We start from the raw sequence: 70328 nt of genomic DNA, 5'->3' as shown, positions 1-70328 counted from the left end.
TATCTCCATCCCTAACATTAAATAGCGTTACAAAAAAATAAATGAACCTATTTTTGTGATTTTTTTCAGAAAAATACAAGTGGGAAATTCTCCAGGGAATCTGCTGTTTGACCCACTTGTTTCTCCTCTCATTGAACAAGGGATGTGCAAAGTACCAGACCGTTGTTGCTCGACAGGATCCCTTAATTTATTGCAGTGTTATATTTCATCAGTATTATGGTGTAATGCTTCATTTGGTGATCGCACAAGAGAAATAAAGGTTGTGGGGCATGATGGAAGATTTATTGTGCTCTCTTTCTTTGTGTAAATTGCTGGACTCTAGTGGATAAAAGAATGCATTGCTCATTTCCCCTCGGTGTTTAATGTTCTTTGCAGTGTCCCGCTGGACATGCTTTGCTATGACGGAAACACACTAAATAGGCATGCGATAGGGTGATACTACATACCAAACAATACATTACCGTTGTGAACTGAAAATCTCAGAGTAGGATTCCTCATGGTATTCTGTAAATCTCTCAACACCAGGAAGAAGAGTGGAGTTACTTTACCTAAGAAGGCTTGGCACAAATACCCTGTTGGAATGGAACATAAAAAAAAAATCACAAAAAACACAGCAAAACGTTAAAAAAATAATTGGTGGAAACAACACAAAGTCAAAAATAGCAGCCAGAAACAGCAATGGGGTAGAAAAAACAGAAAAGGCAAGATTTCATATGATGATCCTGTATTGGGAAAACGGTAAAAGAAAACTAAACTGGTACACATTCTGGAAGAAAAGCTTGATTTCCATTTGAGAACTGCCAAACCCACGCTAGAGGAAATACTGACCATTGTGGCAAAGATGAGGAAACCTCTGGATGTTTAGTCTTGAAAGAGCCACTCCCAGTGAACTGTGGAGGCATGGCATGTCTTCTCTCACATACTCACCTCATACATACTATCCTTCTGATACATACATGACAATATGGGATGTATGTATCATAAGGATACAGCTGCAACACATTAACACTGAATTGCATGAGTGCAACCAATGAATTACTCAACAATTCCCCATGGCATCCTCAAGGTGTCAGTGTGTTAATATGTTTATTAAAATATTCATTACAACACCTGAAAGTGGTTTGCAGTCTATGGACAATATACAATTCATATTTATAGTTATTGATGTTAACACTCTATATTTACAGCTGCTTTTACAGTATGACAAAAAAGGGAGGGAGAGAGGGAAGAACATCATCATCATCTTCTGGCAAACTTGTTTAGCACCAAACATTCAAGTATGCTTGAACAGCAAAACACAATTTAATGTGTACAGTTTTGAAAGCCAGGGCTACACATTCAATCTTACTGGCATAAGACATGTTTCATGATAAAATTTCAATTTTACTGACCCACATAATTTTACTGCACACACAACAAAGGCTGAGTTTTAGCACCATGATTTAGCACCATATAGAACTTTACATAACTGTTACATAAACCCACTGTTATAATTAAAGGACTGATAGGGAAAACATTGAATACACACTTCTCAATGTGTGTGACTAGCACAGAAACTGCGTACACTTTTCTCATCATGCCCTATTATTTGAATTATGGCCTCACTTCACCTTCCTCTTCTTCCGCTGAGATCAAGCCAAGACAAATCGTTTCATCTTGTGTTTTGGAATCCGTCATCTCATTTCTCTGTAGGCTACATCAGAGGCCTTTCTCAGAATATTAACGCCTAATCCACGTTGACCAACTGCTGAACTGGCTCTGCAGCTGTTTATTTGTGCTGGCTCAGTTTTTCACATCAGGGTTTGAGTAAGGAAGATCAAACAGATCAGCAAGCATCATAGCCTAAACCTGCCGTCCTACACTTTGCCAGACCAGGAGGGAATTTAGTCTCCTGTGAACCAGCCTAATAAAAACATGTACTTTTGACATGTAGGGATCTACTCCCAAGACCCATTTTGCGTCCAAATTCTCCAAACAGTGTTTTTTGTTGCATGTGTCCAGGAACGTGTGGGAGGAGGATCATGTTTGGTCTTGGAGTCCTCCTCAAAGTCTTCTTGGAGAATCAAAGTACTCCCCAAATACTGTAGCCTACATACTTTCAAAATCTCAACTATGCAAAACACTTTTCAATTGGTGCATTAAGGCTATTGAGTTGAACTGAGTATCATATTACTTTTTCAATGAGGTATTGCCCAAAGTCATGAGGATGTGGAGATTCTGAGAACATGGTGGGACCTGCTGAATGTGTTTTTATTTAAGTATCAAAGGAAGAAGAGAACAAAATGAATAGTACTATGCTGGTCCCAAGTCAGCCCATTGTTTTTGTCTTCCATAAAACTGGCCTTTAACAGCTTAAACATCAGCCTTGCCTCTCCCAGTTTAACGTCCCTCCCTGGTTCTTTTTTACTCCACGCTGGCTTTGATGAGGTACCCGTTGAAAGTGACGTAGACGTCTACGTCGTCGCTGTAAATGGCGTTCTCCCTCTCCCTCTTGTACAGACGCACCCACACCTCGTCGTTCAGCCCCAGCACCAGCATCAGGCTCTGACTCTGCATGATGGACCGGTCGCTGGGCTGGGCGTAGACGATCGCCCGCTCCGCGTCGTTCTGCATGATGTGCAGGTACGTCTCCTTGAAGTTCCAGGTGTGGATGTTGACGTTGAAGAAGTAGATCCCCGGGACGTAGCAGTAGAATTTCCCCTTGAACATGTCGAAGTGGCCGTGGAGGTTGACGAAGACCGTGTCGAAGACCAGAGCTTGGTAGTACTCGAGGCTGTGAAGGGATTTGCGACGGCCGACGGAGAAGGCGGAGTGCTGGACTTTGCAGGGGTCTCCCGGAGGTCCAGCCTGGCCCTTAGTGCCTTTCGGACCCACGGGACCCTTGGAGCCTGGAGGGCCTTCCAGTCCGGCTTTACCTGGTGTCCCTCTGTCGCCGCGGTCACCCTTGTCACCTGTGAGACATGAGTATGAGAATGAGAATGTAGAATAAAAATTATATTGGACGTTTTCAGACATTTAACTGGTGGGATGATTTAAAACATCAGACAGATGAGGTCAGTGGGAACTCCCTACATGCTTCTGGATCTGCAGTCACAAACTGTCACAGACAAGGTCAAATATTGAACACTTCACATATGTATGCATGTATTAAGTATCGCACAAGTAACATAATATATAAAATTAGCTCAATGTTGTGTTTCTTTTGGCAGTGACGTCCTGCAGAATCCTTGTATCTCTGAAGAGTCCACTAGGAAGACAATGTCTGCTGTCATTGACAGAAAGAAAGAAAAGGTCATACAAGCTTTCTGCAGACAGGATGAAAAAACAGAAGGCATAAAGATTGGTGTTGAAGGATTTTATTCCAAAACACTATCCATGTTGGAAAGGTCCTTGAAATTGATCTATAGATGATTCTATAGACAAAAAAACAATGATTTCTTTGCAAAGCTTTAAGACACTCTTAACTTAAAGGAATAGTTCACCCAAAAATGAAAATTCAGTCATTATCTACTCACCCCCATGCCAGCTGGAACTCAGGTGCAGTTTGTTAGTCCATACAGCAGCAGGTCCTGAGCTCCACAGCGGAACGGCGTAGAAGCCTTCTCCAAAACAACTGAAGTTGCTGGGGACCTGCCTTACCTGACTTCACGGTTCAAAAAATAACGGAAAATAACCATAAAATGGCTCCATGCAGCTCGTCCAGCATAATGCAAGTCTCCGGAAGCCAAACGATCCCAAAGTGACTTGAAAAGACCGACATTTACACCATTATTTAGCTGAAATCGCCACTCTAGCCGTTGAAAAGTTCACGTTTGCGCACACCCGAGATACGAGAACGAGGAGAACTACATGTGTAAATGTTTGATGTCAAAATAATGAAAAATGCCATAAAATGTGCCATTTTTAACTATAAATGCTACATGTAATACTGTGCAGAATACAGACAGAACAGAGACTTTTGTGGACATCAAACATTAATATGGGTGCTGACTTACTGAATTTGACGATTAAATACAAAGTAATTGGTTTAAAACAGTATTTCTACCTATTTTCAAATCTTGCGCTTTTATTTTGAAACCAGAAGTCTTGTTTCTGCTAATTCGAGCTAGTTGACCTATTGAGGCCGGGCGCGCACAAATGTGACATATTTTGAAATAACAGCTAGAATGATGTAAATGTATAGGTCTTTTCAAGGCACTTCATTTGGCTTCTGGACACTTGCATTATGCTGCATAAGCTGCATGGAGCCATTTTATGGTTATTTTCCGGGGTTTTTTTTAACCGTGAAGGTCAGGTCAGGTCCCCAGCAACTTCAGTTGTTTTGGAGGAGGCTTCAACACCGTTCGGCTGTGGAGCTCAGGACCTTTTTGGGTGAACTATTCCTTTAACACACACATAGACAGACAAACACACTCACATTCATACCTATGGATGATTTAGAGTCTCCAATTCACCTGACTTGATGTGGGAGAAAGCCAGAGCGTAAGCAGGAAACCCAACAGAAACGGCCAGGAATCGAACGCAGGACCTTCTTTCTGTGAGGCAACAGCGCCAACCACTAAGCCAGTTCAATTCAGTTCAAGGATATAACAGTATTGCTAGTTGATGAGGTTTTTCGTTTGACTTGATTTAGGATATAATTGGGCGTGAGGCCTGGAATTTTATTGAAACTATGTGAAACTGGCCAGAAACAGCTAAGGGTCTGGAGCTGGAATTCTGCTGTCAGCCGAATCTGCAAATGGTCCGAAATTCCACATAAAGAAATTCTGTGGGAACTAGTTGACACACGAGACTCCTTCATAGCTGTTTCCCATTGCAGTAAATGAACGCTGAGGTTTTCACATTTCTACATTATTTCAGAAAACCCACAGTATGCTCCCCCTCACACTCTGTGTCTCGCTCTCCCACACGTACAACCGACCCACAAACCTCAAACAAAAGATTTCTTTCCCTGCCACAAAAGCAAGTTCAGTGTCAGGTCAAAACCTGATCTAAGAGAGCAGCAGACTTATCAGAATGGGGAGGAACTCACAAACTTGGCCCTAAACCTGGTTGAATGAGGAAAATGCTAAGCCCCAGGACAGCCACAACTAGAGTGTTGGTTCCCAGGCAAGACACCAGCCAACTGGTGTGCCGAGGGTTCAGCTGAGGCTCTTAACGTCTCTTGTACCGTTTGTAAACCTCGGAGCGAAGTAGGCCTGATTATTTTAGCAGCGATAGGATCCGAAACCTGCCAAAAGCATATTTTCCATTTGCAATGGAAAATGAAATGCATTCATCCATGACCTGGTACATCCCAACACGTCAACCCAGCCTGACCTACTTCTGACAGATGAAGAGTTCTGGTCCAAAATTAGATTTCCCCCGTTTAAAGAAAGTGATACCTACTCTGAGAAAGGATTGATAGCACAAAGTCAAAACCTTGTATGATACTTGGTAATCGATAGTAGTTCCTTGGATGACAATTAGATAACACCTTTACAGACCATATCCTCTATATTTTAGAAATGTTGAATGATGAACTTCAGGTAATGCTTTTTTTTATGGATAAATAGCAATTTGAAATAGAACTCCTCAAATTCCAGAGTGGATCTTTGAGCCTTTCATGTAGGCTATAATCCTCAAGATTAACACAGCAGTTTATAATTTTTAGTAATAATATTTTAAATTTGCATTGCCTCATATTTAATGCATCAGGCTTATTCAGTTGGCCAGCCAATTTGGAAGTCGGGTTTTACTGTGCAATTTAGTTGAATGTGCTATCTGTAGGTGCACTGCAAATTACAGCTGCTGTGTGAAGGGTTTTCCCTAAATCTGCCACAGTAGTTTAATTTAGTCTATTTATTCACAATGTACAAATGTGGAATTATAAAACACTATGATGAAACTATGACACTATGACAGAAAGAAGTGAAAATCCTAATTGAAAGCAAGGTGCAGACCACTAGGGCTACAAATTATAATGGTGATAGTCCTAAAATGCTACCTGTTATCTTTAAAGGGAAATAATATTTAGCGACTATTTAGCGAATATTTAGGAGTACTGGTGTTCTGTTTATGTCAGAAAAGGGCCGGCCTGGAATTTGTGTGAATCAACAAACAAGATCGTCTTAATCTATCAGGACCCCTTTGCTTAGGCTAGCTAACCTGCGCTGTGGTCGCTGTGGTCCTGAAGACCAGAGGGAGAGAGGAGGCTAGAGATGCAGTCGGACGACATGGGACAGCAGTGATGGAAGAGGAGGATGAGTAGGAAGAGGAAGGATAGGGAAGAGGAGAGAAGGGAAAACAAGACAGGGGGAGGAGAAGTAGGGTGTTCATCTAGTGTTAGTGCAGCTGGACGGTTGTTAACGTCGGGGTCTCAGCCTGTCTGAGGTTCCCCAGTCCGATCTGTCAATCTCAGTCAGCTCTCCGGGTAGCAGAGAGAGAGCGAGAGAGAGAGAGAGAGAGAGAGAGAGAGAGAGAGAGAGAGAGAGAGAGAGGGCGAGAGAGAGAAAGAGCGAGAGAGAGAGAGAGAGAGCGAGAGAGAGAGAGAGAGAGAGAGAGAGGGGGGCGAGAGAGAGAGAGAGCGAGAGAGAGAGAGAGAGAGAGAGAGGGCGAGAGAGAGAGAGAGAGACTTTGTATGAATGAAATGAAAAATTGAAAATCTCACAACTAAACAGAGGGGAAAGTCATTAAAATCACAAAATCACTTTAAAAACTGAAGACCCATCCACACACACACACATACACACACACACACACATTTGTGTGTGTGTGTGTGTGTGTGTATGAGACCCTCTTCTCGCACTGTACATATGTACATATTGCATTGTGTAGGAAATTCATTTTTAGCCTTTATGTACTTTTATTAATATGTAGTAGACTGTAATAACTTGTGTTTTGATGATACTATTCCAATTGTGTACTTATAGGGCTATCTGTCTATATTGATATCTTGATTTGTTTAATGATGATGATGGTAATGATGATGATGATGATGATGATGATGAAGTGGAAGAGGAGTTTGATAAGGATGATCATGATGAAGGTTAGAATAGTGCACCTTTAATGTAAATGAAATGTGTTCTTACTGCCTGCTCAGCTTTACTTCTGTATCCAAGCTGGAGCTTTAACAGTTTCCTGGAGGAGATATTTGTAGATATTTTACTTGATAGTGAGTCACACTGTTTAGGATTTTATGCTCAGTTTTCATTTATATCATATACTGTATATCATTATCAAACATTTATATATTAAGAGTGTCATTACAAAATGAGATATCAACACAAATTGAAGCCTATTCTCATGAAATGACTGTTGTCATTATAGGTTTCTATTAAAGTTGAGTTATCTTAAGAACTTTGCTTACAAAATAGCTGTTATTTTATGGAGCTTTTTTCCTATCTTTATTCAAGAGCGTGGTCTTTCAATTTGAGAGCATGATTTATTGATTTCACGTTCAGATTTTGTAATGTTTTCCCTCAAACCCTGCCCTCGCACTCAAATAGCCCCTGCTTGCGCTTAGATTTGCTCTGCTTCTGCTCAAACTGTATGCTGCACTCAGATATAATGTTGCTTGCACACAGATTTCCTGCGCTCCAGCTTCAGCCCTTCTCCTCGCACCGCTGCTTCTGTGCGCTCGTGAAACGTCTGCTCTCGGATTTCTGCTCTGCTCTCGGATTTTTTGTGCAACAACCCTGTCAAAATTCCCCAACCAATAGAATGCCAGGTGTAGTGTTGACCAATGAAATGATCCCTGCCTCGTTGCGGGCGCGTTCGCTTTACTTCTTAGAGCGTCCCGTACGGGCGGTTACTGTTTAACCGGGTTCATCCACTGCCGCCCTCCGGGGCTTTATTAAATACGACTTTTGGAATAAAAGGACAGTTAATGTATATACCAGCGCCCGTACTTTTTCTTTTACTATAATAGCTACATACAATAGTAGCCGTATAGCACACCGGCCTCCCGTCGGTGTGCTAGAGGAGAAAACGACGTCACCTTCATGACTCAGGGGCGGGAGTCTCGCGGATCGCTGGCCAACATGGACCACCAAAGTCAAGGACCTCAAGTAAGTTTTTTATTTTAATGGTGCTATTACTTCCTTCAAATTGAATTGGTCATAAGTCATATTTGCGGCACAAGAATACATCCATGATAATATGTTCTATCAGAAAGGTTTCACATATTGTAAATACGGTAAACACGTCCCCACTTGCAGGTATCATATTCATATCTGTAACATATCTACAATTAAATCAGTTACATTGCCTATTAATGACTTCTAAATGATTTTTAAAGCATTAGTAAATGATTTATTAACAATTAATGAAGCCATTAATTAATGCTTATAAACCCAGTCAAACCCAGAGAAATTATGAGTAGCTAAATGTGTATCACGCTGTAGCATTAACCCGAGATTGGAATAAATTGGAATAATATCTGTGACACAACTTAAGGATTTTCTCAGCTTTAACAGTAACAGACCTCTCGTTGTTCAACTGGAAAGCTAGTGCTTAATGTCTGCAATGTAACTGATTTAATTGTAGATATGTTACAGATATGAATATGATACCTGCAAGTGGGGACGTGTTTACCGTATTTCCAATATGTGAAACCTTTCTGATAGAGCAGACTTTGACACAGCAACGGTAAACATCATTTGAAGAGAAGGATATATACACAACACACCAACTGCGTTTTTAAAATGTAGTAGCTCATTGAATTTACTTTTGTTTTCTACTGTCTTAATGTGTTAGCTGGTTACTTTTGCTGTTGGTACTTTTCCCATTCCTAAACACTAAAATACAGGAAAAAAAGAAACATGGCGATGTCCATTTTGTTGTTAGTTGCCTAGCAACAGTGTTCCCATAACGTACAACACTTGAAAGCCAAGCATATTATCATGGATATATTCTTGTGCCGCAAATATGACTTAACCAATTCAATTTGAAGGAAGTAATAGCACCATTAAAATAAAAAACTTACTTGAGGTCCTTGACTTTGGTGGTCCATGTTGGCCAGCGATCCGCGAGACTCCCGCCCCTGAGTCATGAAGGTGACGTCGTTTTCTCCTCTAGCACACCGACGGGAGGCCGGTGTGCTATACGGCTACTATTTTATGTAGCTATTATAGTAAAAGAAAAAGTACGGGCGCTGGTATATACATTAACTGTCCTTTTATTCCAAAAGTCGTATTTAATAAAGCCCCGGAGGGCGGCAGTGGATGAACCCGGTTAAACAGTAACCGCCCGTACGGGACGCTCTAAGAAGTAAAGCGAACGCGCCCGCAACGAGGCAGGGATCATTTCATTGGTCAACACTACACCTGGCATTCTATTGGTTGGGGAATTTTGACAGGGTTGTTGCACAAAAAATCCGAGAGCAGAGCAGAAATCCGAGAGCAGACGTTTCACGAGCGCACAGAAGCAGCGGTGCGAGGAGAAGGGCTGAAGCTGGAGCGCAGGAAATCTGTGTGCAAGCAACATTATATCTGAGTGCAAGCATACAGTTTGAGCAGAAGCAGAGCAAATCTAAGCACAAGCAGGGGCTATTTGAGTGCGAGGGCAGGGTTTGAGGGAAAACATTACAAAATCTGAACGTGAAATCAATAAATCATGCTCTCAAATTGAAAGACCACGCTCTTGAATAAAGATAGGAAAAAAGCTCCATATTATTTGTTATCATTTTGAAATTTGCATTTGTGTTTGATATTTTTTAAATGTATCTATATTTGTATGCTCTCCATACAAGTTTCAACGGATAAGTTTCATTTGACTTGGACCAGTGAATCCCATTCAGAATGTCTTGTAAAATGTCACCAATACAATGAGATCAGGAAAAGTCAGAAGTCTGTCATTTCATGTAAAAATGGATCGACTAGAAATGTATTTTTTCAACATTTTACAATAGTCATATAGTTTATAGTCTTACAGTGACTGTATTACAATGAAATATGAATAAAGTTTGATGCCTTTTGGAATGATACGAGTTGTCTTTTGTGTGTGTGTGTGTGTGTGTGTGTGTGTGTGTGTGTGTGTGTGTGGGGGGGGTCTATAAGCTTTCTTAAGACTCTTCATAAGCTTACTGTACCCTATATACACATAAAGTACTCCACGTTTCACACATTCCTGCTTCACATCTTTCAGTTTTAACAAAGAATCAAATACGTACTGCCTCATTTATTAGCTGCTAATTAGCTTCTTTGGTGTTGAGTAACACTAATGCAGGGTTTCTAAAATGGTTGATAGCATGAAAGAAAGCAGATAAGTATGAATAATCTTGTTTTCTTTATGTTAGCTTAATGGTAAACAATGTGTTTCCTCATTTTACATCAGGTCAAACAAAACCACTAGTTTCATGATAGCAAGACTTTTGCACCCCGTGCAAGCGCAGCCTCAGTTTCAGCTCTTGTGCAATCAATCAACATTTATACTTCAATAAATGAAATATCTAAAAACCTTGTTGAATCTTTCTTGAGTTAACTCTCTCTGCTACATTATCAGTGAAGCTGAAGCTTGTCACTAAATCCCAGTTTCTTTCATAAAGCCACTTATAGGGGCAGTTGTTGGCATGGTATAACAGACTATGCATATCAGTCTGCATAATACATTCAGCATTTTGTCATCATGTGCATGCAATGAAAACGTTTAACTATTTCTCAAAACCCCCAAAAGTGTATCCTTTGAAAATGAAAGATTCTGAATCTTAACATTTTGGAATACATGCAATTCTGCTTAGACGTCTTAAAACTGGGTTGGCATGTCAGATACATTATAATGGTGATAGTCATAAAATGCTACCTGCTATCTTTAAAGGGAAATATTTAGCGACATGCTGATTGTGCATTTTCTGTGTAATGTCTTCTTTTTAGTCGTCAACATTTCTAAGAGCAACTGATGAATAGATAGTGTGCTTCACACTCAAACATGCACATCCCCATACCCACATATACATACAAAAAAATGCACACACACACACACACACACACGCACATACTCAAACACAGATATGAAAAGATATGAAGACGGTAAGAGTTCATATAAATCCAGAGGCTGACAGAACTGCCACACTGTCAGAGTTCACAGCCGATACACATCCAACAACATGGCTTCAGTCAAAAAGCTAAGCTTTCTACTGACAGTTCTTGTTAGCACCAACTATGCTGAGCGGGACATCTACTTGCTAGAAGGAAAGGATGGATATTGTTCAATTCCAGTACTGAACTATGGATTCTATATCATTAAAAACACAACTGAAGGACCCCAAACCTTATGGAGGAGATTTGGCCGACTTCGGAATAATTCTGCACTGCGTCAGAGCATGGGGAATCGAATTCGCTCTGGGAGTTCTGGTAGATCTTTCCAAATCCTAAACCTGACTGAGTCTGACTCTGGACAGTACGCAATGTCGACCAGATCAAATATGTTTCGGTTCCGACTCGTAGTCTGCAGTGTTCAGTTTCCCAATGTTCAGCACTTGGTCAGTGCTGAACTGTCAACAGAGTTGCACTGTGAAGGAGCTGGAGCAGCTGACAACCTGACGGTCCAGTGGTTCAGGTGGAAGTCATCGTGGCCTTGGGGCTGGAGCAGAATATTTTCAGAGGAAACTGGATCCCTGAACCCCCTCATGGAGGTTTTGGGGGGCCCAGTTCAGCTGGTGAAGAACAGTTCCTCACTCCGCATCTCCAACATCACCTATGATGACAGGCGAACCAGCTTCAGTTGTTTGGTACTGGATGGACAGAGTTGCATTGGAACCCATGAGATATACCTGGCTTTAAATTATGTCTATTTATATCACACAGTGGGAGAGAAGGCTGTCTTGCCTTGCATTGAGCCTGACTCTAATGGGGAACCTGAGAAGTGGTTTACAAACTTTCTACAAGATCCTCCCTTGACATCCCAGAACCAGTTCGATGCAAAGAGTAATGACACCGACCAAAGACAAGAGATGTACATGGTGGATGGAAGAGAGACTGGGAATTACTCCCTGGTCATCCCATCCCTTACGCTCAACCATTCAGGGAGTTTTGAATGTCGTGCTAAATATGGCAGAAGCTTCCGTCTGTTGGTCTGCCTTGAGCCTGAACCTCAAATCCAGCTCTTCTCAGTGGGAGGGGAAGTCAATCTCAGCTGCAACTCCGACCTAGAAGAGAAACAAGGTGTTGTGTGGTTCGTACGGACAGCCCGCCATCATGGTGTTGTTCTGGACTCGCTGAGCCACTACAGAGAGCTTCCTGATGATCTGGAGAGGAGGGCTAACCTGTCTTCTTCCTACACCACTCTGATCCTGTCTAACCTCACGCTACAGGACAGAGGGGAGTACTGGTGTTCTGTTTATGACAGAAAAGAGCTGGCTTGGAATATGTGTGCATCAACAAACAAGATCGTCTTAATCTATCAGGACCCCTTTGGCATCGACTCTTCGTTCTTTGCATTGCGGGCTTCACTGGTGAGCTGCGGCCTGCTTGGGCTAACCTGCGCTGTGGTCGCTGTGGTCCTGAAGACCAGAGGGAGAGAGGAGGCTAGAGATGCAGTCGGACGGCATGGGACAGCAGTGGGAAGAGACTTTGTATGCTCATAAATGAAAATTTCACAACAAAACCAACTAAAATTGCCTTAAAAACTGAAAACCCATCCACAGACAAAGACACAGACATAGACACACACACTGTACATATTGCATCAAGTAAGATGTAAGAAATTCATATTTAGCCTTTATATTCTTTTGTTAAGTTTGTTATGTAGTAGACTGTAATAACTTGTGTTTTGATGATACTATTCCAATTGTGTACTTACAGGGCTATCTGTCTATATTGATATCTTGATTTGTTTAATGATGATGATGATGATGATGATGATGATGAGGAAGTGGAAGAGGAGTTTGATAAGGATGATCATGATGAAGGTTAGAATAGTGCACCTTTAATGTAAATGAAATGTGTTCTTACTGCCTGCTCAGCTTTACTTCTGTATCCAAGCTGGAGCTTTAACAGTTTCCTGGAGGAGATATTTGTAGATATTTTACTTGATAGTGAGTCACACTGTTTAGGATTTTCTGCTCAGTTTTCATTTATATCATATACTGTATATCATTATCAAACATTTATATATGAAGAGTGTCATTACAAAATGAGATATCAACACAAATTGAAGGCTATTATCATTAAATGACTGTTGTCATTATAGGTTTCTATTAAAGTTGAGTTATCTTAATAACTTTGCTTACAAAATAGCTGTTATTTGTTATCATTTTGAAATTTGCATTTGCATTTTATATTTTTTATATGTAACTTTATTTGTATGCTCTCCATACAAATTTCAAAGGATAAGTTTCATTTCACTTGGACCAGTGAATCCCATTCAGAATGTCTTGTAAAATGTCACCAATACAATGAGATCAGGAGAAGTCAGAAGTCTGTCATTTCATGTAAAAATGGATCGACTAGAAATGTATTTTTTCAACATTTTACAATAGTCATATAGTTTATAGTCTTACAGTGACTGTATTACAATGAAATATGAATAAAGTTTGATGCCTTTTGGGATGATACGAGTTGTTTTGTGTGTGTGTGTGTGTGTGGGGGGGGTCTATAAGCTTTCTTAAGACTCTTCATAAGCTTACTGTACCCTATATACACATAAAGTACTCCACGTTTCACACATTCCTGCTTCACATCTTTCAGTTTTAACAAAGAATCAAATACGTACTGCCTCATTTATTAGCTGCTAATTAGCTTCTTTGGTGTTGAGTAACACTAATGCAGGGTTTCTAAAATGGTTGATAGCATGAAAGAAAGCAGATAAGTATGAATAATCTTGTTTTCTTTATGTTAGCTTAATGGTAAAAAATGTGTTTCCTCATTTTACATCAGGTCAAACAAAACCACTAGTTTCATGATAGCAAGACTTTTGCACCCCGTGCAAGCGCAGCCTCAGTTTCAGCTCTTGTGCAATCAATCAACATTTATACTTCAATAAATGAAATATCTAAAAACCTTGTTGAATCTTTCTTGAGTTAACTCTCTCTGCTACATTATCAGTGAAGCTGAAGCTTGTCACTAAATCCCAGTTTCTTTCATAAAGCCACTTATAGGGGCAGTTGTTGGCATGGTATAACAGACTATGCATATCAGTCTGCATAATACATTCAGCATTTTGTCATCATGTGCATGCAATGAAAACGTTTAACTATTTCTCAAAACCCCCAAAAGTGTATCCTTTGAAAATGAAAGATTCTGAATCTTAACATTTTGGAATACATGCAATTCTGCTTAGACGTCTTAAAACTGGGTTGGCATGTCAGATACATTATAATGGTGATAGTCATAAAATGCTACCTGCTATCTTTAAAGGGAAATATTTAGCGACATGCTGATTGTGCATTTTCTGTGTAATGTCTTCTTTTTAGTCGTCAACATTTCTAAGAGCAACTGATGAATAGATAGTGTGCTTCACACTCAAACATGCACATCCCCATACCCACATATACATACAAAAAAATGCACACACACACACACACACACACGCACATACTCAAACACAGATATGAAAAGATATGAAGACGGTAAGAGTTCATATAAATCCAGAGGCTGACAGAACTGCCACACTGTCAGAGTTCACAGCCGATACACATCCAACAACATGGCTTCAGTCAAAAAGCTAAGCTTTCTACTGACAGTTCTTGTTAGCACCAACTATGCTGAGCGGGACATCTAGTATGAATAATCTTGTTATCTTTATATTAGCTTACACAAACAAAACCACTAATTCAATGATAGCAAGGCTTCTGGAACTTGTGCAAGCACAGGGCGTGACTACTTTTTTTAGTTGATTGCTGATAATTCAGTTTCAGCTCTTGTGCAATCAATCAACATTTATACTTCAAGAAATGAAATATGTGAAAACCTCATTGCATCTTTATTAAGTTAAAAGTCTCTGCTACATTACCAGTGAAGCTTGTCACTAAACCCCACTTTCTTTCACAGAGCCACTTGTAGGGGAAAACACCTCAATTTAAGAATTCATGCTGTCGTTGGCATGGTATAACAGACTATGCATATCACTCTGCATAATACATTCAGCATGCTGTCATCATGTGCATTCAATGAGAAAGTTGAACTATTTCTCAAAACCTCAAAAAAGTGTATCCTTTGAAGATGAAAGATTTTGAATCATTTTTGACAAATTCCAATCTGGTATTAGACCGCTTCAGTGCACTGAGACTGCTTTCTGAATGACTTTCTTTTGACAGCAGATACAAGACAGGTTCAGCTCTTACAGCTAGTAGAAGATTAGCTGTCTCAATAGCTAACACCTCCTCCTCCTCCCAATACATAACCTGCAAGGTCCTACAGGGCTCTGTTCTAGGCACCATCTTCTTCTCCCGATGCATGCTCCCTCTAGGCCATGTTATCCACAAACATAATGTATGCTTATGCAGATGACACCCAATTTAAAGTCCCTTTAAAGTCCACTGACTCCAATTGTCTTGACAGTCTGCATGAGTGCCTTCAAGACATGAAGAGCTGAACGATGCCCCTGGCTCATTATTTTCCACAGTAAACTTGGGAACTAAGAACCTAGGGGTGGCAATTTTGACTTGTTCCTATTGAGGGTCTTAGGTTGGGGGTGTCATTTTATTTCTTGTTTCATGATGTGGGTGTTGTGAAGCCCTTTGAGAGAGTAACTGTGATAAAGAGCTATACAATTCAAGTTTACTTGACTTTAAATCAATCCTATCCTCAGCTGACTTGGAGAAAGACATTCACACCTTTATTTCCTCTCGCTTAGACTATTACACTTCCTTTACTTGTGCTTCATTCAAAAGTTCCTTTCCTGCGTCTGTCTGGTACTAAACATAGAGATCATTTCACCCCAATTTTAGCCTCCCTGCACTGGTTACCTTTTTTCTGATTTTAAGATTTTACTGCTTACTTTTAAAGCACAGCATGGTTTGGCACATTGGTACATTTACAATCTTTTAACTCCTTATAAGCCAGAACACACCTTGAGATCCTTAAGCAGAGCCCTTCTATTGGCTCCACAGTCTAGACTCAAGACCAAAGGGGACCAAACATTTTCAGTTAGGGCCCCTATGCTGTAGAAACAACTGACCTGACGAGCTTAGGCAAGCTAAATCATTTCAGTCTTTAAATCACTTATTATAATAATTATAATCAAACTTGCTTTCTGTACCAATTCATGGACTTTGTTTTTTTCTATTATTGAATCACTTTACTTTTCACTTGTTGCTTGTTTTTATCCTCTGCAAAGCACTTTGAGAAGTTACTACACAAATAAAGTTTATTATTACTATTAGTATAATTATAGTGTTTGTGTGTGTGTGTGTGTGTGTGTGTGTGTGTGTGTGTGTGTTGAGAGAGCAAGAGAGAGGGATGAGGGATTGAACAACAGGAAGTTGCAGTGGGGTTTAAAGTTGACCTGAACCCACAGAGTTAAAACCAATACAAACACGTGCGAGGAGAGATTCCCACGACACACCAGTCAAGTCCCTATCCCGTCCATTCTACTCGTCGGCCTGAAGCACACCGCTGTACCTTTGAGGATGGTCATGTTGATGTAGGCGCGGACCTCCGGCATGTGGTTGAGCCCTGCCGTGGGAGGCTGCTCTGCGCTGCCCTCTGCTGGCTCCAGGTGATCACAGCAGCGTCTGCAGGGAGCAGGAGGGGTGCTGGGGGGCGGCACCGGAGCCACCGGGGAGGAGAGGGACAGAAGGACAGGGAGCAGGAGGAGGACACCAAACATGGCTGTGCCTGAAGCGAGAGCAGAGGATACTGTCAGATGATCGGGAAAGAAAACCCTTGAAACTCTGACCTTTGAATTCCTTTCTACAGGTTCCTCGAAATGTTGGTGATTTAGTATAATATATATATATATATTTATATATATATATATATATATATATATATATTTAAGCTTATTCTACAGTTGCAGTCACTATAAATCTCTCTGGATTAGAGCGTGAGTGAAATGCCTAAATATAAATGTAAATGTCATACAGTGGCAGTCCCCCTCCATGCATCTATCCCCTGTGTAAGCACATCAAAACATTCCAAAAAAGTCCACTTGAGGGTGGAGCACTAGTGTTGCACTAGTGTTGCAGCAGTGTAGCAAGTGTGCAAAAAGTGAGGCTACATCTAAAGTGTTAAGGAGCACATTAAAAATCAAAAGTGAATTGCTTGAAGTGAATGTGTTTATCACCTCATTGGTAATAAGGTAAAAGGGAGAAGTAGAAGCTTAACACTGAAGTGCTCCACCACACTGCTATTGTAGACAATACTTTAAGCAAATGACATTTTTGTGTGCTTTCCTGGTTATTGGGGCCAATAGACAGCCAGTCAACTATTCTGGGACCTATGACTGTATTTCCAGCTTTGCGTTCCATTAAAGAAATCAAGACATTTGTTATAAAATAGCAAGTTGAATTGGGAGGAACAGAATATGAAAGTTTAAGGTTAAGAGTTAACACACTGAGTGGGAATCATGTAAGGTCATCCATTTTTATTGCTTTCTGGCCCCAACCATAATGACGAAAAAGTGTTTGGGTGTAGACAATGAGGTAATAGTACATTTGACTATATTCATATTATTCTCCATACAGAAAAAAAAGAATCATTAGTTCACACACTGAAAACACATTTCAAAATCCTAACATGTCAAATAAGGTGAAATCTGAGGGTGTTGAATAGCTCTTCCATTAAACCGTAAAAACACATGTACTCGCTAAAATATCTGTCTTTAAGCAGCTGTTCGGCAAAAAGGATCATTATGTGTCCTAGATGTCATTCCCGGACCGCTGGAAAGAAGGAGAGAGGAATCTGGGATCCTGAGCCAGAGAAAACATTTACTAGCCTAAAGAGAGGAGAGAAGAGTCAAGAATGGTGGAAAAAAGAGCAGAAGGGAATGAAGCCTTGTTGCAACAGAAACCACTGGGGTTTATGGGTTGGCCATGCATTCACAGTTGCATATCATTGGTCATTTAATAAGGAAATACCATGATTTCTGCCCATATATGTGAACACAACCGTAGAGAATTAACCCAATTGGGATGAAAGAGCAAATGGGACCTCGAGGCTCCATAATAAACACCAGTCCAATAAAAACTAGAGTGCTTCTCATCCAAATCCCAAAAGTAAAGAAAATTACACAAATAACTGGGGGAAAAATTTGCCTACAAGGATCATAAATCACCCTCAAAATTACCCTTCAGACAAGCCATAATTTACCACCAATTAGCCTATGAAGGGTGACTCCTCACAAGTTATGCCAAGGGTTTGACTTTTGAAGAGTCATATCCAGAGGCAGTCAGTGCAAGAGCCTGTCTCTGCCTTTGCTCAGCATGCGCACGGCTGATTCAGCTCACGTCAGCCCCCGACCCATATGACCAACCTCCTTTGTAAGAGAACGGACTGAGTGGAAAAGTCAAGCTTGTAGATTGTGAGAGTGAGATATATAAGTGCTGGGATAGAGGGCGGATAGATAGAGCAATGCTGACAATGCTTGATTAGAGTTGTAATGAAGTGCAGTCTGCCCAGAATGCATCTATTCCTTTTTATGGCTGCAGGATTTTCCACACAATTGTGACGGCTGAACCTGCATCATCATTTTAGGTCGAACACACAACTAGCAAAAGTGAAAAAGAGTGAAAAATACACTTGACAGTCCATTGGTTTTCAATCAGGTTTTCATTCCAGCCAAACACAACAGCAGCTGATTTCACTGATGAGCACATCTTCAACCAGAGACAGACTAATGTCTCAGTTACAGTACACAGAGTTTTGGTCAGCAGCCTGTGGGCAAAGCTAGCATACAGTAAGCCTAATAGAGTTTGACAGTCAGTGTTTTTCTGGAGTAGAATGCGTGTGGTTGAAGGAGATAAACTGTAAGTACACTGGACATTCCCTGGCGTGTGTGTGTGTGTGTGTGTGCTGATGTATTTCCAACAACATCTGCATATTCGGTCAAACAGAAGGTTTATTATCTTTGGTCCAAACAGTGTTTTATCCAAGACCATTCATCATGACAGTGGAAATCCGTGGCTTCTGTTGGATTTCTGTTGAGATTTCCACAGTAATCCACAGAGGACCATGTGTTCGGAGACGTTGCCCATTAGTGTGTTTGATATGGCCCATACAGCAACCCAGGATATTACATAACAACTTCATGGAAAACCCTGACTTAAGCTGGAAATTCACTGCACGTTTTGCTGAAGTGTAAAAACTGTTGGATTTCCCTCTGTTTTTATAAAAGAAAAATGTCAGATTGCTTAATCGAGGAAAAATGTGGCCAAAAGGCACTCGATTTGACCGGTTAACCCTAAATTACTTTCCCACGGAAAAACCAGGACAAAAAATCTGATTTTAATAGTTGACCTCAGTTTCCCCATCCTTCCCAGAATACTGATGGTCAAAAGTTGACCGGGTGAGCGACTGTGATGCGTTCACTGTCTCGACACATCTATAGGATATCTTGGTGTTTTAAACTCTTGTTTTTTCCCTCACACTGTTATAAAATAATAATAATAATAATATACAGTATAATAAGTAAATGTGTAAATTCAGTCAAGACACAAACAGGCATATCTCATGTGCATCAGGACACAGTAGAAACACTAGAAATAATTATGAATAGAAACATTGCAGATTTCTACTGTATTTCGGCATATTTCTGCTAACGGGTGGTTTTGCCTATACTATTAGTCTATATAACCGGTGCATCTCCGCTCGAGTTCTACAGCGAAGTTGCAGTTACCGTTTCATTAACTAAATAGTTTAAAATGATCATCGCGATGCGACCAGTCAGCGCTCGTGCACCCGCGTTGCCGCAAGAGAAAGTCCAGCGGATAATTGAGAGTTAGTAGAATAAATCTCACCTCGTTCACGTCTCTGCAGCCGCTTCAGTCCGCCGAGGAGGAGGAGGAGGACAGATGAGGGGGAAATTCCTGAATCAGTCTCTCTCTTTCTCTCTCTCTCTCTCTCTCTCTCTCTCTCTCTCTCTCTCTCTCTCTCTCTCTCTCTCTCTCTCTCTCTCTCTCAATTCAATTCAGTTCAGGTTGGCTTTATTGACATTACAAAAAAAAGCCAAAAGCATCATGTGTCAATATTACTACAACATTGTATTTTTTTATTTTTTTATTTTTTTAATTTCAGTATATAGAGAACATATATACATACATATATACATAACACTTAGTATAGCAAAGTAAACCACAGTATAGAACACTAGTGTCTTATCTTTGTCAGTTCAAACCATTTCTCTAGTCATCTGACAAGCACATATAAATTTTGCAGCAAGCAGCAGATTTCTTCTCCTCTCCAAGTACATATAGGGGAGTTTTTGTTCCGGACAGAGGGCAGAGAAATCTGATATGAAAATGTGGAATTTATTGCAATAGGCTTACTCTCTCTCTCACATTGTGCACAGAGGCTTTCTCCTTTCATCCCTCTTAAAAGATTGGTTTTATTTTATTAAATCAATTCTATAACTTTGCAAAGGGAGGACAGTTCAGTAACCTCGCCAAACGACCCAGCTGGCTCTATCCACATTTCAGTTTCCTGCAAACTCTGGCGACTGGTGTTTCTCCATTAATGTGATAATAAAATCTGGCATAACATTTATAGCCTAGAGCAGACTGTGACACTGCTCTGATCATTACAAGGGAATAAGTCAAACATACCGGGATGTCAGAGCTACTGATAACAGAGAGAGCGTAATGTATCATTTTGAGATGCCTAATTTATTAAAAGTTATCTATCATTCAGTAATTTTGATCTCAAAATCGGTATGATTTTACAGTTTGGTAAGGCATTTCTCTGTCTTCTGCTATCCTGGAAGGAGACATATGGACTTCCCAAGGCTATAACCCATAACTTTAGGCAGAGGAGGATGTGCACACACACACAAACACACACACACACACACACACACACACACACACACACACACACACACTAATGTAAGGTCATACATTCTCAAGTATCTGTTTACAAACTCAAGGAAACTCATGGTCATTCCCCTCCAGTTCTGCATTTCTGCTATGCTGAATTCCTCTCCTCCGCTCCCCATGCCTCCCATCTGGTGCAGCTGCAGAGAGGGAGAGAGGGAGAGAGAGAGAGAGAGAGAGAAAGAGAGAGAGAGAATGTGGGGGACCTTAAGTGTTCTGTTACATATGTTCAGATCTGAGTACACTGTAATACTCTGCTTCGGGTTTACATTACATTATAAACATTCTAGATGTTTAGAGAGAGAGACAGTTGACAGAGAAAATGCAAGAAAGAGAGAAATGTAAGAGAGGCATTCATTGAGAGAGTGAGAGAAAGAGACAAAGAAAGACATGGCAAAGAGAAAGAGATAGAGAGGGAGAAAAACAAAAGGAAGAGTAGCACTGAAGACCCTCAGGCAGTGGGCCTTGAGGAGAGCGTGTGCTGCAGGGAGATCTGGGAGCAGCCGTGTGTTGAGCGCAGCCTGATAGTGATAAAGTGGTAAAAGGTAGGGTGATGTACTGGGTTAGGACTAAAAGTGGAAACACATGCATTAAAGGAACACACCAAGTGTTTGGGAGATTGGCCAACTGGTGAATAAAGGGATGAGAACATACTGTAGAAGACAAAATCATCCATGTGTCCCCGGTAGATCATTCACTCTAGCGCTTCTTGCTAACATTTTAGCATACACGTTGAGTGATAGTAGGATCCATGCTAACACTTAAGCGTACACTATGTTGAGTGATAGTAGGATCCATGCTAACACTTAAGCGTACACTATGTTGAGTGATAGTAGGATCCATGCTAACACTTAAGCGTACACTATGTTGAGTGATAGTAGGATCCATGCTAACACTTAAGCGTACACTATGTTGAGTGATAGTAGGATCCATGCTAACACTTAAGCGTACACTATGTTGAGTGATAGTAGGCTCCATGCTAACACTTAAGCGTACACTATGTTGAGTGATAGTAGGCTCCATGCTAACACTTAAGCGTACACTATGTTGAGTGATAGTAGGATCCATGCTAACACTTAAGCGTACACTATGTTGAGTGATAGTAGGTGACTAACGTTAGCATTATCCAACTAAGAAGACTGACCTTTTAGTATTAAAACATTATTAATGGATTTTATTAAATGGCCTGTCGATTCATACATTTTAAAAATGATTTATCATTAACTCAATACAGCTGATGTTGTCAGGTGAGCAACCACGCATTCATCCTCTGCACAGTTTTTTTTTTTTAGCTGTACACAGCATCCTATTAAACACCATGTTCACTTCCTATGGAAATAGGGAAAGTACGTTAGTCCCTAGTAGTTCAAAATAATGCATTATTTTTGCATCCTCTTTCACCTAATTTTACCACAACAAAACTGCCCGACTTGGCCACAAGATTACTTACCATTTAGCTTTAGAGCTGCTACAACTTCTCATCATTGTCTCACTTTTGAGATAATGCTAGTCACCTGCTATCGCTCAAGATATGCTAAAGTATTAGCATGGAGCACCAAAGTAAACAAACACCTGGGGACACATGGATGATTTTGGTGTCTATGTTCTCATCACTTAACCGGTAAGTTAACCAACATTACCCAAAACCTTGGTGTATTCCTTTATTAAAGGTCCCATATGGTGTAAAACGGGATTCCCCTAGCCTCTTTGATTATAAAGGAGTTGGATGTGCATCTAAACATGGTGAAAGTATCAAAACGCACAGTCGCCAACTAAATCCACACAATCCATATTAGAAAAGCGAGCCTCTAAACGAGCCGTTTGGACTTCCGTAACTTTGTGACTTCACAAAGGTTCGCTCATTATCATTTTTGTAAGAAATAATAGACTAACAAAGTGTTTTCTTCAAAGCGGTTGAGCGGTTGTCATTGTTTATTACCGGAGAGTTTTCCCTACCTGTAGCTGCCGGGCTGCGGTGTCTCATGTTTCACTCTTGAAACGGTTAGCCAATCAGAACAGAGGGTCGTTAATATTAATGAGCCTTAAAGGCACAGCAACATTAACAGCCTGTTCTTGGTAAGGCTCAGAGAGATGCTGGAAAACGAACGTGTAAAAATTGATTGTTTTTGGTACATGACACCACACAAACAGCTTTTAATGGACCTCAAGACATAAAATAAAACACTGGAAAGTGTAGAATATGTGACCTTTAAGAAAGAGAACAGTTCTCCCACTTAGTATGTCCTGAAGAAGGCTTTTTATATCAGCCCTGATGTTGCACTGGTGCTCTCCTATCCACTCACACGTTACCCTGTCTTGACATGTGAATAATGCAAAGATATAGAAAGAAGAGCAGTGACGAATCATAGTCTCATACACACACACAAACCCACAGACATATCACACTCACTAGCAGAGTTAGTGTCATTGTGTGTGACTATTTGCAGCATGAGCCCGGTGGTTTGTGTTACATCAGTCAGGATAGCCAAGCTTTTTTCTGTGGTATCTGCTGCTTTATGCTTTTTGTTTCAGTGGTATTTCTCTGACTCTTCGCGAACTAGACCACATTATTTTTGAAGGCAGTAATAAATCTGCCTTTTGCACACACACACACACACACACACACACACACACACACACACACACACACACAGACTTTAAATCCAGGAATAAATATGACCCTTTAACCCATTATCTCCTCACTGAAGAAAACTGGCAAACGTGCACCAGGGGGGGAAATGACCAGCCCCATCCTACTATTTTATGACTCCAACTGTTTGAATAGTAGAGCTCATCACCATCACAGGAAAAGAGGAAGCGGAGCCCGGATTTGTGCACACGTGTAACATGAGCACAGCTGCTGAACATTACTGCCTTGGTGTCCCGAGACCTGAGGCTCCACAGACTGTTATGCAATTACACCAGCAGAGCGTTCCTCTCCGTCTCCCTCCCATATAAGCTATTAAGAGACTCATCTGAACTGACTTGATACACATCTTGAGTTCATGCTGTCCTCCTGTGAACCTTTACTATCTGCTTTCTTATTTATAGTGTAAGAATCAGGCTTTTATCCCCTTCTGCTGTCTCTCTCTGTCTGCCTCCAGTATCCACAAATCCTCCACTGTCGCTGCTCCTTTCCCTCAGGTTGTATGTTAAGTGGAGGCGAAGGAGTCTTAAATCTCATATATCTCCATTACTGCATCGTGTGTTAGTGGAAGAGCCGGCAGTATCGTCTCACCAACACCATATCATTGTACATGTCGAACTCCCTCTTTTTCTCTCTATCTCTCTCTATCTTTCTAGCCAATTTGTCCATTTCACAAAGGAATTCTTTCATGATCCATTTGTACACTTGACCCCGGAGGTCCGTTAAGTGGCTATGCCCCATGGCCTTTGACCTTTGACCTTACAGGTGAACCGTTTGCTCTTACACACCTGGGCGTGCGGACTGCTGACCTCAACATAACCGCTGATTTTCACAGCTCATAAAACTGACCCAACTGACGCTCGAAAGACAGAAGGATTTGTCTGGGTTTAACTTGCAAAATGAAAAACTACTACCTGAATGTATGTGTTAAAGCCAGTATGGTTGCTTTAAGTTTCGTCTGAATTGGTTTTGTTGTTTTGGGCAGTGATACTTCAATTAGTCTTAAATACATTACAAACAGGTGTATGGGTTTGGTGTTTTTAGATGGCACTTTTTAGATGGAACTGCAAGTTTAAAATACCCACGGTGTGTCAGAATTTGCCACCATGGCTAATTGGCTAAGAGGCTAACTAGCCAGGCAATTGGACCTTTTGGACTTTTGTTTTGTCACCAACTTGTCACTATAGTACTTTATGTTCATTTTGATGTTCCATATAGCTGAAAACCAAACAGATGCATGATAGATGACAGAGTGCTTGAACATCTACAATGGCTGTCTCTCTCTGTGTTATATGTGTCTCATTTCCCCCTCTCAGATATGCAGCCATCTGGAATAAGCGGGAAATCATTTTAGACTCCAGAACAAGCTCGCACATTTGTCCCTGGTTATCCTTATTGCTGTGCAGCAACCAGTTTCATATGGTGGCCCTCCCCTGTCGTTTTGGCCCCTGCCTGTGTCGCTCGTGGTTGCCGGTCTGAGAGTGATGTCTGGGTCTCTGTTTACAATCCACATAAAGAGGGCGAGACACACTTTTTTAAGAGAGAGGGTATTTTTCTCATTTTCTCTCTTACTCTGTTTTACATTCTCTCTCTCTATCTCTCTCTCTCTCTCTCTCTCTCTCTCTCTCTCTCTCTCTCTCTCTCTCTCTCCCTCCCTCCACTTCTTCCACCCATCTGGGTCCAAGCTGGCTCGGCGACTGACGGAGCAGGCAGGGGAAACTCAAACAGGCTGAGTCTCTTAACATACAACCATCCAGCTGCACCGACACTAGAGGCACACTGCCAGTGTATTCAACAGATAATGATATTATTGAATGAATCAGAGCAGTGGTGAATGAAGTGAATGGATAACATGAATGTTATTTGACTGATTCGAACTGGGGGATTCTTTCATTGTAAAGTTGAGACAGTGACATCATGCAGGTCCCAGAAGAAGAGGATGCCCTGGTTCAGTTTTGTTGTTCAGTTTTGTAATGTCACCTAGTGGTAGAATGAGCACCCTACATCAAAGATCCTTTAACTTTTGCTTCCCCAGATGAGAAATGTAACCTTTAACAAAGACTCACTGGAACATATAACTAGTCTTTGCCCTGTGGAGAACCAGTATATTTACAACTCAATACATAAATAGTTGCCATGTATAGTATTTGTATGGCAAATGTCTCCTGTGTCTGTATTTTAACTTGAGCTGCACTGAGGCATAGTCCAATTAAATCTTAGCAAATGGAAATAAAGTTTTGAATTGCATCTTGAACTGGACAATGGGGACAGCTTTAAAGGTCAGCAATCAATTTTGAGCAGAGCTGTGACCAAGTCAACTTTGCTGGAGTCCCAAGTCAGTCTCAAGTCTTGAGTCACAAGTCTCAAGTCAAGTCCCAAGTCTAAATGTAGATTACCAATTCAAGTCCAAGTCAAGTCAACGTCATTAATGTCAAGTCTCAAGTCTAAATGTGGAACCGCAAGTCAAGTCAGAACAAATCAAGAGTCCAGTATCAATTTAATATCTTAAAGAAAACTAAATATCTAGGACTTTTCAATGCAATATGGTTTTAATAGGATAAAACTTGGTAAGAGCATCATGAGTTTGATTTCTAGAATCAGTTTCAACTTCAATAAATTCAATCATTCCATACAAATTCAGAAAACAGAATTTAAATTCAGTCGTCTGCTGGAACAAATCTCATCACTTTCAATCTAAGTGATTTACACAAACACAAGATCTCAAGTCAAGACTTTAGAAACCTTTTCAAGTCATCAAATGAAAATAATAATAAAATAAAAATAAAAACTATATGTAATGTGTGAGCTCTTTGTGATAAACATTGGCACTTTTGTAGTGTAATTCAGTGGAGTGACATTTGGATAGTAAAGATAAACAGGTCAATTTTTTAGTCAAAATAATTGAGTTTATTTCTTGAATATTTGGTTATTCAATGTTATTCAGAAACATATATGAATAGATAGAAGCTTACACTGTTTCCCTATAGTTTTTCATATAATATTGCCTTGATACTCTGGCTCATTTCTGTCATGGCTAAAAAATTGTGAATTCTTTGTGAGGTGAACGGATGTCGCTGGTTGTGTCATAGTTAAATGTCAAACCACATTCTAATACACACGCTCACTCTCTCACACACAGAGGACCACCTGACAGGACTTGCAAACACACAGACTTACACACACAGAATCATACAGACACACATGCACACAAACACACATTTCATGGTCTCTTTTCTCGTAATCACACTCATTCTCACACTCACTCATGTCGGCCCACATGCCCACCCTCAGCCCTGAATCCACAGTGACACAGGAAGCCAAAGGGTGACCCACTTCTACCAGAGCTTTTATTCTGTTTGGTTGTTGCACAGATGTCAGTGAGTGCAGTGGAAATACACGCATACACACAACCATAGCAGCATAGACTACTGACCTGAATGAATTACAAAGATCTGACATATACAGAAGAACAGTTTTCTTTTTTCTAAATTGCATTTCAGACAAATATTATACAAAATCTGGCATACATGTATAAAGAATTTAATTCCAAAAAGATGTGTATCATTTGAAAAAGGTGACACCATCTAACCCAAAACTTTATGGAATATCATTTAAATTGTTTGGCATCTTATCTACAAATTTGGCTACAAAATGCAAATATCTTGTGGGATGTGAACATCTGTATTTTGGAAATATTCATAGAATTGCAGGTGGAAATGTTGTTTAATGAATTTAAGGTGGCAATTGTTACTCAAAATACATTCATAGCACTTTGGAATGGAATCATTTGTAAAGAAATAAAAGCAAATTAAGACTAACAACAACAGCAATGGCAAACCAGCTGCCTTTCTGTTTCACAGTAGACAAATGTAGGCTGAATTCAGTATAATGCTTAGAGGCGACTGTTAGTTTCAAACCATTCAACTTTGGCTTACATTGTGCTTCTGATAATACACGTCATATACAACAGAATCAAGAAAACACAGGACTCTAAAGCGCTGCGTATACTATGTGACATTAGAAGTAGTTCATGACTATTCACATAAAAATCCAAACCCGTATAAATCCCATTTCACTGCTGCTGGACAAAAAAGACAAATCTGTACATTTGTCAGGAATGAAGAGAAGAATGAAGGGTAATGAAACTCACTCTTAAAGTAAGGACAGCGGTGTCCTCCATGACTGACAGCAGCGTTTCCATGACAGCATAAAGACGAGGATAGTATGATGTAATAGGAGTCCTACGGTAATGTATGCATGCTTCAACAATAAGACGGCATTCTAAAAATGCATATAGAAATATGTACAGTAATGCATAAGGATTAATACAGATACAGAATTTGGCACACATACTGCCTCTTGTATATGTGGCACTCATCCCGTTGCCCTGTATTAGAGGTCAGGGTGTCCTTGTACCTTGTTGTGTTAGACTGTACTGTGAAGCTCAGTACATTCTGACAGCAACAATCACAGCAAAACACTGAATCTGAGACAGTTTTCAGTAGGGCGATTAATCAATCATTCAGTCTATCAAATGGAAAACATAATGACAAATGCCCATCACAAGTTACCAGAACCCAAAGTGATGTCTTAAAATTGTTTACTTAGTCTGACCAGCAGCCCAAAAACACCCCAAATATTCATTTTATAATGATATGAAACGGAGAAAAGCAAGCATATCTTATTTGTGAAGCGATAACCAGCAAATGTTAAGCATATGATAAATGACTAAAATAATTAATCGATTATCAAAACTAGAATGATAGATGAATTTTGTCTAATCGATTAATCAACTATTCAGCAACAATTTCCGCACTAGTTTTCACTGTATTTACTTCAGCCAGACTCAGTGCAAAATGTAATTAATGCCTTTCACCCCATGTTCACAGTGCAGCAAAATGGATAAGAAGTTGATTACACCCATTCAAAGCTTCCCAGTTCTCTACTCCTTTTATTTGAAAGACTACAGGAATAAACGTCTCAAAAACGATGCTTGAAGAACGGTTGTATCCATTGTTGAGGTAAACTCTGAACTAATGCCATTTACTTTTTTCTGTTTATTTTCAGTGAATGCTACCTAATCAGTGCTTGCTAGACCGCAGCTGCACGACATCACTACATAGATGCTGTTGGAGCCTCTCGCACCTAACATGGATTCTGCGAGTGGCTCAGATAGATTTATTGCTGTAGGTGGTTTGCAGCTCTTTGAGGGTGAGATAGCCGGTTTTACACGGCTCCACAGGCATCGAGGAAGACCTGCACATGGCGCCGCCCGCAGGCCAGGCTACATAACTACCACTGGGCGCTGCCGCAGGTACCTCCGGCCCTTGGTTATCTGGCTGTACCTGGGGTGGACCGGGAGGGTGAGAGGGGGGCGGAGGGGAGGAGGAGGGGGAGGGGGGCGGAGGGAAGGAGGGGGGACACATCCGGGACGGGAGGTGGAGAGGGAGGATGAGAAGAGGAGAGCCATGGCGATCGCCATCCACGTCCGCGTCTGTTCCCTCTCCCTCGCCCGCTTCGTCTTCCATTCCGATCCCAAAGCCGGAGTCGGGGCTCTGCGGCTCGCTCTTGCGCTCGCCTCCGGGGCGCCGCAGGCACTCGTAGGGCAGGGAGCCGGCGAGGGCGGGGCAGAGGGAGAGGTGGAGGTGTGGATTGCGGAAATCGTCCTGATAGGTGAAGTAGACGGGGCTGGCGTCGATTCGCAGCGGGTCGCTGCCGGGGCAGCTGGAGTAGAAGTAGCCCAGGTTGGAGAAGCCGGACGAAGCGGAGGAGGCGGAGCGGTGCATGACGCCGCCGCCGGCGTCCGAGTCGGCGGAGGGGCAGCGGCCGGGGTGAAAGTGAAGCAGGGTGCTGGTGGAGGAGGAGGAGGGAGAGGTGGAGGGGACCGCATCCCAGGCATCAAACACCTGCACCGGGGAGATTTGGTCGCGCGGCTGGGCCGTGAAGAAGGATCCTGAGGCTGACTGAGGATTCAGCCATTTCTAGAGAGAGAGAGAGAGAGAGAGAGAGAGGAAGAGGAAGAGGAAGATAATGAGCAGATAGGGATGACCTGAATTAGAAAATGTACCTAAAAGATGACAGAACTTTAGATTGTGAATAAACTGGGTGTTACTGAGTGTTTCTGTGTATATGTGAGGGCAAATGTGGCGTGTAAATGTTTTCTCACATAGGAGTTTCAGAAGGTACGATGGTTTGTGTGTGTGTGTGTGTGTGTGCGTGTGCATGTGTGTGTGTTTGTCAGTCTTGCCTGGAATACCAAGCAACAGACAAACCACACCAAGAGGCCTTAGCTGGTGACTAATGTTTCTCTACTGGTTTCTACCAGTTGGTTTCTGCAACCTGGTTTAGTTTGTGGGCACACCTCTCCTTTTACTGGTAGTAGATATAAATATAGCTCCCCCACCCATTCCCCCAACCCCCAAGTGTGTGTGTGTGTGTGTGAGACATTAAATACAGCAATAAGTAATAAGTAACAAGCAATTAAAATATGAAAATTAAAGTTAAAGAGATAGTTCTATAACTAAACTCATAGTTCACAGTTCATAGTGCCTTGTGCTGACCTAAGATGGTACGTACATTTAGCAGCATTATGTTGCCTGTGTGTTTAAATAGTTAATGAAATGTTTGTGGTAACACTTGTGGTCATATGCAGTTTATGAAACGCCTGTGGTAAAACGCTCAGAGCTAGTAATATGTCATAGTAAAATGCAGGTATGCTGGATAAGGACATTGTAGATTTACCTTGATGTCTCCTCCGTGCACAGAGTGGAGAGTGTGGAAGTATTCCGAAGGGTTCGGCACCGGCTTCCCCTTCAAGAGCCTGCAACACAGGGTCAGTTGAAAAACAGTGGTTCCAACAAGTGACACATATACAGTACATGCCCACACACACACACACAAAACCTATACTCACCCTCTGTTGGAGCAACCTCTGAGAAGGACCAGCAATATACCTATGAGGAGAGTGGAGAGGGATATTCCACCCAACATGAACCATGATGTCCGGTCTAGAAGCGGCACTGAAACACAGAAGAACAGCAAGACAATTAAAAAATGTCATTAGAAAGGGCAAATAATATAATTTGGATGGAGAGCTTGTGAAATTGTGATCATCAAGTGTCTCATTTGTGATTACTACAGCAGAATAACATGGAGCTAATATCACCATTCATTTTTCTGACCCACGATACGTATTGTCGCATTGCGATGTATTGAATTTTCTATATATATCGTCCCATCCCTACAAGACTGATTTAGAGGTGTTACCTTGATCCTCCGGGGCGCTTGCTCTCTCCCAGGACGCCGTGGGACTCCAGTCGCTCCAGTGGGTGCTATGATAACTGTCTGGGGGCCTGACTCTCACCCTGACCTGGTAGAGCCCTGCCTTCCTTCCCGAGGCTATTCTTATCTCTTGTTTTTCCGTGGACAAAGTTGTGGCCTCCTGACGTGAGATAAAAACCCTGAGATTTACAGGAGCCCGTTGCAGCAGGTCAGAAAAATGATCATTTGCATATACTTTACATATAGAGATATATAGATCCATACATATACTAATACACAACAGCACAGACAGACAAGTTCAAACGCATAGACATATAGATGGACAGACACATACACATACACATACACAGACACGTACACACACACCTTCCATTTCTGGTGATTCTGTTTGAACTGAACTTGAAATTCAAAGGAGGTGAAAAAGTAAGAGTGAGGGCTGCCTGGACTCCAGGATATCCAGGTCTGATTGGCACTGGCGCTGACATTCGCAACACTAGGAGGGTGCATTTTAACTGTCATAACATGCATGCATGCACACACACGCACACACACACACACACACACACACACACACACACACACACAGAGAGAAAAGATCAAATGCATTTAATTCATTCCTGATCTATAAAAAAGTAGCTACTTCACAAACTATTTCTGTGCCATCCTGCTTGGAAAACGATAACATAACAGGCAATACAGCTGTAGTGTCGGTTGCTACAAAAATCAGAAAATTCACATTCACACATTGTACAAAAAAATTGCATTACAGCTCAACTGAGCAAATCTCAAGAATTAGCATCTCATTTTTCCCCTCCATTTTTGATGTTTCCAAGTGCTGTATAACAAATTATGTGAGAACTTCACTGTGCGTTGCTTCTCAACAACAACTAAAAAGAAAGTTGTGGAAAAAGGTAAAAGCCACTCACTGTGATTGCATGGCTTATAGTTTGTAAGGTTCTCCACCATTGTGCCGTTACACTCCACATGGATTCTGGGCATTACCTCAGAACAGCTGAATTTCTGGAGGGACAGAGTCAAGCCATCAAACAAACAGGACAAAGACAGTATTGCCCAAGTAGAGGCATTTCTGCAGCAGCTTGGGAGCAAGATGTTCAATATTGTCACAGATTTCTTTCTTTAGAATTTGCATTATCTTCCTGTTAAAAGTTTGACCATGATAGCTAATAATAGCGTAAAATGAGTATTGTCCCACAAATCTAAATTTCATTAATTCCAAGTGGGCAGGAGATGTTACAGAGGAATCCATCCTACGTTTAGGCCTTGACACCAATGAGTTATGTTAGAGACTTACTTTATTTTCAAAGACAACACTGCAGCCTTGAAAAGAACTTCCCAGTTGTTTCAGCTTGCACCCTTGCCTAGATAAAAAAAGAACAGTATGTGCTGTAATTCTGACCAAAGTGTTTTTTTTTCATTTTATGGAAAACTACAAAAAAAAAAAGGAGCAAATATTTTCCATCCACTACATTTTAGTAGAATATGATGCTGAGCAGTAGCCACTATAATATCTCAAACTTACTCTATGAGGCCAGTCCAGGCTTTCTTCTGTCCAAAGATCCAGCAGTCCACAGCGGGGTCGACCTGGGAGCTGCTCCAGGTACAGCTGACGTTGTTGACAAAGTCATTTAGACAGGAGAGTCCTTGAGTGGCACAGACATAACAACGGGGAAAAGAGAGAGATTAGGATGGTGTTTTATTATCAGTGTCACTGGACAAGCTGTCCTTCATGTAGGACATTCAATAGCAAAACAGACAGTACAGTGATCTCCACAAGTATTTGCACAGTAATTATAAGGTTAAAGGGCAAACTGTCAACTTCAATTTTAGGGGATTCAATTATTTTTTCACATCGGATCAACAGTACATTTTGTTCATGGTTGACCCATTTCAGAGTCCCAAAGGCTTACAGACAGATTAAGATTACATTCAATTAAGTTGTTTTTATATGTAGTTTAATATTTTTCATCTGCAACGATTTCTAAAAGCATGTTATGACTTATATTGGCATTGCTGATATGGCTGAAAATGCCCCATGTGCACTTTAATCCCACAGACGCTGTCAATTCACATCTAAAATAATGAAAGTATGAAGCCAAAACAACAAAAAAAGTGTGTTCCTGTGCATATACAAATGGAGCTCACTGTATGTGTAAAGACAAATTGAGAATAAGACAGACAGAAGGATGAGCTCCATGGTAAAGCAGTCAACCACTGTAGAGCAGTCCTTCCATTGACGGGCAGTGTACTGTGTGTGGTGGCTGGGAAAAAGGGGAAAAGCCGACTGGAACAGAGAAGAAAAAAAAAAAAAAATCTTGCCCCTTATCATGGTTCATTGCTTGTTGCTTGTTGTTTGCACTCACTATGAAGTTCTACTCTCAATGAATATTGCTAAAATATTAAGGATTTATGATGTTATTTTGTCAGTGAAGGACCTATAGGCTTTAATTATCCACTTTTTGGAATCAAACTCCTCATATGCAGCCCTACTTCTGCTTACAAGTCTGAAGTCACTATTACTTCAAACTCTCAAGGTACACTCTGCATACATCCCACCCATGATAGACATACACACAAAATGATTTTAGTGTGATCGTGGCACAGTAACATTAACAGCATCACCCTGTAGAGACTGTTTATTAACATGAGCTGATTGAAACCATAATAAAATGATACCTTGCAAGCTCCTATGAGAGTGGGCTGGATGCACTGAGAAGAGAACCACCAGGTATATGGACCACAGGGTCGCCATGGTAACGGCTACCATATGACTGTAAACAGAGAGGATCAGCACATACGTTACATCAGAATCATCACAGTCATTACTGTTGCTCAGTACATTTACATAAGAATTTCACTTGCGACCTCAGCAAGAAACCTCACGACAGACACAGATAGACAGCCAATCACAATTTGCAGTACTTATACCTCAGTAAGAATGTGTCTAAAAAAAAATGTTTTTAAACTACATTTTTAAATTACATAACCCATCTTTCCTTGAACTGAATCCCTGTCTTGTGTTTCATTATCATTCTGTACCTCTACTTAACATCTCATTTTTCCGAAAGAGAGACAGAACCATTTCTCAGCCCACTGTCAACCCTCACCATCTTTATGTTGCATGCTGCTGAGAGTGAGAAAACCATACAAGGTCCACACTCAGCAACCTGACATCTCATTCTGAGCGGGCAGCAGCTCGCAGTGCCAAGTGAAACCGGATTGCAAAAACTGACACCTGCCCTGTGCTCTGTGCTGTGGTGAACCGAGAATAATGTCAACTTTGTGTTACAGTTACTTCTTCCTATTGCCCGTATTGCTAATGGGTGTCATTCTTAATTGAAACTAGTGTGACTGACTTCATGTTTCACATTCATGCATGCCTGCTCACAAAGTTTTGCCTATAGTTGTAATGGCTGATAGAATAGAATAGAATAGAATAGAGAAACAAATCCTGAAACATATTAGGGCAGTGAGACACAGTGGCTGACTCTGATTAAATGGCCTTTGTGCAAAGAAGAGGGGCTTTTTATGAAGTGTCACAAATGTCATTTGTGTCATCACTTGTTGCTGGTTTTCCATCAAGGTCTGAAAATAACTTCTATCAGGAAGTGCAGATATGTCACTATACAGTAATTCATACACACGTTAGAACCGCAACCGACGGGGCAATGACACAGAGAGGACAGAAAAGAAGCAGTGGGAAAACAAAAGCATTTGTTTCGAGGAGAGCCTTCTTGCTGACAACAGCAGACCAATGGAAAGGAAACTTATAGAGTAAATGCAGTTCTTCTTCAAGGCTGTGGCACACCAGCGATAGGAGCCAGTGCCACAAGACAAAGTTAAACCTTATACCGTGTTAGGAGGGGCACATTTTACTACATGAATATATAAAGGCTCTTATTTTGTTAAAAGAAATTAGAAAACAAGTGCATAAAATACTGATTTTATGACCAAAAAAAAACAAAAAACAAAAGAATCCTTCCACTTAAAGTAGCTGTCACTTTGTACAATATGTTTGAAATAGAGTTTGAAATAACAATGCTTTGGATTTGGTTTACAGAATGAGACTGAATACAGACACTCTACCTGGACAGCGCTGGTCAGTAAGGGTGGAAGAGAATCCCAGAGAGAAAACACATTCTGCTGGTCACTCTTGCTCCTGGACTGACGAATGTAGAAGATTCTCTCTCCTTTTCTTCTCTCTCTCTCTTTCCTCTATTCACTATCTCACTCTGTTGCACAATCGCCCTCTCTCATTCTCTCTCTCTCTGTCTCTTTCTCACTCACTCGCTTCTCACTCGCACACACTCATCCATCATTCTCCTCATTCTCCTCCCTCCCTCTCTTGATTGAAGTGCCCAGTGACATTTTCCGCCGGTAACCGCAGCCTCTCTCTGAGGCCGTCGCGAGCAGGAAACCTCGCAAGGCACTGAGCGATAGTGAGAGAGAGCGAGAGAGAGACAGAGAGAGAGAGAGAGAGGGAGAGAGAGAGAGAGAGAGGATGGGTGGTTACTCTACTCTAGAGCGCCTCTCTCAACACTACTCAACACTAAAAGCCAAACAGCTACCTGGGCCCCATCTAGTTTTAAGGTAAAAAAAAAAAAAATAATTGTGTTGAAAAGAAAGAAATACAAAGCACACCACATCCTGTTTCAATCACAACATAAGTGGGTAGTATAAAGAGAAACATCGCACGATGTCCTCTGAAGTGGTTTATGTCAATGAAACTCAGCTAAAACAGAAGATTAAAGTGGCTAAACGCACCACATTTAGAAGCATCGGGGCGATGCATGCTGCGCAGAAAACTACCCAAAAAAAGACTTTCCAGCCATGAAACCGCCGCTGTCGGAGCCACAACCGCTGCAGACTCATTTACACATGCATTCAGCTCGACGCCGTCTGCGCGGGGGAAAGAGGAATGAGAGTTGAATGGTAAACTGAGAGACTACTCTTCCCTCAAAGGTCACTGAACATCTCATTTCTGTAGCCACAGGCCTTAAGTCTGATTTCCTCTGCCTGCGAGCTTCTCGTTCATCCATCGGCGTCTCTGTCGATCGGCCCTTTCTTCGCGTCTCCAATGCGAGACACCTGACAATCAGAGGAGCCATGCGGCAGTTTCTAACACATCTCAACAACAAGCTTTCTTCACCATGGTCTCTCTCAATGCCGCAGTGGAAAGCCACTGAGAATCCGCAAACGCTTTGAGAAGTCTTGTGCACGCTGCACTCAGACCTGGATGCACAGAGGTAACGCGTGCACATGCATGCCCGTGAAACTAAATACGAAATATAATGTCATTCTGAGGAGAGAGAGAGAGAGAAAGGACATATACTGAATGCAAAGCTCACAGACATGCAATGAGCAAGGCAAAGCCAACAGAAAAGGAACAATTCAATCCAGGTCTTGAGCGTTTATCTAGTGTGTGCATCTCAAGCTTTCAGTTCAATGGAGGGGCATTGTGTAACACCTTTACATGTAGGCCTACACAACCCAAAGCCTTCACAAAGCTGTTGCAACACAACACGTTTGAACTCCACAGTCAGCAGCCGCTCGGTTTAGGCGGCTGAGTGAGTTTAGGCCTGCAGCAGGCCAGAAGCTGATGTGATGCATCCCCCGAGTTCCTGCAGTTACTAGGTTGTCAGCATAAGCAGCGGTAACAGGGGGCAAACAGGGGAAGAGGGGGGGGAGGAGGGGGTGAAGAGGGCAGGGGAGGCGGGGGAAGAGCGGTGTACCATGCGACGCGCCACTTGCCGAAAGGTCAAGGTCCGCTGCGCCTGGGGCGGGAAGTCGGGTTTTTTGAAGGCCGTCGCGATGTTTGTGCTCGAAAAGGCAACATGAAAACAGTCTCCATCTGCAGACCACAAAGAAGCAGGTGGGGGGAGGGTGTGTGTGTGTGTGTGTGTGTGTGTGGAGGAGTGTGTGGGGGGGTTATGGTGTAAGCAGGGAGGAGGTGAGAACAATAACAAGAGAAGGTACACTCATACTGCAAAAAGCTTGTTGTGTTCTAGCAGCTTATATCTTGTTAGGTCACTTGGAGTAGCTTCATAAACAAAGGATGCAACTCTTCTGCGTCTGATAGTGGTATCACACACTTAGAGCTGTCATTTTGTAATTATGAAAAGTCTTACTTTCATAAAAAAAAACAATATTTTCTGAGTTGTAACGTCAGCATCAGGCTACTACTGGCAGTTTGACATTTCATTTGCACACTCTATTAAACACCCATCTAACTGGAAAGTCAAACACTAAAATATGTACAATTACTGTCAGTGGGGGCCAGATTTGACTAGTGCAATATCCTGTGCTGCCAACGGCCACATATCAACTTGCTATGCAATGATGCACATATTATTTGCCCAAGAATACTTAACACAAGGCCTACCACTCTTACATGGATAAAGCCAAAATAAATTTTCACAATCTTGAATTCACAAGCCTCTTATTCATTAACTATCACATGCCTACAGTATCTTCACTTCAAATGCAGAAGCCATTCCATGTAGGCCTTATATGAACTAAAACATCATATCTAATTATTGAATTCGGTGTAGGTGTAAAAATTCCTATGACCGAGTAAAGGTTCAACAGTAAGGGATTTTCTTTCTGAGCCACACACTGTTGCTAAGAAGGAACTGTAACACCCACAATACAAATATGCCATATATATATTTCTCATTAGTGATGACTATTACACCCTTTATCTACCACCTTTTACAATTAATTTGAAGTATGATGTCAGAACTGACCTAAACTGGCCATACGTCACACTGCAGTCTAGTGAATAATAGATAAGTTTCGACATGTAGGTACTACCTGTAAACCGAGGCTGACTGAACACCTCAGTCGGGGGTTTATTTTGACAGTTTATTGTGTATTGTTGAGTCAGGCGAATCAGTTATGTGTGACTTCAAACAGCTCCCTCAACCTCCTCTTCTCAGTGTAGTAAGACGCAGATGAGATTACTACTATAGATAGCCATTATAGGTCTGACTTGACAAGGAGAGGCAGTAGGTTGTGACAAAAAAGCAAGTTTCGGTGGTTTCTGCTGAAACCATGTCAGCGGTGCCGTCAGTTGGCTCGACTGCGCTGCCTTCACGCAGCACAGGACATCACATTAACGCAAAAAAACCCCTCCAACTGTTGACGTCTTGAGTTCAGAGGAGAAAAAAGAGCTGTGCATTTTAGACAGTACTTTCCAAAATGAAACATTTACTTGGCATTTCAATGTGCGGTATGGTAGTAAGCCTTGGAGTTCATTGAACAAGATGGAAAAAAAAAAGTTTGATTGATGAAGATTTGCAAAAGGGTTGAGTTCCCTTTACTTACACGTACAGCACCATTAGTCTCATGTCTAGACACAGCTTAAGCCTTCACAGCGGTCTAGACTAAAGGCAGATCACAGATAAGCTTTGTCTAACCAATAATCTGTTTCAGTGGCTTTCCATCTCCAACACAATCTTCGTGTTAAGCAGTGAAACTACCTTCCATTACAGACGGGCATTTCTCAGATGAAAGAGGGTGAAAAATAATAAGCTAAATGCACGACTTCATACAACATGAATGGAGGCTTGCAACTCACATTTATTTTTGTTTTTAAAGTTACCAAAGGTGTGAATTGCGAGGACGTTGCATGGGTGGTATAGGTGTGAGCTGCGGTCTGGCGGTAGGAAGCGGGACCTCATTTTGCGGTGTCCTTGTTTTCCATTTCCTTCAGCGCCTTGTTGAGCTTCTGGTTCACGATGTTTCTCTCGGTCCACTGGACTGCAGACACGCCACGACAACACATGGCGTGAACAGAGAAAGGACATAACAGAATAGAACAGGGAGAGAAAGAGAGAGACAGCACCTACCCATTTCATCAGTCTTGCGGCCGTACCAGCGGTGGGGGTCAGCAGGCCGGGCAGGCGGAGGGTGCCCGATGTAGGACTCCTTGACGAGGGTTTTCCACGTCAAAGGAGCACCTGGAGGTGAATAGATGGGAGTCACTGGACGATAGGGAGGAGGAGAAAATGAGCACGGGGAAAGAGAGGGAGAAGAGGAAAGGATGGAGGGTTCAAGGGGGTTGACTGAAGAAGAGAAATTGAAACAAATCCCTACATAAACAGATAGGCTTAGGTAAAATAGTGGAGATAAAACAATAGGACAAAAGTGCTTGAAGAAGTATTCAGGGGGGAACCTTCACTTATGTCTACATGGTTTTGCTGTCCAACTTTTCCACTGCTGTCACACAAGCAAGCACATTAAGTGAGAATAGGTAAGTGGGATACGAGGAGATGTCACAGTGCGGTACACTGTACACCTTGTAGCAGTACACATGGCAACATTCACACACACTGCTGAATAATTCAGAAGGATAAGTGGCATCCGTTTCAGCTGCTGAGGATTCCCTCGATTTAGCATTACATTTTACAGTCTCCATGTGGCCACTGCCTGTAAAAAATAATGTTAATGTTATGTGACCCTGCTTCAATCAATCAGTCAATAATGCCAATTGCTGATTATTATTTTGTAAAGAACAAATGGAAAATCAATGGCATTTTGCCTGCACAGAAGAAACTGTGTAAGCTCTAAAGCCCGCCATTACACATCCATCACTGACCAGCAGTTTGATCTGCCACCCTGAGGAATTGACTTTCTTTGCACATGGTCTTAGAACAAACATAGACAGTGAAAGAGTTTCCATGCCTTTTAAACATTAGGAAGCCAGGCAGGCAACCATTCAAGAGAGGCTAATGACAAAGGTTGAATGGGTATCGCCTCCATTCCTATCAAAATCCCTCAGCTTGTTTCAAGTGGAAATACAGATTTTGATGTTGACATATGGACCTGGAAATATGTTGGTTCGGAGACAGTGGCCCAGGCTGTGATAGCTGCAGTGGGGAGATGAGAAGGCTGAGCCCGGATCTTCATAGTGAGGCAGCAAGAGGGTCGGCACCTGGGGGCTTTCCACCGCCCGCACCTACAACACACACATTCAGGACAGACCTCCAGTTGTCAGCTGAGAACAGTAGTAACTAACATATTGCTAACACACAGTTGGCCAGCTTTGAAAAACAACAAAATCAAAAAATGCTAAAGTAGGAACACCCACCTGTTTTGTCTCTTTTTCGCCAAGTGAGGTCATACTCAGATACTAACCGCAAGACAAGAAACAAAGCAAGGCAAAAAACAAAGGTGTTACATTACTAACGAATTCCATGCAGCCCATCCGCAAACATTACCTCAGGTTCCACCTTTAGACCAAAAAAAAAAACAACCTCCGTGGCATTTAAAATAAGCATTTACCCCTTGATGTGTGAAAAACCATAACTGCACGCACAGTGTACGTTAACCACACTATGCATGCAGTTGAGGTTTTTCACACTACTACTTTTGGACACTTTATTAACAGTCACAAAGCAACCTCAATACATCCAATTAGGCTGAATCACTCCCTTCTGCGTGTGCTTGTATCGCTAAAATCTGAAACTGAAGAGGGTGAAAACATACACTTAGTTACAACTTCCCTCTTCTGAACAGCTAACATACTTAATACTCGTGCGTCCTACCTAGTCCCAGGCTTATCTTTAGCAGGTCCCCTATGCAGAGAAGAGCCTGCCTGTTGTGGTTTAGAGTCCCAGAGGTTTTACCTGAAAGCTAACCTGGACGAACGGTCGATCCCTGCAGACCCCACACATCGTCTGTTGGGATGGAGGCCCGAGCTTCTGCCAGGAGACTGACGTCACAATTATCCTGAAAGGAATTCTGTGGCGCGCGAGTGACTGCTTAATGACTGAGCTCCGCGTGCGTGTCACACCTTAAAATGTTTTTTGCTGTTCAGAACCAAAATCCGAATTTAATGTGAAAAAACAAACTAACAAAAATAAAACAAGAAGGTTTAAAAACCAATTTAGCAAAAATCGGTCTACTTTTGCTTTCTCCAGGCCAAACATTCTATCGCCATTCAATGGGAATAACTGTAACAGTTTGCAAATGGCTGAAAAACAAACCTCTTACATTATTTGGCTTTGGAGAAACTTACATTTTCTATCAAATTAAAGTCAGATCTGAGGAGTTTAGACAAGTTAGGGATAGTAATCCATTGAGAACAACTGTGTACCTAATGGTAACCCTCTATTTATTCAAATATGTATATATACTCAGAACACTTCCTCATTATTTACCATTTTTATTTATATTTGGGGCCTATTTAATTATTATTATTATTTTTTTTTAAATGTTCCTTTCTTCACTCCGTTATTGTTTTATGTTCCTTAGTTGTATCAATTTAAACCCAAAATAAATGAAAATCCTAAATGTATCACTGAGTAAATAGGAAATGACACACACAAACACACTTAAATTAACTTGTCCAATAAAAAGCCAATTGTCCCCACAGCCTAATCTCAACATAGACATTGGAAAGGAATTCACAGAAATCCAAATGCCAAATATTTTTAATTCTTTTATTCAACTTTATTTCACAATTTTATAACATTTATTGTGTTCTTTGTTTTAATACCACACACAAATGTCAACTGGCTAAAACAATATAAAACATAACTTCCACAATTTTCAGTATTTATATTATGTACATGCACTCATGTCTTCAGAGGCAAAAAAAACTCACAGGCCTTCTGTCATTCTCAAGTGCACTTTCATCTGTCTTCCTTGCTGGTTGAGAGGCCATTCCAATGAGGATCCTTCAGCTTCTGCTTCATTGCCAAGTGGAATTACATCGATTTAAGAGCTTTTCGGATTTGTAGAGCTATATTTTAGTGTCGTAAGCGTTGTTGGATGAATGACTGAATGAAGGAGATGGTATGCTATGTACATCATCTCTAAACAATTCTCCACAAACTGCAATGGATAGAGAGCCAAATAAGAAAACGTCATGGGTGCTTGTTATTTTTAACATGTAACCGGCCCTCAGTTAAAAATCAGACTGTTGCATTTTTGGGAAGCAGACTGTATACTGGTATGGGTTGTGCATTACGTTTATCGCTGTAACTGACAAAAGATTCCCCCCGATCACTCTCGGCTGGATTCGCAAAAAGAATCTTAGCACTAACGTAGTCTTAGTTCCACTGCAACGAAGGAGGATCTAAGCATGGTGGTGGGAAACGAGGCCCTGACCCAACTGCACCATTTCAGAGTTGTTCCCTTCTCTGGTGGACAGAGCGCCACTTAGATCCTACAGTACCGACTACCACCCACAGAACCAGTCATGGTTGGATTTACAAATGATATCTCAGTTTTGTGGGCTGTCTTTTGCCTGTAGTAAGTTCAATGGAACGACAGTATTCTTTAGAGTTAAGATGCTTTTGGGGAAGCCCAGACGTGATGGATATGTGACAGGAAGGGAGAGAGGAAATGAAGGAACTGTTTGGGAACTGAACTCGCGCCAAGTCCCTTAGTTATGAAGCACTACCTAGAATACTTTTGGAGCTGACGGTTTGCTAAAAACTGCAAGGTAAAGGTCTTTTTTGTTCACCAGTGTGGGGCAGAATATTACTTTTTTTTTTTTGTCTAAATATAGAAAAACACAAAATTGGATTTGCACTGGGTAGAATGCAATGAAAATATCTGTCACTTTACTAGAGAAAAGACTTTATAGTCCAGCCTATCCAGCCTTTATGGAAAGGACCGATGATAACTCCAAAAAAAAAAAATGGAGATGGCAAGCTGACGCTGCTTTTAACCACATTGCATTAGACCTGCCAAAACCCTCCAAGATGCTAAAAAGCTAATGATTTTTTAGAAGACTACATGGGGCGGAGCCAGAGTGGTCGCAGTCTCCTCGTGTAACAACTGACTTTCACCATACAAATAAGTGGTCTTGAGATGAAATCGTATTTCCATGGCTCTGTCAAGACATTAGCATGACACATTAATGGAGGCATGAGTGAGCAGAGCAACACTCATGGAAAAATGAGAGATATGGATTATATAAGAGTTATCAATAACAAAAGTCATGTTGACGGCAGAGTTCTAGACGCATAAACTACGCATTAACAATGCATAAATATGCAATTCTCGAACACAGGTAACAATATGACCTCATCGGGAATTCATCTTTCAAAAAACAGGTTCACTTAACCCCTGTGTAATGGTAAAATAACAATGAAAATGGGATTCTTATTGGAGTGGTCCTTCAGGTGCTGCCTGCCCTCTGTTCATTACCCATATCAGTTCAGGCTGCTCAGGCGGGATAAAGGCTAGCTCTCCACTCTATGTGGGGGCAAACTTCTTGGCCTGCGCCCTCACCCGCTTCTCGTAGTCCGTCCTGTTCTGACTGAAACACAAAAGAGGGTACAAGAAATTTCAGACTCTACTAATGTTACTTAGAAACAAATGTGTCAAGGAATGTGTAGGATTCCTTGGGAAGAACATTTTCAGTACAACAGAGTGACTCAAACTGGGCGAAAGAAAATGTATCAGTGCACAGAAAGACATGCCTGACAAGGAGTACTCAAAGAACAGAAAACATTTCCTTTTTCCTTTGTGCTGTGACTCCCCTGTGGTCTATAACAGGGTCTGTATCATAACTTATCTTGGAAAAGGAGAACTGACCTGACACTTCATGACCTTGAAATAATAAAGATAAAAATGTATGAGGTATTCATACAGTATAATGCTGCTCTAAACAGGTCTTTCTTTATATGTGGCTGAAACTAGATTTCTGAATATGATTAAGTAGGTAAAAATGCAAATAAATAATTTGAAATCTGCTTGTTATATGGGCTGTGAAAATGCTAATGGTCAGCATCTTCAAATCACTCTTAATACAGATGAAACCTTTTAATTCCACGCTCACAACTGCAAAAAGAATACAATCTATGGGATGCAGTATGTGAACACTACAAATAGATGCTGCAGATGCTCAAATGGCTCAAAAACTCAAAAGCTGCTCTCGAAAAATGAATGAGTTGACCTCTAAAAATGAATGAGTTGACCTCTAAAATTCCAGCGGGATTGGGGTTTTTGCTTATTACCTGCATTCCCTTACTGTTTTACATCACTGTAGATTGTTTTCCAGTTTTACTTATCGTGTTATATTTGATATTTTTCCTTTGTCTTAGTTGTTTTTCAAAGTAAATATTTTGAAACAAACTCTCTTTAAATATTTACTGTGTGCTGTAACTGTAAAATCAAACTTTAATTTCCGTTTATAGCTGGTGGAAACTGCTGAAAAGTTTATAGCCTGATATTAGCGTTCTGATGCAACTTTGCAAACTCGATTGTTGGCTTCTCATTCACAATGATTTATTACTTTTACTGACCGAATTAGACGTCTCAGAAGTTGTTTTCTATGCCATTTGGAATTGAATGGGAGTGATTGAACCAAAAATGTATGGCAAAACTGATTAAAAAAATATCTTTAATCATGGTGCATGCAACGAAAAACAGCATAAAATTAAAATTGTGCTGGAGTTGTCCTTTAAATAAGTGCAGTCAGAATAAACATGTTTCAGCTACACAAGCTTCATTTGCATTCGCAATGACACTGATGAAGGCTGTATAGCTGAAACATGTTCATTTTGACTGTTGAATAAAAACAGTTAACCAGTTTATTAATTTTTTCTGAGTGCTGACTATTGAACCGAGAGACACTGACCAGTAGATTGTGTAAGCCTCTGCTTGTGCTGGGTCTTGAATGTTAGGCTCATTCAGCAGCTCCTGGATACCCAACAGGATCTGAAAACACACAATTAATAGTTCTCCATTTAGCTGGCACTCTGGCCCAGACAGCATACAGTAAGTGTTACATTAAGTAGATTAAGTTCACACTCGCAAGGCAAATAGCCATAATTGCAAACAGCCTAGCAGTAAACAAATATAAGAAGCAATTCTACTACTGCTAAGAAAAAAAGGGGATAATGGGGAGGGGATCAACTCATTTATGCCGATACACAGAGAGAGAGTGTGTGTTTGTGTGGAGTTCAGACCTGTTTAATGGTGATGGCAGGCCTCCAGTCTTTGTCTTCCTCCAGGATTGACAGACACACGGTGCCTGATGGGTACACATTGGGGTGGAATATAGGTGGCTCAAACTTGCCTGAGTGGAAATCAATACAGAGCAAAAACAAAGTCAGGATTTCAAAATTTGAAGTAACACTGGCATGGTAAAACTGAAGATTTCAATTCCAAAACTTAATTTAGCCATTTTAGAAAACCACCATCACCTTAAGTTTATCATTCAATATCTCTAAAACATAAGAGGATCCGTTCTGTTAAAGTGTTATCATTTTGTCAACCTTTCCATTACATATAGTGCAATTTCCCTCACATATACTTGCCAGCTTAAATTATCAGTTGTTATTGTCTTTGTTCAATAACTGATCTGAATATCCCAACTCCAGTTCTGGCTGGCAGAAGTTTGGGACTTGGGTAATCAGGAAATGTGAGGTTCCATTTGAAGTTAAGCTTGATGTTAAAGACGAGATGAAAAGAAAAATGCCCTTTTAACCCTTTTAGATCACATCCCCGGTCATATTGTGCACCTATTTAACAATATATGCCAAAAAAAATACCAAAAATCAATTTCATTGTATTCTTATATCAAAATTCAATCATGTTTTCTTCCTGTAAAACAAAATATGCCGTGTGCTTACGTAAGCATGCCCATAACTAATTTCAACCAATAATATCATGACATCCACCCATCAATCAATCTTCAACTTTTAGCGCACAGAGCTAAGAGGCTAAGATTCATTAGTTAGCTAGCTAGCAACAGCATGGTACTTCGGTGTGTCTTCGGGTGTTATGACACGCCCACTTTTCAACGTTCAAATCAAATTCCTCCCAACGTTATGTCCCGCCTGTCTTTCCTGTTTCACTCGGAAATACGTCACGATACGGAAGTTAGATACTCTCGAAATGCCGTTTCATCTCGACTTTAAACACTTGATCAACTGACTGAAAGACTATACAACCATTTCTATAAATGACTATACAACCATTTCTAAACCTATTTGAATGTGTAGCATTTGCCATAATTTTCCTTGGCCTTGAAAACTCAAATTCCTTAACTTTTCCTGGTTTTCCACAACCTCAGGAATCAAATCTAGAGACTTGAAGAGCGGCATTTACACATCTTTTGCGTGTCACACAAAAAGCACAATTTCAAAGACATTGACTGTCATCTCTTGCAAGAGATTCATTGCTTATAACTTGCTCAGAGCTTACAGCTTAGAGCTTGTGTACTGCTTAAACATGGTCTAGTGGTTTTGCTGCCGAAACTCTCATCTCCTGAGCTTTTCCTCTTCAATTCTGAATGGACAGCTGTGCATAAGTGGTACTCACATTTGGGCGGTGAGGAGGGGTAGTCATCTTTGAACAGCATTCTGAGTTTATACAGGCCTCCCTCCCACAAGGTCTAATGAATGAACAAGGAGATAATTATTGCTTTAGTGAAATCACTGAGAAAATCCACAGGGATAAACAAAACTGTTTTGCTTTAGTGTGAAATGAGTAGACTCAACAGATGTAATGACACAGGAGTGAATGGACAAACCTAGGCATATTTCAATTTGGAATTGTAGTGAAATAATGTAAACATAATGTAATATTTTTCAGACTGAAAATGAAATCCGCTTTTCTGTCTTTTGCTGTTAAATTTATGATGCACTAAGATTTTTTTTTGTTTTGTAAGCATCCTGAGCCGTTTTGGTTAGATGATGAACACTTGTACATGTCCTTCGTGCTACAGACTTTAAATATTGCAGTTAGTTTTTTAGCTCAAGGCTAAAAAAGAAACTGAACTTCATGTATGATAACTGTTTGCCTATGTTCAAAATTCTCCTTCCAGTGTTGTATTGTTGTTTTTTCTTTGCTTGATCTGAACGTGAAGTTGACAGAATCACTGTAACCTACAATTATGGTCTGCATGTAAGTGATTGTGTATCGTCATGCCACTGGTTTGTTTCTTTTTGAAGGGGTTTTCAAGGGGCTTGGGTGGTAAGGTTGCCATTGTAGAAGGTTTGCAAAGAGATGGGGGATTGTTGTTTATGCTTCAAATATTTATGGGTAAAGGAATAAGGTTTTGAAAAGCATTCTGAATTCCTAATGTATTGGAAAGACCTATTGCAGGTCACTCTTTAGACATAAAAAACAGGTGACCCATGTAAGATTAATATGCAAGAACAACTCTGAATGGCAACATGTCAGAAACTGGCTTACTCCTTTCTTCCCTGGGATGGCACACTCCCAGTTCATCAGATTCATGGTGCCATCAGGATTCTTAGTAGGCACGGCAACAAATCCCTGTGTGGTTGACAAGACAGACAGAAAACATCAGAGAACTAAATGTTAAAACACCACGAAGTCATGAACGTTAGGCAATGAGAAATTAATGAATCTCAGTAACAGGGGCCAAAAGAGAATCTTGTAGAAATGATCAGTCAAGGCAAAATAACAGAGCTGCTTCTTACAAATGGGTGGTCTTTCCTCCAGGCTTTGCGCTCCTGGGACAGTCTGCTAAGAGCGATGCCAGACATTGCTGCTCATCAACGCCTCCCTGCGGAAAAACAATCAAAACCAAAACTTGCAATTATTCAATTTAATCAGTACACACGTCTCTCTTGATGTGGCGGAATGTTGGTCACTAAAAATCGAAATAATAATATTGGCAAATTATTAGAGTTATCATTGACAGTAAACCAGATTGTTGATTAGGACAATAGAGCTTATAAGCTTAATAATTCGTTTCTGGGCTAGTATACAGAACCACTATGATCTTAACACATAGTACGTAACGGGTTTGAAAACATAACACAAGCACGTTCAGTATTAAGTTCAGTGTTAAATTACATCAAACGAACTTACCTATTTATTTTGGTTAACACTGATAGTTCGTTAGCTAGCTGGGAAATGGGTTGTGGACTAGGCTAACGTTACCTAGCTTCTTTGCTTCGCTAACGTTTCTAGCTAACGATATGTTGGTCGTGAACAACCGACCGAAAAACACACCCTTCTGATGTTCAAAAACAAACCTATTGGGCCAGTTAGAGCGTATATAACCAAACGCTCGAAACGGCTATCTTATCAACATTCATTTAAAACTCAAATCTACATATATTGATGTTTATGTTTAAGAATTTACCACACTTATACAAAACAATGCGACTCCGCTTCGACTGCTAGCATATCGCAAGAAAGGACCCCAATTTGTTTATTTCGTGAGGACCTTCAGGCAGTTTGCAGGGCAACATTTTCAAGAGTCATCTATTGTCGGCCATCTTTGTTGTGGCATTCATGCTCTTTCAAGTGCGTTCTGCTCTCTTTATTTGTCTTTCTACCGTGAAGGGAACAAAGTAACAGCCTACACCATAAACGATAGTTCAGATAAGTTAACATCTATGTTTAACATTTCAAAAATGTGAAGATTATGTAGGTTGGATGCAGAAATATTTGGTGCACAGCTTTCACTGCCAGCCTTCTAAGCCACACTCAAAATGGGACTCCTTATTAGCCATTTTTAATTTCTTTTTTTTATGTTGTTACTACTCGCGTGTACAACATCAGTTACATAGATGTCAGTTTTACAAAGCAGCATCATGGGGTTACAAATGCTAAAATAGAAAAACATTGCGTTTTGGAAATCGGGCATCTTGCCAGACACCCCAAATCTAGCACAGGAACCGGATTAAACCGGTTTTGATTTGGTCTGCGTCAGCAGCCTGAATTTTCTCCCGTCTGTCAAACGTTATAGCTCATTATTGCCAGTAAAAACAAAAGCTGCAGTTTGTAGGACTATTTTTCTGCCAGACCCTCACGATTTTTTTTACAGGGCTCACACTCAAGAGTTTGCTTAGGTGGAACTTATATGCAGCAGTGGCATATTAAAGGTTAAAAGTTACACCACATGCAGTCTTCTGATTCACATCAGGACCAGCATGTATGGACCTGTATAGCAGTGAGGAGCATCAATCACCTAATCCCATGAATTGAGAGGGAAACTGTTGTAGATTAATATTCCTATCACCTACCACATGTATTTTCACCACATTTAAAGACAATGTATTCACTGTGGGAATTTGGACCTTGCATACTGTGCTATTGCCATATACAAAGCTAAATATTTACATTTCTAGTTACTGAATAAGGGAGAGGCTGTCCTCCATGACATTAGCCTTCTATAGTTTTAAAAGAAGAGAAAAACAGATGTGACTATAAACAATGGAGAATACGGAAACAGACCTTAGGATACACATTTTTATTGTAACATTTCAAAAGAATGCAATATATCATCTAATCAAAAAAAGTGCACTTGTTCAAGAACTAAATGTCACCTGTCTTAACACAGGTGAACCACATTTTAAACCTGTCGTGGCGTAGCAGCCGAGCAGCACCATCTCAGTAGACACATCACAAAAACAGTTGGGATGATTCTGTGCGAAACTGCAAAGCCCATCATTGCCCAACTCATTTTAGGATGTAAACCTTTCAAACCTATGTCTTTTCCTGTTATGGAGTTTGCATAATGTAGAGGAAAATTTCAGCAAAGTTGTATGTGCTATAGCTGTAGAAACTGTAGCAACTCTGTTGACTTTGTAGGTTTCATTAGGATTCATCAGGCTTCTGTGCACAACCATCATTATCTCCTCATTAGTATCTTCTCACTATTTGTAAAATTATGTGGATTTTGTAAGGTGCTTTCAAGCTAATTTTATAATCACTCCATTTCCACTGGCCAGCAACAAACATCCTCATTTAAAGGTAACATTACACCCCTGCCCTCCTCTCCCGTTCACCCTTGCTTCCCCTTGCCCTCTGAGACGACGAGCTCCGGAGATGCCCTCTTGAACCACTCGGACCACGAGCCGTCGTACACGCACACCCCAGGGTGCCCCAGCAGGTGGGCGGCCAGGACGACGTGACACGCCGTGACGCCCGACCCGCAGGTAGCCCAGAACGGCCGCTCCAGGTCCACGCCTGCCTCCCGGAACAGTCTGGACAGCTCCTCGAGTCCCAGCTCCTTCCCGGAGGCGTCCATGAAAGTGGTGAACGGCATGCTGATGGCACCGGGGAAATGGCCAGGCAGTGTGTCTGAGAGGGAGAGAGGGGCGAGAGAGGAATAGAATGAGAGACGGAATACAATTATCAGGGTTAGGTAGTAAGGGAATGCTTGTAATGGCATATTTTAAACACAACAAATGTAACTATATAGCCTACATTATCTAAAAATATAATGTTTTTGGTCACAGATACTTGTGAAAAATTTGTGGATTACCTCTGGGAATACTAGCCAGAAACCCATAAAGCCATTTAAATAGTGACAATTTGTTTGTATGCAAATCTGAAAATTTACTTTTTTCTCATCTATAGGCTAGCTCAAATATGGCAAAATTGACTGAAAGTAATCAGAATAGGCCTACATTATAGAGTTTGTGTCACTTATTACAATTTTGCTTAGGTAACTCATAACTGTAATGGAATAAGGTTAACAACCCAACACTGGTCATTATTATAAGTTTGATGTGGAATTCACATTATTTGACAAGCAACATTTTGACCTTGGTTCACTTAAAACATTAAGGTGAATGGCTATTTATTTCCATACTCACCGTCTCTAGGCTCTGGCTCGGTCCCCCTGAACCTGCCAGCAGACCTGGCATCCACCACCTGGACCTGCTTGGTTGTGATGTTCTCCAGCACATCTTCGTAGGTCTTGACCCAGGACCGGTTGATGCTCGCCTTGAACTCGCCGCGCTCCGGCTCGGAGTACTCGGCTGACACCGGGTGACCGTCAGCCAGCCAGTTCTTCATGCCACCGTCCAGCACCGACACCGAGTCGTGCCCGAACAACCGAAACATCCACCACACGCGGGGCGCGCTGTACGCCCCGAAGTCACTGGTATCATACACCACGACGTGCGTGTCGTTTCCTATCCCCAAGTCCCCGACATACTGCGCGAAGTGGCTCGCGCTCGGCAGCATGTGATCGAACGCGGAGCTCTTGTCGGAGCATTCGTCAATGTCGAAGAACGACGTGCCCGGTATGTGCTTCTGGACGAATTCAGCTTTCGCGTCCCGTTTCAGCTTCGGTAGATACCAAGAAGTGTCGAGAACGCGGAGCTGGGGACCGACGAGGTTACTTCTGATGGCATCGGCCAGCCACTTGCCTGACACGACGGAACGGGTCAGCGCCGCCATGACGGTTCACGTTGGTCCTGGGAAGTTCTTGGGAAATGATCAGAGTCTGTGTTGTGTAACAAGCCTGCACAGACCGTCAAAACAAAATAGGCTATTTCACATGCATTATGCAGGGATGTACGCCCCGTGTTGAACACGAGCTCATCTGCAGTGGAAATAAGTTATTATAATACAAGGCTACAGCAGGCAACGATTGTCCTCCTCCTTAGACCGTGGAATAAAAAAAAATAGTAATCGGGATAAAATTAGTTTTTTCAATCGATATGAAATTGCAAAGTTTCATTTCTTATTGCTTTTCTTTTGAACACTTATGCGAAAAAAATTGACAATTTGAAATCACATTTAGGCTACAATAGTACACTCAATTCATTATAGACACAAAGACATTAGGCTATATCTTTAGTGCATTTTATTTATAAGTCACTGTCAAGTTTACACTATGTCCACATGGGCATAACTTTTACATTTAGAAAACTGGACTAACAAAGTAGTCAGAGGCACTTCTCTCCAAACTGCACATCCAGTAAAGCACCAGCAGGTTGTGCCCTATGAACACATTTTCTCTGATACCAGATCCACACAAGGAGCAAATGGTGAAGGTATTGGGACAGTGAACGACTTCTGTTTTTTACACTCAGGAAAGGTGTATCTCTGAAAGACGTAAGAGGCAGAGCAGACTCAGCTATTGTAATGATACTGCTGATCTCAGATGAGCTTGGGAAAATTGCTCATAAGTAAACAAGTCATTGTAATCTAAAATGATTCACATAAAATGCATCACATTGGAAGTTTTTTCAAATAATGATAGTATGACGTTGTTTGAAGAGGTCATAGGTGAAATTAAGAAATGTAGTCTGGTGCCAGACCGTACAAAGCCTTCTGATAAATCAATTTGTCCCAGTACTTCATTTCTGCTGAAATTAGGGGGACTGACAGCAACAACTGGCAGTTCTTTAACATGTTTCAACATACAAGGAAACAAAGAAATTATTAATTCTATTTATCTACAACAGAAAGAGCCAATGTCATATGACTGCCCCGATAATTTTGCCTATGATGTTAAGTCTGTGATTAATATTATCCAAAGGCACATAATCAACTGTACAAACATTACTGAAATCAAATATTGATGAGGTATCTTGGACAAAAAATCAACAAAAATGAAATTAAGTTGAACACTCATGACTAATATGTTGTGAAAGAAGCAAATAGTCTGTGAGCTGTGTTTTCACATTCATTTGAAAGTTCTATCCTTGCTCCCAAAGGCTTGTGTTTTAACATGGCATACATTGGAGGGAAATATAATCTCTCCATACATAATAGCGCCAAACAAAGTGAATCTTTCTTCATGCCGACTTGTAAATAAATCTTTGTCACATCCTCTTCCTCCTCCTCATCATCAGAGCTTGCTTTTGGCCTCGGAGACCACGTGCTCCGGCGGGGCCTTGGTGTACCACTCATACCAGGACCCGTCGTACACCGACGCCCCAGGATAGCCGCACAGATGGGCCGCCAGCACCATGTGACAGGCGGTCACACCGGAGCCACAGGACCCGCAGATGGGCTTGTTCAGGTCCACTTGTGACTTCTGGAAGAACTTCTCGAGCTCCTCTGTGGAAAGCATCATGCCGTTTTCATCCGTGAACTTGAAGAAAGGCATGCATTTGGAGCCGGGGATGTGGCCCGGCTGGACGCCTGCAGGATCAGGAGAAATCAGTTATGTTGCATTTCTGCACAAACTTGTAGCACGCTGAAAGTAATATGCCAACGTGTGATGAAGCTGATATTGTTTCAAGTCTGGTTTAGCAAGTGGATAACATTTAACTGACATCACTGCAAAGTACCATTAATTTATATCAGGCAGAGATTAATTATGAAATATTGGATAGTATCAATGACCTTATTGTGAACTAAATAAACCATAAAAACAAAACTTTAAAAAAAAGGTCCTATGGTATTACTATTAGATTTTCTATGGTATAATTTTTTGACCTATAGTAGTTGCCATGTATTTTTAATTGCATTGCATGGCATTATAACATTTGTATTTAATATAACATTTGATAGTATTACTATAGTTCCTTCTTGGAGTAGTTTGGGAAAATTAAGTATAGATATTATGTCAAGCAGAATACTGTACCATCATAAAAGAGGGTATTTTAAAAGAATGTCAAAACTATATTTATATCTCGGCCTTCCATGGCACATGATTGCACATCACCCAGGGTTTGTGTGACTGCCATCTCCCTGAAACAATGAAGCAAGCATTGCCACTTTACAAGAAATAGAGGGAGGAGAATTTGGGATTTCTTCTTCTTTTACACTTTAAGCCAGCGTGAGAAACTCAAGAGAGAAGAAAGTTTAAAATTGTTTTGCACTCCAATGGCTTACATCATCAAACATACATGATGTGGCCAAAATGTACACTGAATGTAGTATTAGGGACATCTTTCTGATACTGAGTTGCAGCTCCTTCTGCACACATCTCATGAATGTGTATTTCATGAAAAGCGTCCCAAATCCTACTTTTCCATTAAGTGAGTGGCAGCATTATTATTATGCTCTAACGCATCTATCCTCTCTTTTAAACACTGACTTGCTTACTTACTCTCTCTTGGCTCTGGTTCTCTACCACAGAACCGGGCATAGGGCCTCACATCCACCACCTGGAACTGCTGAGCTGCAATGTTATCTGTGATGTCCTCAAACGACTTCACCCAGGAGGCGTTTATAGCGGCGGTGAAGTCGGCCCGCTCGGGCTTGGTGTACGCCCCTGTGACAGGATGACCCCGTCTGACCCAGTTCCTGAACCCCCCGTCCAGCACCGAAACTTGAGGGTGGCCAAACAATCGGAACATCCACCAAACCCTCGTGCACGAAAACGCCCCGAAATCACTGGCATCGTACACAACTACGTGGGTGTCACTCCCAACGCCCAAGTTCCCCACGTAGTCGGCGAAGAACCGCTCGGTGGGCAGCATATGGTCGAAGTGCGAGGTCCTGTCCGAGCACTCGTCGATGTCAAAAAACGACGCTCCCGGTATATGAGTCTGTGCAAACTCCTTCTTACCGTCTCGTTTCATCAGCGGCAGATACCACGATGTGTCCAGGACCCGCAGACTGGGACCAACGCGATTGCTTTTCACCATGTTTGCAAGCCATTTCGCAGTGACTAGAGCCCGAGTTTGCGTCGCCATTTTTGCATTTGGGTCGAAGGTGAAGCAGTCTGATGTAGGCAAGGGTACCTGCCCTGCAAAACCTCATTAGCCTAATTCTTTAATTGATTCAACTCTGATGCTTTTAGTTATTTATTTTGCTCATTTAGGTATTCACATAAATCCTTTTACAGTTTGACTTGCAGCCTAGGCTACATAGATGTATTTTTTTTTTGCAAACATTCATAAACTATCATAACTTAAAATACAAGTCTGTAAAATTCTATATATGAACAGCCGTGTAAACAGACCGTTACAGCCTCAAAATCCATACAAGTTATAGTTGTCAAATAGGGGAGAGCGGGTAAGTTGACGTGTGTAAGTTGTCGCAGTGGCTTTATTTCTGAAAAAGCAGAGCCAAAAGTCTAATTACAAAAATGTTTACTTTCTTAATAAGAGGTTACCTATGTTGAATACAACAGTCTAAGTCAAAGCACTCTAACATAAAAGCAATTTGTATACCTGAAAGTAAATAATGAAAATCTTGGTGTTTTTCTTCTCATTTCTTTCTTATAAAGGAATCAAAATAATTAAACATTGTGAAACATAAAAGCAAGGGTCAGCTATGACCTGATAATAAATCGAATGGTTTAGTGAAGCTGTGTGCTGAGGGAAGGGACCTTTGTCAGGAAAGCCTGGGTGGGGCATGTTCACATTGATTTCAGGGCATGTTGTGATAACTATCCAAATCCTTTTTTTTTTTTTTATTAGAAAGAGCTTTACATTAATTATTTTCTGAATAAATAAGATTTTGGTACTTGCAGTAGCAAGTGGCCTCTCTGCTGGACCAGTATAGGATACAGTCACAGAGGCAGATTACTATTACTGTTTTCTTTAACTGACTAAGAAGCCATTTAACATAATAAAACATCAAATTAAATGTGTATGTATTACATACTTAATCTAGCTAGAAAAATATATAGGCTATCGTATCTCAGTAGTAAGGCACTGCTGAGAAATACACCAATGAGTAAAAAGTGTGACATGCCCTGCTCTCCCCTAATGTTAGTATTTGTGGTAAAAGCTTCGTCAATCAATTTCAGACTGTCTTCAATCCAATGAACCAAAGACAAATAAATCAAAATTAAGCAATTAGTTGTAGGGCCACTGTGTGCAATGACAGACGGACTGAGGCTTTAACTTCCCATGGCCAAGCAGCTTTCTCAGGTTGTGGAATTACAGCGTAAATCAGCTGTACTGTTTTCTGAAGACACTCATGCTAGACAGAGCAGAGAATGCAGCAAATCTGTAGCTAGTCACCAAGAATGCTTGTACCAGCTTATGCTTACAACTTTGTGATTTCCATAATGCTCTCCATATATGAGGGTGACAGAGAGAGAAAGCAGGAGGGCAATATGGAAATGACAAGGTTGTAAGGATAAACTGATGGGTAGCCATGAGCCATGAAGTGCAAGTATGCAGGTTTTTATTCCAACCAGTCACTACACCAGGTGATTTCACCTCCTCTCTGGTTGAAGTTTTGCTAATCGGTGAAATCACCTGGTGTAGTCTTTGGTTGGAATGAAAACCTGCATCCTCTTGGCCCTCCATGGCACATGGTCGCCCATCCCTGTGAGTCAAAACGTGTGCTTTATCACGGGGCACTGATTACCCAGCCAGTGACTGGCTCGTGAGTATGACCGCAGAATGTGAGCTCATGGAGGCTGAGCAGTAACTGAAAGAAAATGACCAATGGAATGTCAGACCTTTAATTTCATTTAGAGCTGATGACATTAATTCTGGAGATCTTTACCTCTGAAGAGCCCATATAGAACTGAAGGGACCCAGAACTGACCTGCTCACTGACCGGAAAGCACTGGTAGCATATGTTTATTTTAATCATAAAAATTTTAAAATTATTAAAGAATTTAAATCTACAGTCACCTTGGGAGATGGGAGGTGGGGGGCATTTATGAGTTTAGGCATTTAGCTGAAATCACCAAAATGAAATCACCAAAACTACTAGTAACCAGTGATAAGGAGTGCAGTGGTCAGGGCCTTAGTGCCCACAGTATGCCTGTGACCATAGAACAATCATAGAGGTTTTTTTTAGAAAGCAATTAGAGTGAGTTCAGTTAATCAGACCTCCAAACATGTTGTTTGTTACTCTGCAGAATCTCAGAAGCTTTTAAGAATGAAACTAGATATTACTTAGTAACAGTTTAATTTGTATAATAAAAGGGAAAAGTACAAAAACTATTTTACAAAGTTTTAGGTTTATAAAGACATCTTGTCAAAATCGCAATAGTATTGCAATGGGATAGTAAAAGAGATTACTTTTAAAACATAGCAAGCTTTATGAATTGGAATCAATATGTGAAAAAGTACATGCACAACAAATAGTTACATTTTCAGTTGACTGTTCATAGAGTAATTACATGTTCATACCTCACAAAATCAATCTGATGATCAATTATACCATGCATTGCATCTGGTTTGGTCCACCTTACATTGCCAGTTTTTGCAGAATATGTTACAGGATAGTGAGTTAGAAAATAATATGATTTAGGCAACTGGTGTGATTTATGAAAGCATACCAATATCTCAGTTCTCAGTTGTTACTGGCTACTCATTTGGTGTCTCACTGTGTGAAAAAATTAAGTAATATTTCAACAAAAATAGCAATGATACTTCCATATATACCATCTATCCACATGAATTTGACAAAAAAAACAACAACAACAAAGACAGTATGATAAAAATAAGACAAACCAGAACATTTTACTGAGGGATAATACAAAGAATTTGCTTGAATAATGGAAACAATGATAAATTGTTTAAGAATTAGTCATTTTAGGAAATATGCTCCTTTATGTTGGCCTTACTTCTTCCCGATCATCTAAACATTTATCTCATCCATTGTAAGTTATTACTTATGTTGACATCACTTCAGTTATTCAATTATTCATACACCTAGAAATGAAGATACAGAGTTACCTTAAGATATCTTTACACTACTCACTTTGCTGGAACCACAGTAGATAGATAGTAGTTTTACCACTCAAAAAGCCTAAAGGTTGTAGGAAGGTTCTCCTGGCCAGGGGGCACAGCAAGGGGGAAGTGGTAATGGTTAATAGGGTCCCAAGCTGAATAAACTTCCAAAAGTCTGGATTTCTGGGACCTTTTTATGGTTATAGTCCATAGTTTATAGTCCATTGTGGCCCTATTATGTACCAGTGTCACATCATGTCCAGGGGGCTGGAAATCCCTGCAGCACTGCTGTTCAGGGCATGTATTTCCTTGCCTTCATCCTGGGTATGATGTGAATGTCTCTGATGTCATCGTGTTGAAGCAGCCAACACAGGTAGCGCTCCGTCCCCATGCCCCATCCACTGGTGAGGAGTGGTATTACCTGCCGCATGTTAATGTACCACTTGTAGGCCTCCTCTGGCACTGCATGGTGTCTGAGAGCCTCCTGTACCATCTCAGGGGTGGAATGGCGTTCACCAAGGCCCACAGTCTCCCCGAGCCCCAGAAGAAGGTCAGCGGCTTTGCCCTTGCACTGCCCTGTGCCCTCCACATAGGCCTGGTAGAAGGGAACTCCTAGGTGGTCCATCTCAGTCAGCCACACAGCTCCACCATATTTCTCTATCAATACCCGCTCCCCTTTACGGGTTAGCTTTCTGCCAAACTGGGGCTGGCCATCCTGTACCCATTCTAGGCAGTCAGCAGAGGGCATCATGGGAATGGCCTGGTCTAGAGTGACTCTTGGTAGTGGGGTTTTCCCATCCAGCTTACTCAGCATGTCTGTGACATGTGTTAGGGTCCCAGCAGTGTTGAGGATTATATCAGAGTGTTTCTTCAGCATGGAATTGGTGAGATGAGCCATGTACCCCTCTGCTATATGAATGGCATTGTCCATGTCACCCAGTAGTTCGCACTCCACGTGGTAGAACTGGTTCAAGTGTGTGGCATCAGGATCTTCCCCTCTGAAGCTAGGAGATATGTAGTAGGTCCCCGGCAGGTTCTCCTGGAAGCGGAGGAAGTATTCTAGTACAAACTGCATTGAGTCAGCCAGGTAGACGTCCTGGCCCAGCATGTTAACAAAAACTGGCTCTGAGTCAGATCCCAGGCCCATTGGGGAGGAGATGGTGTCAGTGGTGAGAGGGGTCAGAGCATAGGAGTACTGGCAGGTATTGTGGAAATATTCCACTGTGCTGTGGAAAAGAGTATTTTGAATCTGGAACAGGTTGCGGTACCATTGGCTCTTGATGGCAAGTGTGGAGTGGGTCGGAGGGTCTTCCCATGAACGGGGAGGCCTGCACTGGGTGATTGTAGAGTGGATCTTTTTAAGGGCCTCAGGTTGGGCAGCAGGGCCATCCAGAGATGACACATATCCGGGGTAGCTTTGGAAGTATTCTGGTTGCAGTTCAGCAGGCTTGGTGCCATCTGGTGAAGGTACCAGAGGGATCAGCTTGGTGTGAGCATAATCAATTTCAAAGCCCTCAAAGATCAGTGCAACACCTCGAGCTGCCATCCCCTCTTCCAGTAGCCGGGCTACTTTACAAGTGGCTAGGATCAGTGCATTGTAGTCTGCTTCCTCCATTTTGAAGATGTCACTGGATTGTGGTTTGCGTGGCACCAAGACAGTTAGTCCAGGGGTGTTTGGGTATGGTGTGAGAAATGCAACATGCTCACTGTCCTCCCACACTCTCCACTGTTGCTCCTCTCCACGTACAATACGAGAAAACAGGTCATCATGAGAAGGGTCTCCTAAGAAGTCATAGCAAGAGGGTGCATTTGGTGTTGGCAATTTGTTTCTAATCTTGGCCTGTACCTGGTCCAGCACTTCATCATCCCAACGAGGGCCACTCTTTGAGGTGCAGTAGCCAGCATCATAAGCCTGGAATTCCTCTTCTTCGGCAAGATGGGGGTGCCAGTTGGGCACTAAGCCATGAAGTGGCAGCAGTCTGATTTGGGCTGCCTGATTGGGGGTTGGATTGAAAACCAAGGCACAGCGCTGCACTCCCAGTCGATCACATAGCAGGCTTGACACAGCTCTTGCTCCTTGTAGCATAGACACAAAATCAGGTATAGCCAACTGGAAGATGCTGCTTGGCCCGCTAAGAGTTTTTCTAGTCAGAATGGTTGCCCCTGGTGTCCAGGGGTTGGAATGTAGGTAGGCAACCAGCTCATCAGTCTCCCAGATCACATCAGAGAAGCTCTTCATGGGTCTGAGGACTTCTACTCGTGAAATGCCACTAATCATAGAGGCCACAAACATCACACCAGCATTGGTTTCGATGATGGCATCACCTTTAGTGTCCACAGCAATGATTCCTGCACAGCTCCCTTTCAGATTTTCAGTCATCACTTCTCTACATGCCTGCCTAAGGCTATAGCCTTTGTGATGGTACAGACTGGCAACTTTCTGTGCAACTGTGTGCCTCAGAAATACATCTCCATCCCCAGAGCAGGTAACAGCTAGCGTGTCATCAGCATATATTCCTGCTCCTACTACTGCTGTATCCCCAACTCGCCCTTTCAGCTTCCCTACTAACCCACCTGTAGATGTTGCAGCAGCCAACTTGCGCCAGCGATCCAAGGCTACAGCTCCAACTGTCTGGGGGTGATTGTTTTTTGAAGTATTTCTAACACTGAGCTTCGCAGTTAACTCTTTGTGGCGTACATCAGTGTAGAAGTACTCAGGCCCCATAGGTTTCTCCTTCTCCTCCAAACCTTGCAAAAACTCCTCAGCCCCATCTCCCACAATGAGTGAGTGTGAGCTTTTCTCCATGACACACCTGGCTGCTTTTATTGGGTTCTTCACGCTCTTCACACAAGCGACAGAGCCTGAATTCATTGCATTGCCATCTACTATGGTCGCTTCCATCTCATTTTTGCCATCTTTGTTGAATACAGAGCCTTTACCAGCATTGAAGAGGAAGCAGTCCTCCAGCGCTTCCACTGACCTCTGAACTGCATCCAGACCGCTGCCACCTTGTTGAAGCACCTGGGCTCCAAGCGTTAATGCTGTCTGTAGGGCAAACTCAATAACATCCACCACTTTTGTGTTCAACATCATCTCCTCTCCAGCCCCACCATGGATCACCAGGGTATAGTCTGGACTCATGCCAGAGGCAGAGTCAACGGTGGCATTGCCTGTTTTTGGGCCTCCTGGAGAGTGATACATCTCTCCATTCATTTGCCCCGCTTGACCCTGTTGGAGCAGACACTCCAGGGCTCCCATCTGGCATGCAATGGCATACCTAACAGCTAGGAGCATCACTAGCTTCAGGTTTACCTTCAGGCTTTCTTGAAGCTTCTCCAGTACCAGCGCAAAGCTCCCTTTCCCATTAAGCACCATGCGGACCTTGTCTCTCCTCCCTAGGTAGGTTACAGCTAGCTGATCTTTGGCATAGACATTCCCCACTGCACACTCCACGCCCTCCATCAGATCTTTACCTGTGAGGTACACAGATGGACATCCAAAGGGGTCAAGGAACTTCTTCAGTGGGTTGTCAGACGGCATGGACCAGCGCAGGGCAGCTAGGTGGGGACCGACGCCCTGACCACTTTTGGTATTTTTGATGATGTTCTTATGCTCCAGAAAGGCAACATGGAACAAGCGTAGGAGGTCAGTAGTATATTGGGTTGTGTTATCTGGGCCAATGCAGGATGCTAAAGCACCTACTAACTGGCGGGAACGCATGGTAAGAGAGTATGTTGGATCGCAACGGCCATGTTTGTAATGCCGCATATGGGTAGGTGTGACAAGGATGTGATTGGCAGCAGATTCCCCAAGAGTCTGCCTTAGTGAAAGCTGCAAAGAGAAGTTGATCCAAGCATCATACAGGCCTCTCTGCCCTCGGATTGTAGAAAAGACATCAGGGTAAGAGGACACCTCAAAAGTGATAATTGGATGAGTTGCTTTTAAGGAAGGGCTGGGGTTGGGGTTATTCATTCCTTGCAAGGGGAATGTTAGGGAAGTTGGGGAAACAGAACTAGCACTGTTTACCGTGACAGACCCATTGCTGTTTCCTGTGTCAGTATGGACTAGGTTTAGGTTAACAGTCTCAGACAGATGGTACACACACTCAGCCACAAGTCCAGCCACCATCCCATCCACGGCACTGTGCTCAAACACCATCCCAGCTGTGCTGTCCTTGAACACCACCACGTTCACCACCTGTCAAGACAATAGAAAAACAAAAGCTTACGTGTTAATGCGTGTTAGTGCCTTTTGTAAATCACTGATTGCTGAAACCACTTATCATCACTGAAAAATGCACTGATAATAGCTTTATGTGCTGAAATGTTTGTTTGAATTTTTCTTTGTCTTCACTTTTTTATACTATATCAAATAAAAAAAAGTTGGTTTTTTTTGTTTGTTTTTTTCATCTCACTATCTCAGTTTCCTAATGTCCTTTTTGAGGCTTGATGTCCTAACTGGCTGATGTGTGGCCTTTTTGAACTGTGCTTTTGAGCCAACACAGAAATTATAATTCACCATATGAGTATGTGTGCATGTGATAATTTAATAAACTGAGGTTTGCTCTGTGCAGTTAAAGGATCACTTTAGTCAAACCCACTCAAATACAACCAAATATATATCATGTGACTTTATTGAGAGTCTAACATGATGACTTTGTATCATAGTACATGAAATAAGTGTTTTCTTTAAATTATCCAGATGTAAACACTGGTATAAATCATGGGATACTGAGTAAGTGTAATGTAATAATGAATAAGTGTGTGGGGTTTGGCTAATTTGACAGAGTTGTAGAGAGCATGGATCGGCAGGCTTTCCTCTGTGCAATGTACTGAATCCTGCACCAGTCCATGTAACAGTTGCATTAATTGCAAAACAGAAAAAGGGGTGCTGCTCTGAAATCTTCTACAGAGAAGGGTTTAAAATTTACTTACTGAATGGAATAATTTAGGTCAATCTGTATTACTTGTGCTCACAGAAGATAAGAGACGGGCTCTTTAATGAGGAAATCCAAAAAATCTGACTCACTAACAGGAATGAATACAATTCTATCACAGCAGCATCACATGACAATTCCCGATTCCCATGATACTGTTGTGTCTCTTAATCTTTCTATTCCAAGAAAGGCCTTTAACTAAAAAGAGCAGGAGAAAGCTTGATTTGATTTTGTTCTGAAATCTTTATCCAGATCCCATCCAATACCTTGTCGTAGTATCTCAGACTGGGCCTGTCTCCTCCCCCCAACCTGACTGCATTCAGGATGTCAGCCAGTTCAGAGGGTGGGTTGCAGTCCTCCAGAGAGAGAGCCAGCACGGCGCTCTCCATCAGCTCCAGTGATGTGGCTGCGGCCCCTCCTTGCTGCAGGATCTCTTCCCTGAGGGCAGCCCAGGCCTTGCGCTCCAGGGCAGAGAGGCTGCAGATGGCAGGGGGGTCGTTCTTTTTGCCCGCACTGGGCTGGCTCATCACCTGAGCCACCTGGTTGTAGATGTCGAGGAATGGTAGAGCAGAAATTGGCCCCCCAGCGCTGGGACGGCACAGTATGTTAACAGGGAACACTCCTCCAACACAGGTGATGATGGCGTGGAGGCTATCTGGGTAGACCTAGAAATGAAGATGCTAGATATTAGATGGATGGATAAATGGATACCTGAAAACTATTTAATTTGTCATGTGGCTATGAATCAGCTCTCTAGTTCTGCCCTCCCAAAAGTCTCACCTTGATCTCATCTTGATTTCTGCCAGGAATCCGGCTGGCGGCGAATACCTCAGACTGCTGCGTGCGCTCCGTCGGCACGTTCCCCTCCACCAACGAGGGCTCGCTGTACAGCTTCGCCACCGCCCAGAGCAGAGTGGCAGCCCTCTCCAGCTGAGTACACGTCTTTGCCCTGGAGGGGGGCAGGACGGCAGGGAGGGCTGTGGAGGTGGGCAGGGGGTCAGCACAGGAGAGCAGTCGGCTCTTGAACTGCTCCGTCACCCAGTTCTCTCGGCCCGAGGCGCTGGCCGCCAGTTTCTGCTGGGCCTCCTGGAGGAGCTCCCTCTGCTGTCCCAGCGTGCTTTTGAACTCGGGGTAAAGGTCGGGGTTCAGAGTGAGCTGGAGAACGCGGCCCACCTCTTGCAAGGTCACATCCAGCTCAGGGATAGGGTAATCAAGAAGGGCCATCCTGTTGAGAGAGAGAGAGAGAAAGAGAGAGAGAGAGAGAGAGGGTAATTAATGGAGAGAAAATAAATGGAGACAGAGCAGGAAGGAGAGGTCACGCGCTATCAATTCACCTTGTGCTGAGTTCATGAATGTAACTGCTGCAGTTTCCCAATCTGCACGTGGCTGCCTCCCTCACAAGACCATTGTCAGTTTGCATGACAGGACAATTCAGGACAAGGACTCTGTCAAGTTCTATAGGTTGAGTTATGCTCAATGCAGCCAATACATGATCCATCAGCCAAAGTCTCAAAACCATCAGAAGCTGTTGAACATTTGAATAGCAATGATTGTATTGACAACAGATACCTATAGGACTGTGTGAGAAAAATAAAGTATGTTCACTGTACTATTTGTTTTTGTACCAGAAATGTCACAAGTTTCACTCACAAAAATAAACCTTAAGCCTTGGACACACACACACACACACATACACACACACACACACACACTACAGTATATCATATCAGTATGCAACATCTGAACATCACCAACCCAATCTCATCCCCTTACATACATTTTCTCCACATGATGTCCAACCTTTTTCATATTATAGTAAGGCCAGTAAGTCAATTAGTCAATTTATGCGTACAAGCAGAAGGGGCTGACGAGACAAACACAGGTCTCTTTGTGTATTAATCCGGCAAACATGAATGGAATGCATCCAAAGTTTGCTTGGTGGATCCTGAGTAAGACAATACCCCCTGGACTCAGCAGCTATACTGACCTTAGTAATGACTTATAACCCCCCTCACACGTGAAACGAGTTACTTCTCTACCTCAATTAAGACACACACACACACCCATCCTGAAAAAAGAATAGTCTGGTATTTTGCATCGCTGGTTGTCATGGGAATATGTCCCTCGCTGTATGACTGTGTTGGGAAATTAGATTTCTGCTGATTCGCCCCATCAGTTCAAGTCGTCCACACAATGGTTCTGCAGTGATCCTGATCTTGTGATTTGTGACGGATGCAGAACTAGATTCCACTAGCTCAGATACTGACTAAAAGTAGAAGGAAACACTGTCTGTGGATGTAAAAAAACAAAAATGTAATATATTTTTTATGTTTGCTGTATGTGAATGGCAGTTTTCTATATGAATGAATGATTGTATCATGCAGTCTAACAGCATGGGAAAGCTGAAATTGTCTGTTTAGGCCTATGGAATGACTCTATTGATAGATAACCTGAAACAAAATTTGTATAAAAGAAATCTTGAAAGGAAAACCAACCCAGCACCAACAGAAAGAACCTTGTCTATTATCTAAATAGTAAGAGAGCAGTCAGTACTCATGAAGGATTTGGGTTTGAGGACTTCCCAGATGTTCATGACAGACATCATAACTATTCTCAAGAGAAGTAGGGTAATTACCAAAAATCAATCAGAAATGTGAGTTCCCTGTTCCACTTTAATTTACATATGTTCTAATATTACCCAGTAGCTTATGCTCTATGGGAGTATGTCAACTTTGCCATTGGAAGGATCATAGATAAGACTGCTGTTAAGAAAACTAGTACCTATCAATAGAAAAGAGCTAAAGACCTGATACACTCCTTTATTTATCTATTTATTTTGTGTGGGTGTAGATAGGGAGGTTAATCTTGTAGGGTAGGTGCTGAGCCCAATGGTGTTTATATAAAACTGTCAATAATAATAGGAATACCATTTGTCTGTTTGGTGGCACCCACCAATGTGCAGATATTAGGTAGATGGTCTGTTTAATTATATATGAACATACACATACATTTCATGTATATTGGTCTGTTATATATATATATATATATATATATATATTATTTCCGTAATTTTCTCCTTTCTCTTTGCCCTGAATTTTGATGCATAGTTATTTTGTTGGTGTTTTGTTATCAGTATTGTCTCCCTTATCTTCTCTTCACTCCTCATTGGTGTAATATTCATATGTTCTGTACTCAATTTACCTCATTTACAAACTAATAAACATTTGATCATAAAAGGAAATGTGAGTTACAATAAATTTCAAGCATTGGTTGGACAATATTCTATTCTATTCAAAGAATGGCAGTCGTAGTCAATTGCAAAGCAATGCAAGACAGTGGTAATATAACACTTTTGTTATGGACCAGAGACAAACTAGACCTGAAATGATCAGCCTATAGAGGGAGGGCATCCAACATGAATCACACAAGTGTGCTAAAATTCAACATAGGTGATCAAATCTGATTATATGACCTTTTTTTTGGCTTTAATTTAGTGAGATACTTCCCCATTAGTTATTTCCTTAATATGTTATTCCATTCCTTTTACTCTTTAAATCTTCTTTATCAACAAACCCAAGATCATACTTTCATTCATACTTTATCAAACAGGTCTCTGTAAGTGCTGATACACATATTGTACACTTAAACATGACATTACATTGTCTTGTCCGTATATAATTCACAGTTCATTATAGAATTTAGGTGAAGACATTTTGTAAAAAAAGAGTTTCAGCTTACCTCAGTATGGAAAACTCTCCACGATCTGGCCAGTCAGTAAGATGGAGAGACAGTCAGTGGAAAGAAAGTGTGGTTGCACTACAAAAACAAGGGTCTCTGTCTATAATATGGAGCTAGTGATTCCAATTAAGGAATTCAATTTCCTGTCTCTCTCTCTCTCTCTCTCTCTCTCTCTCTCAGAGAACCCAACCCAGCTGTGACAACGTGCTGGAAAACAAATTTTATTTTCATGCATACGGGAAGAAAATCGTCGGCATTTCTGCAATCTTCTTCACGTTAACAGCATGTACATTCTTTATATGACCAGTAAAAGTTCTCCGCCAGAATGAGATGATGTTACATGATGTTCCCTACCAGCTACAGTATCATCACTCAACCTTATTGAGTAAGGGGTAAACACCTGAAAGTACATTCTGTGACTTCATGTCTGGGGCTGGAACCATCTGTTTCTTTATAATGTTAGGATTTTTGTTAACTGTACCACAGTGAACAGTCCACATGTGTTGTCCTGACCAATCACCATGAGTGTAAAGGGCAGGAAAGTTTCTGGTGGATTTCAAACCTTACCAACTAATTTGACTACCTTACCAGTTGAAAAGATTTTTAGAATATAACAGAACCAAAAGATGCTTATATACCAGCCAAAGTGACTAATGGAGTCGGTTGGCTGGTCGAGTCACTTACCAGCCGCAGTCATAATTTACTTAGACCCTCAATGAGAACAAGGGAAAACTCCCACGAAAACCTCATTAGGAAAAAAAGGAAGAAACAAAATACACAGAATAAAAACAATACACAATAAGAACGCTTGGGTGAAATGTCAGTTAATTCAGACTCTTTATTCCATAAAAGCTTAATTTCTTCCACACTTTGTGACTGACTCATCTATTTAAATGGTCTCATTGTACTCTACTGATTTAGAATGTTGCAGTATTAAATTTTCTGTTTGAGTTAATGTGATAGCTTGAGTCATTGGGTTTCCTTTGGGCTGTTGTATTATATTATTATGACTATTATCTGTCAAATGCCTCAGCCTGGGAGTGCAAAGCTTCATTAGGTGTACTGCACATTCCGAGCAGGCATTTGTAAGCTGCATCTTCTGTAGTAGTAGTACACCACTATAGATTACCTGACATATGTCTTTTGTCCAGTGAACCATTTTCATATAAACTTTCTCATTGCCAACTCTCTGACTGTAAATTCTGTTTTTGAATACATTTGTATCAGGCTGCCGTCACATTAGACTGGTGTGGTTACAGTAGAATAAGAGGGCAGGAGACTCAGTTAGCTCCCTGTCTCTTATAAGCTGTTCTGTCTTCTCTTGTAATGATCTTATTTCCAAGAACATGAGAGGTTTTCTGTGAATTTTGGATTTGATGTATAGTCATTTTGTTATCTCTGGGCTAACTTATCTGAAATATAATCGTCAAAAACCTCCGACCGCTTACAGAGAGTCAAAAGGCTTCTTTCATTCTGAAAATGAGGAACATGATATTGATTAATTTACAAATGCATTGCATGCTTGTTGATGTACTTTACCTCATTCAGTACTGCATCTAGACCACCTGACTTGGGTCTTTTATCCCATTGAGGATTTTCACATTGACTTTGACGTTACCACAATCAGACTGAAGTTTTCTTTGTTGCTTTATCTTCACCTATTCATAGAGACAACTTGAAGTGACCTTTTTAACCTTGTGACTGTGAACACTCTGCTCATTATGCTTTTACTGGCACTGGACGTCTCTCCCTCCTGATTAGATTTGTGTGGTTTCAGTAGAGTAAAGACTATATAGTCGACTTATTGGAACTATTATCAGTCCAATTACCCAATTTCCCCACAGGAACCCATTGTTTCATCTCCTGCTATTTTATCAGTGAAATGTATCATAAAACCCAGACCGCTGCCTGAAGGTCAGCAGGTCTGTTAAACGCACTGGACATTTATTCCAGCATGTGACTGACTAGTATCTTAAGCAGGCCTATGCTTTAATTTGCATCGGACATCTCTCCCTCATCATTAGATTTGTGTGATTTCATTAGAATGAAAGTGAAATGAATGAGATGCCTTGAGTCAAGGAGGTAGTTCAGCTCAGTTTCTTTGTTTTTTTTCAAAAGCTGTTATGTAAATCAAGATAACTCACTTAAAAATCCATAGAATCCATGCCTTTATTCGGCACTTAAAAATGTTTTTATTGGCAACTGAACAGATCTGCATTATTTCTTAAACATGTTAGAGCTCTTTTTGTTTTCAATTAACTAATTGGTTCAGTTTAATTTGGCACTATTAGCAGTGTTTATTAACAGTGGAAAGGCGACCACGCCTTTTTGTCCATGAGCGAAGGAACATTTCTGTGATAACATACAAGCCACACACACATAGTTGTAGTCCTAAGATAGAACCTCTGATTCATCAGTTTCTATGGCAAAAAGAGATATGGCTACACTTCTGGTTGGAGAGTAGTTTTAAGACATGTAATGAAACTAGCAGTTTAACATTAGGTTGGTGGTAGTTCAACTAAATCCAAATTTGGATGGTGTTTTAGTATTTTAGTACTTTTTTGTCATTTTGAGGAACTACTGCAAAGAGAGGCAAATGACAAAAAGTTTTGGATGGGTGTGGGAAAAAGATGCCTCAGATATGGGAGTTTTAGGGAAATTATTTAGTCCAACTGTTGTGTTTCCTGCTGTGCCGCCATGGCTTTTGCCATATCCAGTGGTAGAGTTACTTGATACAGTCAATAGAATAGAGATAAAGAAACAACAAGTGAAGGTATAGTGTTCTCGAATGGTCTCTAAGTGTTATGGATTTCTATTTCTATATGGATTTCCGATTTCAAGAAATGGAAATCGGTATTGATCTCAGTAAGGCAGAAGCCAAAAGCTCAATAAAGAGACAAAATAAAATAAAATGGCAAAATGAATGGGATAAAGAAGTGAGAGGTCGACATAATATCCAAAAGGAAGTGGGAAAAGCAAGAAGTTTGGGAAAAAGAAAAGAAGAATCCATCATTTTGAGGTTAAGAATGGGTCACACGGGATTAAATAACATGTTTATTGTAAAGAACCACCCAAATGTGATTATTGCCATCAAACAGAAACAACTGAGCACGTTTTGCTGGAATCTTCTTATTACAGAGAAAAGAGAATAAGGTTAAGGGATTTTTTTGAGCAAAAAGGTATGCTCAAAAAATCCCTATGCAAATCCCGTATGCAAATCTTTCAAGAATTTTAAAGAAATATTTGGATGATCATTAGGAGATTGTTTTGATTTTTTATTTCAGTTCCTAAGAGATAGAGGGTTGATGAACAGGATTTGAGGGTTTTTGTGATAATTGAGATGTTGGTTCATACTCCTGTCTAGTTGGTGGCGGTAATGCGCCAAAAGTTGTTTGCCAACCGCAGTAAAAATCCAAAGAAGAAGAACGTCAACTATTTGTTTCCGGTTTGTCGTTGTCTAGTCTGACCCCCGGCGTGAGGGGAATTGTGCCTCTTTTTTTAAGGACAAATCTTTGGTGTAGTTTCTAAAACGTAAGTTGCCCTGTATTTTTTGGCAGTTTGGACTTGTGTTTTCACTTCCACCATATCCCCCGCTCTTTGTTGTGAGTATGTGTCGCTAACGAACCCGGCTAAATGTAAGGTCAGTGCTTGCCAAGCCTAGACGCTAGTTAGCATGCTAGGCTAACAAGCTAGTCAAGTGATTTTTGACTTTCCATTGAGCCAGCCATTTTCTAAAGACAGTTGACCCTTGGCAGTTTATTTCAGCCTTGTGCAGCTTTTCGTCTGTTACGTAGTGGCCATGGTTACAGAAATGTCGTGGGGAAAACAGGGAGCTAGTGAGCCGCGACGTTTGTTCAAGCTGTCAAATTTTGCTTGATTGATACCGTTAGCTGCACTGTCAACGAGATGAAACTGTCCTGGTGATGATGTTGTTTTGCTAGGAGTGTTATCATTTGTCCCATGCCATTATCTCAGCGTGGGTGTAACCTAAACAGATCAGATGGGACTGGAAGAGGTCGTTAGTGGCTATCGAGTATAAGGACGTCATGCACTTCAATGGAGATTTAAACTATTTCAACTTTCATTTCGTCTTTAAAGCTGAATTAGTTAATGGAATATCATTAATATGGCTTATGGATAAAACGAGAGGTTGCTTTTGGGCTCCACAACAGAATATAAATGTATTAAATCGTGACTCCATGCCAGGGACATCACTAATAAAGAGTGTAAGTCATATGAGTCTAAATAGACTGGCTGGCTCTTTGCATAGCTTCTGATTGCAAAGCAGAAACTGTGTTGATAGTTTATCTCTTCAACACCAAAGCATTGTTCTCTCTGTCCACCCATGCCTTCTCTCTGTCTGTTCATTCACCCATTCATCGAGCTCCTACCAGTTACAGACTTTTTGGTCCAAATGGGCACACTGACCTTTTAAACAGGATGTCCACGGGCATTGAAAATTCTTGAAACTTTGTAGATTT

The 70328-nt window shown here is 41.4% G+C and overlaps 7 protein-coding genes across 9 annotated transcripts in view; 1 reads left to right on the top strand and 6 right to left on the bottom strand.

The window, feature by feature from the left end:
- Positions 1 to 2403: 2403 nt before the first annotated feature.
- c1qtnf6a (C1q and TNF related 6a) lies at positions 2404 to 16746 on the bottom strand. Its single transcript, XM_071906397.2, has 2 exons — positions 16539 to 16746; positions 2404 to 2951 (listed from the first exon to the last, which is right to left on the bottom strand). The coding sequence occupies exons 1-2, from the start codon at positions 16744 to 16746 to the stop codon at positions 2404 to 2406; spliced, it is 756 nt and encodes a 251-aa protein (XP_071762498.1).
- A 10174-nt stretch (positions 16747 to 26920) lies between these two features.
- On the bottom strand, positions 26921 to 35143 carry il2rb (interleukin 2 receptor, beta). Of its 2 annotated transcripts, none has more exons than XM_071906389.2 (10): positions 34977 to 35143; positions 33567 to 33661; positions 32413 to 32533; positions 32185 to 32251; positions 31799 to 31892; positions 31239 to 31384; positions 30858 to 31032; positions 30505 to 30610; positions 30333 to 30411; positions 26921 to 29572 (listed from the first exon to the last, which is right to left on the bottom strand). In XM_071906389.2, exons 2-10 carry the CDS (start codon positions 33655 to 33657, stop codon positions 28760 to 28762), a joined length of 1692 nt encoding a protein of 563 aa, XP_071762490.2. In that variant the 5' UTR covers positions 33658 to 33661; positions 34977 to 35143; the 3' UTR covers positions 26921 to 28759. The 2 variants fall into 2 exon arrangements, with proteins under 2 accessions (XP_071762490.2, XP_071762491.2); XM_071906390.2 differs by lacking the exon at positions 34977 to 35143 and adding an exon at positions 33878 to 33981.
- Positions 35144 to 41321: 6178 nt separating this feature from the next.
- LOC139917275 (SUMO-conjugating enzyme UBC9-like) lies at positions 41322 to 48009 on the bottom strand. Its single transcript, XM_071906372.2, has 7 exons — positions 47697 to 48009; positions 47303 to 47388; positions 47052 to 47135; positions 46176 to 46248; positions 44819 to 44928; positions 44488 to 44567; positions 41322 to 43164 (listed from the first exon to the last, which is right to left on the bottom strand). Exons 2-7 carry the CDS (start codon positions 47366 to 47368, stop codon positions 43101 to 43103), a joined length of 477 nt encoding a protein of 158 aa, XP_071762473.1. The 5' UTR covers positions 47369 to 47388; positions 47697 to 48009; the 3' UTR covers positions 41322 to 43100.
- A 1062-nt stretch (positions 48010 to 49071) lies between these two features.
- On the bottom strand, positions 49072 to 51077 carry LOC139917282 (3-mercaptopyruvate sulfurtransferase-like). Its single transcript, XM_071906382.2, has 2 exons — positions 50438 to 51077; positions 49072 to 49919 (listed from the first exon to the last, which is right to left on the bottom strand). Exons 1-2 carry the CDS (start codon positions 51024 to 51026, stop codon positions 49621 to 49623), a joined length of 888 nt encoding a protein of 295 aa, XP_071762483.1. The 5' UTR covers positions 51027 to 51077; the 3' UTR covers positions 49072 to 49620.
- Positions 51078 to 51847: 770 nt separating this feature from the next.
- Positions 51848 to 54223, bottom strand: LOC139917293 (3-mercaptopyruvate sulfurtransferase-like). Its single transcript, XM_071906396.2, has 2 exons — positions 53635 to 54223; positions 51848 to 52721 (listed from the first exon to the last, which is right to left on the bottom strand). Exons 1-2 carry the CDS (start codon positions 54221 to 54223, stop codon positions 52426 to 52428), a joined length of 885 nt encoding a protein of 294 aa, XP_071762497.1. The 3' UTR covers positions 51848 to 52425.
- A 3241-nt stretch (positions 54224 to 57464) lies between these two features.
- Positions 57465 to 62636, bottom strand: LOC139917283 (uncharacterized). Its single transcript, XM_071906383.2, has 3 exons — positions 62376 to 62636; positions 61200 to 61370; positions 57465 to 60785 (listed from the first exon to the last, which is right to left on the bottom strand). The coding sequence occupies exons 1-3, from the start codon at positions 62634 to 62636 to the stop codon at positions 57465 to 57467; spliced, it is 3753 nt and encodes a 1250-aa protein (XP_071762484.2).
- A 6662-nt stretch (positions 62637 to 69298) lies between these two features.
- Positions 69299 to 70328, top strand: part of LOC139917291 (mitochondrial ribosome and complex I assembly factor AltMIEF1-like) — a 1709-nt gene continuing 679 nt past the window's right edge. Inside the window, exon 1 of one of the 2 annotated variants that reach the window (XM_071906393.1) lies at positions 69299 to 69378. The gene's annotated coding sequence lies outside the window, so the exon portion shown is untranslated. Of the gene's footprint in view, positions 69450 to 70328 lie in introns of both variants that reach the window. The other variant, XM_078284871.1, reaches the window with a different exon arrangement.

This window comes from Centroberyx gerrardi, chromosome 7 (assembly GCF_048128805.1).
Source record: "Centroberyx gerrardi isolate f3 chromosome 7, fCenGer3.hap1.cur.20231027, whole genome shotgun sequence".
In the NCBI taxonomy this organism is placed as follows: Eukaryota; Metazoa; Chordata; class Actinopteri; order Beryciformes; family Berycidae; genus Centroberyx; species Centroberyx gerrardi.
The sequence above is the reverse complement of the archived record's forward strand: the minus strand, read 5'-3'. Positions and strand labels throughout refer to the sequence as shown.

What these genes read in the sequence shown, in the direction of transcription:
- c1qtnf6a (XM_071906397.2), bottom strand. Translation starts at nt 16,746, where the DNA reads ATGTTTGGTGTCCTCCTCCTGCTCCCTGTCCTTCTGTCCCTCTCCTCC. An exon ending in CAACATGACCATCCTCAAAG is followed by an intron (nt 2,952 to 16,538) that starts GTACAGCGGTGT and finishes CATGTCTCACAG; the next exon opens with GTGACAAGGGTGACCGCGGC.
- il2rb (XM_071906389.2), bottom strand. Translation starts at nt 33,657, where the DNA reads ATGGTAGCCGTTACCATGGCGACCCTGTGGTCCATATACCTGGTGGTT. An exon ending in AGAATCACCAGAAATGGAAG is followed by an intron (nt 31,033 to 31,238) that starts GTGTGTGTGTAC and finishes ATCTCACGTCAG; the next exon opens with GAGGCCACAACTTTGTCCAC. An exon ending in AGAGGTTGCTCCAACAGAGG is followed by an intron (nt 30,412 to 30,504) that starts GTGAGTATAGGT and finishes CCTGTGTTGCAG; the next exon opens with GCTCTTGAAGGGGAAGCCGG.
- LOC139917275 (XM_071906372.2), bottom strand. Translation starts at nt 47,368, where the DNA reads ATGTCTGGCATCGCTCTTAGCAGACTGTCCCAGGAGCGCAAAGCCTGG. An exon ending in CCATCCCAGGGAAGAAAGGA is followed by an intron (nt 46,249 to 47,051) that starts GTAAGCCAGTTT and finishes TTCATTCATTAG; the next exon opens with ACCTTGTGGGAGGGAGGCCT. An exon ending in GAGGCTTACACAATCTACTG is followed by an intron (nt 43,165 to 44,487) that starts GTCAGTGTCTCT and finishes TTTGTGTTTCAG; the next exon opens with TCAGAACAGGACGGACTACG.
- LOC139917282 (XM_071906382.2), bottom strand. Translation starts at nt 51,026, where the DNA reads ATGGCGGCGCTGACCCGTTCCGTCGTGTCAGGCAAGTGGCTGGCCGAT. An exon ending in CGAGCCAGAGCCTAGAGACG is followed by an intron (nt 49,920 to 50,437) that starts GTGAGTATGGAA and finishes TCTCCCTCTCAG; the next exon opens with ACACACTGCCTGGCCATTTC.
- LOC139917293 (XM_071906396.2), bottom strand. Translation starts at nt 54,223, where the DNA reads ATGGCGACGCAAACTCGGGCTCTAGTCACTGCGAAATGGCTTGCAAAC. An exon ending in AGAACCAGAGCCAAGAGAGA is followed by an intron (nt 52,722 to 53,634) that starts GTAAGTAAGCAA and finishes CTGATCCTGCAG; the next exon opens with GCGTCCAGCCGGGCCACATC.
- LOC139917283 (XM_071906383.2), bottom strand. Translation starts at nt 62,636, where the DNA reads ATGAGCCAGCCCAGTGCGGGCAAAAAGAACGACCCCCCTGCCATCTGC. An exon ending in GTCTGAGATACTACGACAAG is followed by an intron (nt 61,371 to 62,375) that starts GTATTGGATGGG and finishes TTGTCTTGACAG; the next exon opens with GTGGTGAACGTGGTGGTGTT. An exon ending in ACAGCAATGGGTCTGTCACG is followed by an intron (nt 60,786 to 61,199) that starts GTAAACAGTGCT and finishes GCCTTTCTGGAG; the next exon opens with CATAAGAACATCATCAAAAA.